The sequence below is a fragment of the Mustela erminea genome, chromosome 5 (genome assembly GCF_009829155.1).
Source record: "Mustela erminea isolate mMusErm1 chromosome 5, mMusErm1.Pri, whole genome shotgun sequence".
NCBI classification, from domain to species: domain Eukaryota; kingdom Metazoa; phylum Chordata; class Mammalia; order Carnivora; family Mustelidae; genus Mustela; species Mustela erminea.
Window position 1 is genome coordinate 93,550,544 of NC_045618.1, and position 72,089 is coordinate 93,622,632.

Genomic DNA, 72,089 nt, shown 5'->3' on the forward strand with positions numbered 1-72,089 from the left:
TTTCCCTAATTTCTGCCTATACATTGGTAAATATTCAACTTTTAAAACTATTCCCAGTTAATGAGCTTGAAAGTGTATCCTGCTCCTACTAAGACTTCAGTGGGTTGAAAGACCACCTTCACTATCAACAGGAGTAGATATCAGTAAGTCACATAGATGAACTAATTACTTATACCTTATAAATGTAAATGCCTTTAAATTGGTTACAAAAGGGGGTAATGTAATGTTATAATTTGCTTTTATTTCCTAAAAAGAAAAGCAGTAATAATCTTAAGAGGTTTTTTCTGAGATTACACTGAAATATAAATATACCTTATAGACTTAAATAGAAAAGATACTAGGTATCATGATGGACAATATTTAAGCTACATGTTTATAAAAGATGCAAGAATTGTTTAAATTGATTCCTTTGTCTTTCTAGAAAAGACAAGATAGTATTAATTCATATTGTAGTGATTTTTTTTTTTTTAATGCAGGATCAGGGGCACCCGGGTGGCTCAGTGGTTAAAGCCTCTGCCTTCGGCTTGGGTCATGGTCCCAGGATCCTAGGATTGAGCCCCATGTAGGGCTCTCTGTTCGGCGGGGGGCCTGCTTCCTCCTCTCTCTCTGCCTGCCTCTCTGCCTACTTGTGATCTCTGTCTGTCAAATAAATGAATAAAATCTTTCTAAAAAATGCAGGATCATGATCGAACAGTCAGATAGCCCTTGGTGAATGAGGAATTGCTCTTTGTTCATGTCAAAAATTAGTTTACTTTTTTTGCCTATATGGCTAATCTAACTGCACTCTGTGCTCATTCACACATTTTCTAGCACTTTAGGAGAAATAAAGCATAGATACATAGATAGAACATGGCCAATATATTATATTATTTATTAGGTAAATGAAAAAGCTTTATGAACTATTTAAAAAATTTAAGTCAAATTCAATGTAGAAACTGAAGAGTGTATAGAAAAACCAACCCATGATCATGTTTCTATTGTTGCTGTTGGTCTCGAGAGCACCAAAAATTCTGTCACCTCTCTCTGGTCACCTTATCACGTTCTGTTCTAATAATTCTGTCCTTCAGCCTTCATGAAGAAATTCTCCAAGATGAAAAAATATATACACATATGTGTATATATGTATGTATGTATGTATATATAAGATGAAAAATATGTATATATATACACACATATATATATACATACATATGTATGTGTGTGTGTAATACACACACACACTTTTTTCATCTTGGAGAAATATATACACATATGTGTATGTATGTATGCATGTATATATAAGATAAAAAATATGTATATACACACACATACATATGTATGTGTGTGTGTGTGTGTGTGTATATATATATATATATATACACACACTTTTTTTTCATCTTGGAGAATTTCTTCATGAAGAAATTGTGTTTATATTTGTATATATACACATATTTACACACATATATATGATATATTCATTTTCAAATGCAGGAATGCTTCTGTAGAACTCAATAAATTTTGTCAGTATACAAATATGGGAAACTTATTAATGTATTTGTAAAACAAATATAAAATAGCAAAATTAACTGATTCAATTTTAGCCTATACAAGCACATAAGCCATACTTTCTCTTTCACAAACAAAAGTTTGCTACACAGGCTGTATTACCTTACAAAAATACACTAATTCCAAGAAAACTGTTTGCCAAAATAAGGCAATATCTATATAGCATTGGTCTTTTTCATCTGCCAAACAGTACAGACTGGGTGGCTTAAACAATACTTTTTTTTTTTTTTTTGCACAGTTTTAAGATACAAGTGCATGATCAAAGTGCAGGCAAATTTGATTTCTGATAAGTGATCTCTTCTTGACTTGCAGATAACCACTCTCTCACTGTGTCTTCACAAGGAAGAAAGAGAGCTCTGATAATGAGGACAATAGTCCTACTGGATTAGGAACCCATCCTTATGATCTCATTTAACCTTAGTTTTCTCCCTAAAAGTCCTATCCTCAATATTCTCACATTTCTGGTTAGGTATTCAACATATAAATTTGGGTAGGGCCTCACTCATTCTAAAACATCTGTCTTCTAAAAAAATAAAATAAAATAAATCCATCTTCTTTCTTTTCTTTTTTTTTTTTTAAGATTTTATTTATTTGACAGAGATCACAAGCAGGCAGAGAGGCAGGCAGAGATAGAGGAGGAAGCAGGCTCCCCTCTGAGCAGAGAGCCCGACTCGGGGCTCGATCCCAGGACCCTGGGATCAGGACCCGAGCCGAAGGCAGAGGCTTTAACCCACTGAGCCACCCAGGCACCCCTCTTTATTTTCTAAGCATGGTTTCTTGAATCACGTGGGATAAGTTAAATCTGTCTTATATAACAACAATCTTTAAAAATATATATGATGCTATTTGCAATTCCACCTCCTTACCAAATTAATTCTCACTGTGATATCTCCAATTATTTCAATTACTTGAATTACTTGACTTTTAAAAATTTTTTAATTTTTTTTATTAACATATAATGTATTATTAGCCCCAGGGGTACAGGTCTGTGAATCACCAGGTTTACACACTTCACAGCAGTCCCCATAGCACTTACCTTCCCCAATGTCCATAACCCCACCCCTCTTCCCCCAACCCCTCTTCCCCGAGCAACCCTCAGCTTGTTTTTTAAGAGTCTCTTCTGCTTTGTCTCCCTCCCGATCCCATCTTGTTTCATTTATTCTTTTCCTACCCCCCAAACCCCCCATGTTGCATCTCAACTTCCTCATATCAGGGAGATCATATGATAATTGTCTTTTTTCGACTGACTTATTTCACTAAACATAATACCCTCTAGTTCCATCCACGTTGTTGCAAATGGCAAGATTTCATTTCTTTTGATGGTTGCATAGTATTCAATTGTATATATATACCACCTCTTCTTTATCCATTCATCTGTTGATGGACATCTAGGTTCTTTCCATAGTTTGGCTATTGTAGACATTGCTGCTATAAACATTCGGGTACACGTGCCCCTTTGGATCACTACATTTGTATCTTTAGGGTAAATACCCTATTTGCTGGGTCGTATGGTAACTCTATTTTCAACTTTTTGAGGAACCTCCATGCTGTTTTCCAGAGTGGCTGCACCAGCTTGCATTCCCACCAACAGTGTAGGAGGGTTTCCCTTTCTCCGCAGCCTCGTCAGCATCTGTTGTTTCCTGACTTGTTAATTTTAGCCATTCTGACTGGCATGAGGTGGTATCTCATTGTGGTTTTGATTTGTATTACTGATGCCGAGTGATGTGGAGCACTTTCTCATGTGTCTGTAGGCCATCTGGATGTTTTCTTTGCAGAAATGTCTTTTCATGTCTTCTGCCCACTTCTTGATTGGATTCTTTGTTCTTTGGGTGTTGAGTTTGATAAGTTCTTTATAGATTTTGGATACTAGCCCTTTATCTGATATGTCATTTGCAAATATCTTTTCCCATTCTGTCAGTTGTCTTTTGGTTTTGTGAACTGTTTCCTTTGCTAAGCAAAAGCTTTTGTTCTTGATGAAATCCTAAAAGTTCATTTTTGCCCTTGTTTCCCTTGTCTTTGGCGATGTTCCTAGGAAGAAGTTGCTGTGGCTGAGGTCGAAGAGGTTGCTGCCTGTGTTCTCCTCAAAGAGTTTGATGGATTCCTTTCTCACATTGAGGTCCTTCATCCATGTGTTCATCTATTTTCATGTGTGGTATAAGGAAATGGTCCAATTTCATTTTTCTGCATGTGGCTGTCCAATTTTCCCAACATTATTTGTTGAAGAGACTCTTTTTTCCATTGGACATTCTTTCCTGCTTTGTCGAATATTGGTTGACCATAAGTTGAGAGTCCATCTTTGGGCTCTCTATTCTGTTCCATCGATCTCTGTGTTTGTTTTTGTGCAAGTACCATGCTGTCTTGATGATGACAGCTTTGTAATAGAGCTTGAAGGTCAGAATTGTGATGCCACCAAATCTGGCTTTCTTTTTCAATATTCCTCTGGCTATTCGAGGTCTTTTCTTGTTCCATATAAATTTTAGGATTATTTGTTCTATTTCTTTGAAAAAATGGGTCGGATTTTGATAGGGATTGCATTAAATGTGTAGATTGCTTTAGGTAGCATAGACATTTTCACAATATTTGTTCTTCCAATCCATGAGCATGGAACATTTTTCCATGTCTTTGTGTCTTCCTCAATTTCTTTCATGAGTACTTTATAGTTTTCTGAGTATAGATTCTTAGCCTCTTTGGTTAGGTTTATTCCTAGGTATCTTATGGTTTTGGGTGCAATTGTAAATGGGATTGAGTCCTTAATTTCTCTTTCTTCTGTCTTGTTGTTGGTTATAGAACGGCAACCGACTTCTGTGCATTGATTTTATATCCTGACACTTTACACTAACAGAAATTAGTAAATCTGCCCAATTAACAATTGAAACACATGTGTAAAAGAAGAAAAATATTTATTAGTAAAACAACCTTATTTAATGCTGTGTATTAAAAGTGACATATGAAAATCGAATATGGGCTATATGTGCAAAACTCTGAACATAAATTTTACACACATAAGAAATTTTTCTAAAGTAGTTGAAAAAAACATTTTGCATATTCAAAATCACTATGAAATTGGTGTGTATGACAGATTGTATTATTGTTCCCAACATTCACATTATACCCTCCCCCAAGAAAAGCTTACTTTCTCTTCCAACATATATTTGCTTTGGCCATATGATCTCATTTGAGCAATGGAGGTTGAGGAGAGGAGATAGGACAGCCTAGATTTTATCTGAGATAGGCCCTTAGAGTAAACCACTTGAAATCACAGGAATGGTCTTCACTGGCATTCTCTGAGTTCTGAAGGAATCGTTTTTACCTCATTCCTCAATCTGAAAAAAAAATTTTAGCAAGAACTTACTGCTTTCACAGCCAACTTCCTTTACAGAGAGTTAAAAAAAAAAAAAAAAAGGAAGCTGTTAATCGCTACTTACTTCTTTACAAAATCACACTGAAAAGAAATGTACTTATGGCTGCCATTTGATCAAAATGATTTTTTTTGCTATGTCCTTCAAGATGATTAGGATTAGAAGGACTTTTTGTGACCACCTGCTTTTTTGTGCATATATTTTATTTAGGTGTAATTCTGTTTTGTTTGTTTGTTTTTCCAAATAGAAATGTCCTTCCTTACAGTGCATACACCTGGAGCCCATCATAATTAATCTCACCTATCATTCATAAAATTGTACTAAATAATTAAAGATCACTTCTGTGAGAGAGCACATATATGCAGCACATATATGGTAAGTGAAGATTCATCCTCTTCCCAGATTTATCCAACTGAAAAGGCAAATTTCTGTAAGTATACACACGTGGTAATCATTTTTCCACATTGTGTGTTGAAACCTTCTGTCTTATATATTAATGGTGTATATATAAATGTTATTCTTTCCATTCTATTTAGTTTGATCTCCTCAACATAACAACACTTTTAGTAACATATAGCTTACAATTGTTATTTACAATATAGCTTTGGCTTCATTTTCTACTGTTAGTAACTTGTTCTTTGACAGATTACTTTGCATCTTGTATTATCTTTTACAAAATATATTTTAAAGCTTTGACAATCTCTTTAAATTTTTGTAGCTTTTAAAGAATGTTCTTTTTTTTTTTTTTTTTTTTGGTATATCACACACACATGCACACAAAAACCTGCCTTACAATTGTTCTTTTCATGTTATTCATTTTTGGATGGGGCTAAATATTTGTTGAGTAGTATAAAAAGGGAGAGGAAAATTAATTGAAACAGATTTCTATTAAGTTTACAGTTACTGTCGAATAAAACTGGCCATTTATATGGAACTTAGAGTATATCTCTTAATTAAAACCTTCTTGCTTAAAGAGCTAGTTTTGATGGTATATCAGCATGTTTTTCCCTTTTCCAGCATCCCCTTCCCTACTTACATATGTTATTGGCCCAAGTCTGCATTGAGACCTTGCTCCTTTAATCCGATGACCCACCCACAATTTTTGACATATGCTGCTAATCAAAGTATCTTCCCAACCATTAGCCTTCCTTTTTTGCACATGTGGTTTTTACTCTAGGTAATAAAAGGCATGTATAATTATGGAACAGATTTTGTATCATCAGGAATATATTTCTTCTGGATGACTTTTCTTTTTTCATTAACTATGGAGGGTTTATAGCCTCTCAACTTTTTATTCTTTGTAAGTTATTCCAGATTTCTGGAGGAAAGTGGATTAATATAGCTTTACTTGGCTTTCTTTTAATTGAAGACTTTTATATCCTTTGGGATATGAGGAGATAGGGGAACTAATTATGCTTCAAGACATTTTATACAATCCAGTGTTTTTCAGTGAAATCCCTATTTTTTATTCATTTAAACATTTTATGACAATTTATGATATGTCAGACTTAGTACTAGACCATAGAGATAAACACAAGTAAGACAAAATGCTCACAAACTAGTGAGGATGTCAGAATGCAGATCAGTAAGTATGATTTCCAAATCATAATCTCTACATAAGTAGAAATACAATGGAATCTTTGTGGCTAGATTGCCTGATTTTTTCTGGGTTGGTAAGGAAAGGTGATAAATAAGGTAACATATGAGTTTGAATAATATTCTTAAAGAATGAAAAATATTCACATGGAATGTGCTAAAGGAGAATTAAAGATAGTATAAACAGTATGTAGTCATGGTGTTGTGAAAGACAAAGTACTTCTGTAGAACTATCAGTATTCAATGTGGCTGGAGCACAAAGACCTGGTTAATGAATAGTGGGACTGGATCTCCTCCCTTCCCTCCCTCTCAAGGACTTGGCTGGAGTAAATGGCACTTCTCTATGGAGCTCAATTTTTCTTCTCTACTTGAACACTTTCATTAACTTACAGTTACAACCCATCCAAATGCTCACCAAAATAAAATCTCCAATAAAAAAAAAAAAACTATGAAAGCTTCTTTTGGGCCACATTATTCCATCTACCATCTATATCACTTCTTCTTTTACAATAAAATTATTTGGAAGAGCTGGATATACTTACTTCCACTTATTGCCTCTAATTTTTGTCCTTTAAAATCATGTTCAATACAAATTGCTTAAAAGCAAAAGAATATTTCTAAATACTTTTTGTGTGAAATATACAAAATAAAAATAAAATAACACTTGCATGAGTTCCAGTTCAAGATAACAATGTAGGCAAAGCTTGAATTCATCTCCTTCCACTAGCACACAAAATCTATAACTGCACATGGAACATTTTTTTCAGGAAAAAAAAAAGCTAAAAACTCATTGAGTGAGTGCTACACATCAAATACACAAGAAAACTCCACATGAAGTGGGCAAGAGAAGCTGAGACACAATATCACCATAAACCCCACCCCTAGCACTATAACCCACAAGCGGCACTATAACTCAAAAGCTCAAATGTCTCCCTAAAAATCAGAGGGTTTGAAACCCACATCAGACACCCCAACTTTTAAGACTTGCCACTGAGAGACCAGCTCCCAAAACATCTACTTTTGAAAACCAATAGGGTTTGTGTCCATAAGACCCACAAGGCTCTAGTGAAAGGAGAAATGGTTCTAAAAGGGCTTGCAATATAGACTCACCCACTCCTAGCTCCAGCCTAGAAGCAGCTAACTGCAAAGCACTTAGACCTTTTGTTAAGGAGGCTTATTTGCTTATCTTAAAGCCCTAACCAGAGTGGTAGGAACTTAACATTACAACTAAGGACTTACTGAAATATTCTCTGGAGACAGAACTCAGTGGGTGGCCTATTTGTGCTTTTCCTCAGCCTCACTCCTAGAAAGGAGTTTGGACCCTTGTCTGGTGCCCTGATTTTTAGAGCTGCCACCCAGGCAATACATCTTAGTTGCTAGTATCTTGTGGCCAGCAGGTCTTATACTAGCAAGCCGCACAGGACTATAACTAATGGACAAAGCATTCTTAACCAGCTACCATCCCCAGGGTACACAGAAAGGCAACAAATTAAGGTACCCAGTTTTTCTGTGAAAAAAGTCCATCAGTTCATCTTTAAAGTTGCTGCCTGAGGAGCAGGCTTCTAATTAAACATACATCTAAGGGCCAACTAAAATCCTCTCCAAAGACCTTGGAAGACAGGTGCTAAATTCCTTCCTCTGTTGAGCTCCAGAGCTCCCATATCTCTCAAGGAAAAGCTTGTACATGGATCTGGCACCCTGGTTTTTACTTCTAGTGCTCCACTTTTTGTGGCTGCAACCCCAAAGTGCCCCTTGATCACCAGGCTTTGCTGCCAAGCAGGGTTTGCATTCCTAGATCCCATGAGACCATAAAAAATGGTGAGACAATTCTTGGTCAGCTACCACCAACAGGGCACAGCATAGATGGCAGAATAAAACATACCTTCAGTCTTCTGTTAAAGAGGTACATTTACTTGTCTTGGAGCTTCAACCAGATGGGCAGGTTGCCAATATTAGAGGACAGCTCTAAATTTTCTAACACTGGTGACCAGCAGGAATATCCTTGTAGTCCCTCAGGACTGTATATATTTGCATACTTTAAAAGCTGCTGCCTGAATGTTTGTTTTCCAATCAGTCTGAATCTAGGTGCAGATTGATATTCTCCCCTTTGGGACACTAATAGGTCTTAAACACTCTTAAATACTGAGATCAACTAAAGAAAAAAAAACTGGATGCTTGGATCATCACAAAGACTTGAGAGACAACAAAGACCAAGGGCACAGCTGAATGACAAGGCCCATCTCCTACATAAGACCACTTCTTCAAGACTGGGATATGTGGCTCTTTTATCTAATGCATAGAAACCAACAAAGGGAATCAAGGAAAATGAAGAAAATGGGAATATGTTCCAAATGAAAGAATAAGATAAAACCTCAAAAACAGGCCTTAATGAAATGGAAATGAGTGATTTAGCTGATAAACCATTCAAAATAACAAGTATAAAGGTACTCATCAAGATGGAGAGAAGGATGACTAAATTGAGAGCATGAATAACAAATATAAGAAAGTACCAAATAGTCATTAAGAAGAAAGGAGAGATCAATATTGGTTGTGATGCTGTGATATAATAAATATCTATATCTATCTATCTATAGATAGATAGATAGATAGATAGATATGGTTTTGTCTTCATATAAAAAAAAAGTGACAAATTTAAGTCACAGAACTGAAGAATACAATAACTTAACTGAAAAATACATTAAAGGGGTCCAACACTAGACTAGAAGAAACAAGAAAAAAATTAATGAACTCAATACACCCCAGAAGAACTCACCTAATCAGAGCAGCAAAAAGAAAAAGAAATGATAAAAGCAAAGATACTGAAGGTCCTTACAGGACAATATCAAATGAACCGATGTTTGCATAATAGAAGTCTCAGAGGAGAAAGAGAGAAAGGGGCAGAAAACATTTTTGAAGAAATAATGGCTGAAAACTTCCCTAACCTGGGGAAAAAAACAGACATTCATATCCAGGAAGTCCAGATTATTCCCAATAAGAGGAAGCAAAAAAATACCCATACCAAGACATTATAATTAAGGTGTCAAAAGTCAAATAAAAGGAGAAAATCTTAAAAGCAGCAAGAGAAAAACAGCATATTACATACAAGGGAATACCTGTAAAAGGATTTTTCAGCAGAAATATTGCAGACCAGAAGAGAATGACACAATGTATTCAAATCCTGAAAGAAAAAGAAACTTCCAACCAATAATTTTCTAACCAGAAAAGCTTTCATTCAGAATTGAAGGAAAGTTTTCCAGACAAGCAAAGCTAAAGGTGTTCATCAACATCAGATCGGACTTAAAAGAAATGTTAAAAGGCCTTTTTTTTTTTTTTTTTTTTGTAACCTGAAACAAAAAGGGACTGGTTGGTAACATGAAAACATATGAAAGTGTAATTCTCACTGGTAAACACACACATATATATATATAGTAAAATTCAAAATTATCTAATTTGTATAGGTGGTAAGCTAATCACTAATAAAACTAATATGAAGGTTAAAAGACAAAAGTAGTAAAAATAATTTTAACTACAGTAATTAGGGAATACACAAGACAAAAAGATATAAATTGTGACATCAAAAACAAAGCATGTGGGGAGCCTGGGTGGCTCAGTGGGTTAAAGCCTCTGCCTTCAGTTCAGGTCATGATCCCAGGGTCCTGGGATCAAGCCCTGCAATGGGCTCTCTGCTCAGCAGGGAGCCTGCTTCCCTTCCTCTGTCTTCTCTCTCTTCCTGCCTGTCTGCCTACTTGTGATCTCTGTCTGTCAAATAAATAAACAAAATCTTAAAAAAAAAAAAGTGTGGATGTGAGTAAATATATAGAGAGCTTTAAAATATATTCAAAGTAAGTTGCTATCACCTTAACATAGGTTATTATGAATTGTTTTATAGAAGATTCATGGTAACCACGATGTAAAAACCTACAATAGAACACAAAAGACAAAGAGAAAGGAATGTAAGTATAATACTACAGAAAATCATCCATCACAAAGAAAGAGACCAAGAAACAAAAGCACACAGGATCTACAAAACAGGCAGGAAACAAATAAAATGGCAAAAATACATACCTATTAATAATTATTTTAAATATAAATGGACTAATTTTTCCCACCAAAAGATATAGAGTGGCTAAAATAATAACAATAATAACAATAGCAATAATAATAACAATAATGCCCATATATGATTGTGCAAACTTAACTACTAAAATTTGTGAGTGTTCTGACTGGTCCACTAAATGCTCCACTAAATGGCCATTCCTTCCGTTTCTCTACCTCTACTCAGACCTCCTACTCTATGAGACACAATATTTTAAGATTTTATTTATGGGGCACCTGGGTGGCTATCATTAAGCATCTGCTTTTGGCTCAGGTCATGATCCCAGGGTTCTGGGATCAAGACCCACATCAGACTCCCTGCTCAGCAAGAAGCCTGCTTCTCCCTCTCCCATTCTCCTTGCTTGTGTTACCTCTCTTGTTGCGTCTTTCTCTGTGTCAAATAAATAAATAAAATCTTAAAAAAAAAAAAAGACCACACACAATGGAATATTACTTATCCATAGAAAAGGAGGAAAAGGAGGAAAGAAAAGGAGGAAATCTTGCCATTTTCAACATTGTGAATGGATCTTAATGACATTCTGCTAAATCTGTACTTCCCCCTCAAAGCACCTATCACACTACATTACATGATATATTTACATAAATTATAATATAAAAAGTGTGATATAAATGAGTATATATACAATTGCACTTGTAATATAAATGAATATATATGCATATAGATGTAAATTATAAATATAAATGAATATAAATATGTTTATAAGTAAATATATTTATGTTATTTACACATTTCTTTGATAGAATATAAGCTCCATCAGGGAAAGGACTGTTTCAATTCTAGCATGTGTCACCACTGACTAGAAAAATGACTGGAATATGGCGTGTGCTAAATATTATTCACTACTGAATAAAAAGTTATATTGGACCAATCATGTGCCTTTGTAACACCCTACCTTCTTTGGCAAAGAGGAAAAAAAAAAAAAACCCTTAAGTATGGCAGTACTTCAAATAAAAGTGTAATGATGAAAAAAAACATGTTTGTGATTTATACTCCTAGAACCTGAATTTGCTCTTCTACTATGCAGGCTACTTGTCCACTTTGAAAATTATGATCTTATCTAAAATTGAGCTAATCATAGTTGTTAAAGGTTTGCTGTGAATCTCAGATAGATCATGTTTATAGCTGAAAGTGTACAAATTTTCAAACTCTTTCCTAATGTTGAGTTTAATTAAACACAGCTTTTATAAAAAATCTTCTGTTAGATGTTTGTCAGAATTACATTAAAAGAATTACATTCCATGTCTTTAGTCTGTTTAAAAGATTAAGCAGAATCCAACACAGAGATGAATAAAGGATAAGTCTCTGATATTTCTGAATTTGCCTGGCAAATTACTGGTCAAAACATTAGAAAAAAGGAAAATTGTAATCATGATTAGACATCCAAGGCTATGCAAAACCAAATAAAATAAGATAAAAATTGTGTTTAATGCTGCATCAATTTGGATAGCTTTCTTACTGGAGGAATATAGGAATATGAATTAGATTATCTTAATTATCAGGGTTTTTCTTTTTTAAAATCAGTAGAACTTCCTAATGAAATATTTACCCAACATCTAATTAATGCAAGTGGAAATACCTCAACTGGAAATGGTTTTTGTTAGAGCAATTGTTTCTGTGAGCCAGCCTATGTTGTTAGTCATTCTGCCATAAGAAAGTGGTCTAAAGAAGGAAAACTTCAAAATTAATTCATAGATTTTTATATGCTTATAAAGACTATAAAAATAAATGTTCATTTTAAGTGCAACCAAGTTATAGAAAGATGTAGAATTTTCCTGCTACTGCAATTATATACCAATTTCCATAATCCAATTGCTTACTGAAGACATATTTCCTTAAAAGTTGTCTTTCCTATAAACCCAATAAACTAACTCAAATAATTCAACTATGTTTTTATTAAAAAATAAAAATTTATAAATATTATTTTATTATAACATGGGCCATTTCTAGTTTTTTTTCCAGGACTTTTTTTCAATCTTAATAGGATATAGAATTTTCAAAAGCATTTAGAATTGTTTAATAAGCTTCATAGATCACATGTTTTTTGTGTGTGTTTTCCTTTTCACTATTCAGCAATCATTTTTAAAACTTCAGAAGTTTGTTTTCTAAATTTTACACCAGACTTGTAAGCAATCCATTGTTTGTTTATAATCATTAACTCATATGCTCAGTGCCACTCACCATCTCATCTCATGTTCCTTTGAGAACTTGAAATAGCCTTTCATAATACATCAAACCAACAAATAAACTGAAATCATGAATGACTGCACACAGCAGTTCTGCACTGCCAATGCCTCATACTTGTTTTGTTTTTAACAACCCATCAAACTTCTTTATCCATTCATCTGTTGATGAAAGAAGATGTGGTATATATACACAATGGAATACTATGCAGCCATCAAAAGAAATGAAATCTTGCCATTTGCGACAACATGGATGGAACTAGAGCATATCATGCTTAGCGAAATAAGTCAAGCAGAGAAAGACAACTATCATATGATCTCCCTGATATGAGGAAGTGGTGATGCAACATGGGGGCTTAAGTGGGTAGGAGAAGAATCAATGAAACAAGATGGGATTGGGAGGGAGAAAAACCATAAGTGACTCTTAATCTCACAAAAGAAACTGAGGGTTGCTGGGGGAGGGGGTTGGGGGAAGGGGGGTGGGGTTATGGACATTGGAGAGGGTATGTGCTTTGGTGAGTGCTGTGAAGTGTGTAAACCTGGCGATTCACAGACCTATACCCCTGGGGATAAAAATATATGTTTATAAAAAATAAAAAATTTAAAAAAACCCATCAAACTAAAAATAGTCAAACATTGTTCATCATTTAGCCCCTGTGATACAATAAATTTCTCTTCCTGACTCTTCTATTTCTGCCGCCATTTTTGTAGTCATCCATGCTAAAAATGCTGTGCATATATTTTAACTTTTTCTCCTCAGATAGCACATGTCATTAAACATCTTTTGTGTAGCGAACCTCAGTAAGGTTACTTCAGTTTTATTTTATTACCTCCACAAACTTAAGTCCCTCCTTACCTCTCCCATTTTGTCTTTTATGAGAAAATCTAAAACAGAACAGCTTCCATCGGCTGGCCCACCATTCATCTTTCCTGTCAGGTAATATCATCTAGTCTCACACTGACTGTATGTATCATTGTCCTGCCCACAAACTCCAACAGCTTCTCCTTACCTTCCCCCAAGTCCACAACATCAATACTTGGTCCTAGTAGGGAGAGAGGGTAGGGTTCTTGTGGACCACTACAGTAAATTCTAAGATCTAAGGGACCCAATATAGGAAAGAGTTATTTGTCAGCTACCCAATAGAAATGCAAGGAAAAGTAGGGAAGACACAATTATCAACTTTTCTGTGGACATTGGTCTTTTTTAGACTTCCTATTATGAAAATTTCTTATTTAGGAGATTGTTATTCATCATCATCAACATTCCACCATTTCCTATGTGGTCAATTGCAAAGTCAAAACTTGGAAGAGACAGCCACACCAATGGGCTACAGGACTTTGCTAATTTCCATCAGCGAAAATCTAGGGAGTAATATATGAAATTGGATTATAAAGGTGTTTGTAAATAACTTTAAAATGGGATGAACTTTTTAGGAGTGCATTTACCAGTGATTCTGCACTGAAGGTCCTCATTTACAGATCTAGGAATAATTAACATTTTTTTCTTGACGTTTTATGGAAACCTGGACTCAGAAGTGTTGCACACTAAAGATGGTGGTAGTATATGGCAAAATATAAAGTTAAAAAAAAAATCCAAAGGTTTCTGGAGCATTTTAATTTTATAAATATAAGTAAAAACGATGAGAAAGCTGGGTGGTCAAAAGGTAGACCTAATGGGCATTTGTCATTTTTATTTTTGTTCTGTATCTGAATCTTTATATTTTGAAGGAATGCTCCATTTTCTAAATTTTGGTAGCAGGTAGAACCGAACTTCTTATGGCAGATTTGAGGATGAGGGCCATAATTTTATGGTTAACCATATGGTGTTTTGGAGAACTTTTCAGTCTGGAGTGAATGATGCAATGAAAACTGGACAGGGTGATTATACTCAAGGCAGAGGATTGAACAGCAGCTGTATCTAGTGGCAGTATCAATGTCTACTCCATCTACATAGAGGCCTGTGGATGGTTTCTGGGATGAGGAGAAGTGGCAGCATTCTGGTATGTTCTAACTCCATTGGTTCCTTCCTTCTCACAAACCTTATTCTTCACAAGATTTTGTTGTTGTTAATCTGTGATAGTCCTCAAATCTTTCCAATGAATTGCTTTCTGTTTAAAACCACAATCAATTCTGTAACATGTCACCAAAATCTGATTAGTCCAAAGTCAAGTATAGACTTTGCATATTCACTGCAGTCTATTTCAAGTGTTGGAAATGCCATGAAAGAACTCATTCTTGGGAATGGAGCTTGGGTACCATCCTCTAAGTGGAGAGCAGTGGTGACAGGTGTGTTAGAGTCAGGATCACTCCAGACATTTATCTCAAAAAAAGGCAGAGGAAGCCAGAAAAAAGGCCAGTGTCCTCAATATGGTCTATCATTAACAAAGAAGATATCTTGCATAGATTTTTTTCTTTTTCCTCCCCACAGTTTGATTAGGTTCCTACATGAGGATAAAGTACCTGCCTTTGAGAGTTCAAAGCAAGGCAAGTCATAGAGGTAACCTGTCTGTTCCAGGAGAATAACTGGAACTTGGAGGACAGCAAAACATGTGTGATGTGGAGGTTAATTTTAGAGTGAAACTCAGAAATGATATTCTTAAAAATTACCGGTCTCAGGATATGCTAATCAGTGTGACTAGTTTCTAGCAATGATTATGAAAATATTAAATGGTTGGTATTCATTTTGAAGAACTGGAATGAGGTCTGATATGGGGTAGTCTATAATCAGATATACATTCTTCTCTAGTAGTAGTTTGGTTTCTTACCCATGACCTACTCTTCAAACAAGACTTTTATGACTCCTTAATTTTCCTGTATACACTCTAGACACTGGCTTATATTTATTTTTTAAATACTGTCCTTTGTTTAGAGAGCACTCTCTCTGTGGCTTTGTCTATCAAAATCCTATCTATTCATCAAAGCTGAGTTCAATAGTAAATTCTTCCATGAAGTTCTAGCTGGTCTGCAGGGCTGGAATTTCTTCCACTACTAAATTCTCTCATTAGTTTGTACCAGGATGGATACTGTGGCCCTGCTTAAGTGACTGGTTGAAGTCCACTGATGAGTAGCAAAAATCAATCAAGGCAAGGAAAGTTTTGAGGTGTGGATTAACACTGAACTTGCCTTATCATGGTGATAAAAAAATTCAGAAGTAGGAGAGTCAGCACTGGGCCTGTTATCTGGATCACTGCACACAAACCAGAGAAAGAAGGCTAAAGCTAAGGTGCGCACAAAGCACACTGTGAGCACCATCCCAAACCCTGAACACAATTTATTTCTTTCTTCATCTCACTAGGAAATGGAAAATCTTTCCATTTTTTCAGCCTGATTCTCTAGTTGAAGAGAAGGACAGGGCTGCACAAACATATTATTGCCTGCACCTGGGTAAGGCAGGATAAACAGATTGCAAATACAGCTTTCTTGTGCTATATGCATTACCGCATATTTAGTTATCACCTAAGTTATAAAGGCAAACAAAACTATCTTTCCTTTAGAGTTTCCAACAAAGTATAATGCTGTGTAGGTAGGAGAAGCTCAATAAAACCTTTTTGAATAGGTAAGTGAACAATTATCTTTATAAAATATATAGCTGTGGCTATAAAAGTATAGAGGTAGGTATATTAATGTCTATTCCATTCCCCTTATTTCCTCTGTAGTATATAATACAGTAAACTACAGAAATTATTTATCATGCTCCACTTAGATTTCACACTTAGAAAATATCACTCCAGTTCATCTTACCCAGGTTATTTCTATCTTTTAGAGGTCAGTATTTTGGTACACTTTTGTGATTAAATTTTAATAGCAGAGTTAAACTTCTCTGAAGTACACACACTCTTCATCACATCAACCCTGAGATCAATGGAATTTGAGTAACTTCCAATGTATTCCTGTAAATTAGTAGGGACTGATAATTATCACACATTTCACACCTTGAGGTAATAAAATCCCAAACAATAAAATCAGATACTGTAGAAAATGTAGTTAATGCTTCATGAAAAAAAAAAAAAGTCTTAATGTCTTAAATCAAAACTGCATTTTCATCTTTATGCTTGTGTTTGGGGAAAATAAATAAGCCAATGAATTGCTGTATTCCCAAATTGCATGCTTTTAAAAGAGTAACAATCATCTGATCAATTTTGTTCTAGGCAATTATGTTGAAATGGTCATCATGAGATATAAAGAGCAACTGGTTTTTTTTAAATCAAGTCTACATCAGAGATACGAAAAAAATTTAGAGAAAATGCCACTTAATTATATTATCAATCTATGAAAATTAAAGAATCTAAAAATGAGAAATTTTACTTGACATTATGACTATAACTAAAACAGTAATTTGACTTAAAATTTAATTTGACACAGAATATCCAAAACTACTAAGTTTTCAAAAAGATATTTAATAATAAGACATCTCAGTGACATATACCAGAGTTATTCTATTTCTATTTTGGCACATATTATAAAAAATCGTTTAGAGTTTTACTGCAGATTATATTTCAAACAATCTATCAAACAATCAAATACTTTTGATTATAAAAACCATATCTAAACAAATGCAATTTTCTAATTTACATACTCAACTATACTTGAGTATATACAGTTTCACTTCAGAAGACTTAAAATGGCACTCCCGATGTGCTAGGTAGTATGCTAGATAATTAAAAAGATCAATGTCATTTCATTTAACCCTTTCAGTAAAACTGTAAATGAAAAAACTTCAATTTCAAAGCAGTTTAATAACTTTCCCAATGTCAAACAACCTGTAACATCATTTGAAATTGTATCCTCTGACTAAATCACAATTTTTAAAGATACTTTATTGTATTTCATTTGTGCATTATATATACAAAACCCACACAGAGAACAATTTCATTTATCCAGCATCAAGGAAATTTCCTATGAAAGAATTTTCTAGCAGTTTAAACCCTTATGTATAAAGATGTTAGTTTTACAGCTTTAGTGGAAAAAAAATTTTTAAGATTTTATTTGAGAGAGAGAGAAAGCAAGCACATGCACAAGCAGGGAGAGCAGAAGAGGGAGAAGCATGTTTCCCGTTGAGCAGGAAGTCTGATGAGGGGCTCAATCCCAGGACCCTGGGATCATGACCTAAGTTGGAGGCAGACAGTTACCAACTGAGCCACTCTCTTGCCACCCCACTTTTGTGGAATTTTTTTAAGAAACACATTGATTACACTTTAACATCCGTATTAGATTTTGAATAAAACATGTGTAATGTTTTTTGATGCTTCAAGTCACCACCATGACCATCAGTTTCTGTTGGAATCAGTAACATAGTCATGTTTTAATGATACTGAAGGTCTATTTATCCTCTAGTGGAACTTGGACTATGCTTTTGAGGGTATTTTTTTAGCCTTCATTACTGAATGGCTCAATCAGTTTCTCTTGGTTGTGAGTGTGCCTATTTGTTTGGATGCTTCAGTTTTGTATGTCCAACCAGTTCCTTGGAATTTGCAGTATGCAGAAATAAAATTTCACCTAGCATTTTTAAATTGTATCTGAAATATAAATTAACTGGCTCTGTGGGAAGGAATGAACATCTCTTAAGTAAAATTTCTCTATCTCAAGGTACACTCTTCAGAGCAAGACCATTTTCATAGTCACTATCTGCACAACTATTCAGTCACAAATATTTCAGGAGCAATTACTACATGCCAGATATAGTTCTAGATGCTAGAGAATCAGTAAAGAATAAAACAAGTAATGGTCTAGACTCTTAAGAGCTTACATTCTAAGAATGCCTGTGTGGTTAAGTTGATTAAGCCTCCAGCTCTTGGTTTTGGCTCAGGTCATGATCTCATGGTTGAGGGATCAAGCCCTGAGTTGGGCTCCATGTTCAGCGCAGAGTTTGCTTGAGAGTCTCTCTTCCTCTCCCTTGCCCCTCCTGCTCTTTCTCTCTAAAACAAACAAATAAATCTTTAAACAAACAAACAAATAAACCACAACCTCACATTCTACTTGGAGAAACAGGTAAAAGAAAACATACTTTTAATTTTATAAAAAGTAAAACATAATGTTTAATGATGATAAATAAATACTATGAAGAAAAAAACTACATAAGGAAAAAGAAATCATGGGGGGGGTGGTTAAGAAGGTTGTTGGTGTGATTTTAGATGGAATATTCAGAAAAGGCTAGACTGAAGAGGGGTTTTATGAAAAAAAGATCTGAACAAAAGGATGCAGGTCGAAACATGTTTGTCATCAGATCCATTGCTCAGTCTTCCCTTGATCTGCTCTGTATTTGGGGATGCTGATCTAGGCCAGCCATATCCAGCTGGGTTTAGCTAATGGCAGAACTAGAGAGTAGGAGGAAGAAAAAAAATTGGGTACTTCCTGTCCCCCCAAACCCTTTTAGGCAGTATGTCTAGCACAGCCTTGCTTCTCTGGCTCTGACTCCTATTGAAGAGGAGGATATAGGCTAGCCCTATTTAGGAATTTTCTGGTTGACTCCAGGACTTACGTTCTGATAACATTGCCTCTTTCTGCTTTTGCCCAAGACTGGATGGTTTCCTCCTGTTGCTAACCTGTGGGTTCTTAGCATTTCCAACACTTGTAAAACCAACTTCATGTGTTAAGTCTCCTACTTTAAGTATTTAAATGCTTGATTCCAATAGTTTAGAAAGTTTGTGAATCAATATTTGGACCCTAATACTATACTACAGAAGGTTGGAGAACAAGATTCATGGTCATCTAGGTGAAGATGATCCTGAATTATGGGAACAAGAAGTCCAGAGATGGTAAGAAATAGGTCAGAGAAAAGAAGAGATTGGGGGTGAAGCCTGTCTTCCAGAGCCTAGTGGGCCACCTTTCTGATTTTGGTTTTTACTCTAAAAGAAATGGAAAGTTACCAAGTCTTTTTAACTAGGGAGAGAAATTATCTCATTTTTGTTTTTAACATAACCATTCCTTCCTAAAGGGGCAATAGCAGAAACAGGGAGACAGATTCAAAAGGGTGAAATATTTTGTCGAGAAATAACTGTGGCAGGAAAATAACTGGCAGCAGCAAGGAGCAATCAGGTCATGAACAGATGTTGGTGGTCAGGCCAACAGGATTTGAAGATGAATTACACATGTTAAACACGAAAGGATATGTTAAGTTTCAAAAGTATATTTGAAATCTCAGTGGAGATCTTGAGTATATGAAAGTGAGTTATAGGAATATGAACTCAAGTGGAAAAAGTCTGACCTATAGACATAAATTTGGAAATCACATATAAATAGTATTTTTATATGTGATAATAGAAACAGTATTTTATATTTTAGACATGAGTCTCAAAGACATTACCAATCATCCCCCTTGCTTATTTGTAGTGTTGCGGAGTAGCTGAGTCTATCAATAAATATTACAAGATCTATAGATTAACAATATAGAAAGAGTATAGATTTCTTTTAACTTGTAGAATCTTGTATTTTAAACACTATTGCTAAAGTATTCACAATGAGGTGTCATCCATTTATTCCAAGTATTCTTGAACTGGTCTTTTGTTATATTATTTAAGTCTGTTACAAATCTAGCTCATATTAAGCTGGAACTTTATAAGATACTTGTGGTATCTAACAAAATCCTAGGACAGTACTACTAGGGCTATAACATTGTCAGGACTTATCTGAGTCTCCTGCCTCAGAGTTTCTCCACGTATATCTACCACTTATGGTTTTTTTCCTTTTCCCTGAAGACCAACTTTCTGCACATGGCAGAGTATATTCACCAAAAGATCTACATCTTAACACCTTATGGCTTTAAGATTCAGAAAAAAAATAGTTCTCAGAAAAATAAGAGGGAAAGTGCCAGAAAAAAAAAGAGTATGTTCAGTACAGTTTTCAAAGCCAATTTAAGAGTCTCTTAAGAAAATGTGTTTTTCATTCTTTCCATTCATTGCCTACATATATATTCAACATGAAGTTTTTAGTATTTCTCCATCAAAAATGTAAGGATAAAAATAATAGTAGCACTAGAAATCATTTTCATTTTATATAATTTTTTATAATTTCTTGTACTCTATCAAAAATCTCATAGAGTTAAGACTGATATATCAGTTTATCTGAAGTTTATTTGATCAGTATACAACAGTAAAGGTTAAGCCTGGTGTATTTAAAAGACATGATATCAGCTAGAAAATGACATATGAAAAGATTATTTAGTTTAAGTCCAACACTCCATGCCACATTTTAGGAGTACTTAAGATAATTACAGTGAAAAAAAATGACCTTGCAGCTATGAAGCATGCTGAACTTACCAGAGTATGATGTAATGATAAATTATTCAATATTCAACATTCCATGTGAAGATAGATCTACAAAACAGAAAAGAGATACATTTCTGTCATTTATTTATTCAACAGACATTTATTGAGTTGTCTCATTTTCAAGGGATAACAGCATTCTGGTTCTAAAGAAAGAAAAAAATAAACTGAAAAGTTAGATTTGCTTAACTGCAAATATTATGAAGAAAAGAATCATTCTGAGTTTATTAATTAGGAGTCCAACCAATGTATCTAATCAGTATTTCCAGAATTATTTCCACCATTGCTATCACATAGTCTAATTTCCCATCATCTCTCCCAATGAACAATGCAGAAAACAAATACAGCCTTGATTATACTTCTGCCTACACTATCTTCCACACAAAATTCAAAGCCATCTTTATTAAATAGGAATGGGATAGAGGCACTCTGTTTGTGTCAACTCTGATGGTATTTTGTTCCATAAAATCTTTGATATTTTGTTTGTCTTCAAGGGCCAGAGAAATAAATGCATAGGGATAACGTTTAAGATGAAATGAAAGTAAATTGTCAGTAAGCTCTCCTTTTTATTATCAATGGCAGAATAAACTTAAATGAATAGAATTTACTTTCTGTGTGCTTTGCTTTTGAGGAAAAAAGGTAGAAGATATGAGAATATGGTATCAGTGTATGTCTAAAGATCAGTGCATATTCAGTCAAATTTCTCATACCTTTTCACACAGACTTCTCTGCAATAACTTATCTTCTAGTGATGATTATATGACTGTATCTGAGGTTCTTTTGGTATGTTACTGTATTATTCTATATGGATATAATCACAACAAAAATTTCTCTTGAAACTAAGAAAAAAACTTTCTTTTATTTTGCAATGTAAATAATTAACACTTTGAACATTCATATACATTTTTTTGCATTGACCTGACAGTACTATTTGGAGAATTGATTTTGCTGAGGACCTATTTTCTTAGCATTCAGCCAAATATTAAAATGGAACCCTATAAATATCATTAATGTACTATGAAGACAATAAAAGCAGCATCCAAATCATTAGTCTAATTAGTCAAATTTTGCTGCTATTGCTGAAAGGAAAATATCTTCAAATACTGAAGTTGTCTAAGCTTGTTAACAAACATAGCTTAATACCCAGTATCTATAGTATGCAGATTACCAGACAGTTTTATTGGTTTTGGATATAGATTTATTTTAGATGAGTTTAATTATGATGTAAACAAGAATCTTACAAAAGTTGACACCATCAAGGAACAATTAATTTTACAGAATGGGAGGATATAGTTACTATTTCTCATACGCCTGTTGGATATCAACAAGAAGGCTGAAAATATCTTATTACTCATTATGTACCCATTTAAACAGAAACTAGTACTACTAAAAAGTTACTTTTTTATTTTGTTATTTTACTATGTAACAAGTACGTAGGAATAGTTTGCTTAACTATCTTAATTATTATAGCAACAGTGTTTAATACCTACATTTATAATTATGGAAACTGAGGCTTCTGGTTTTTATTTAGTTTGCTCATGTGGGTGATAGAATTTGTAGTCAGGTGTTATCTGGCTCTGTGGCTCATAATTCTTATCATTTAATTACACTATCAAAATAGACTAAAATTTAATGAATTTCCTTTATTTTCTTAATGAGAAATATTTTAAATAAATAATTGATTCAAAGCATTGCTTTTTCTATTACTACTGGGGCATAATTTATATCATAAGGAGTTGATATTTGGAAAAATCAATATAACCAAACTAAGGAATGTTTCTTCTTTGTAATTGAAGGTTGGAGCCTTTTCATAAGAAGTTCAAGTAACAGTGACAGGAACAGGTTGACAACTATAAAGGTATTATAAATTTAAGTGGATGTGATAGAACCAGAACAATTAAATGCTCCATGGTAGAACTGTTTATTGTTAATTGTTAAACTGTACAATTGAATACTCAGAAGTATGTGACTAACCAGACAAGTAATCTGAAAATACAAAAATGGAATTAGCTGATATGATGAAATTCATATCAGCTAACCCATAAACTCATCATATAAGTGCAAGCCAAGCAGTTATGCTTATTGTTATTGGAGTGCATAACAATAAGTTACACACTAGGAGAAAGTGTGCTGAATTCAAAGCTGGAAATAAAGATAACCTTTTCTGAAGATTGTTTTGAAGGTAAAACTATCAAGGTAGACACACAAACTTCATGGCATTTGTAGCACAAAGTTTCAGGCATTATTTAAAAGAAGCCAGGAGGTGGTAGGGAAATACTTATTACTGGATAATAAATTTTTCTTTTGTTATTTTTGAATATATTTTCCATTGGTCATTATCTCACATAATTAAGATTTTCAAATATCTGGACTTCTGAGAAGATGGTGAAGTAGAGGATCCTGCGCTTACTTCATGCCACAGACATGCTGAGGTAACAACCATTTCAGTGAAACTCTGACAACGACCTGAAGACTATCAGAACAGACTTTCCAAAGTTAATTGTATGGGATAGACCATATATAAAAGGATAGGAGACACAATTTTGAACCAAACCCCTGCACAGTCGCCATAAATGGGAGTGAACATCGCAAACTAAAGCACAGAGAAGTGAGATCACCACACCAGGTACACTGCACAGGGACCTGCACTGAGAAGACAAGTCCACATAATATTCATCTTTGAAAATCAGTGGGGCTTAACTTCCTGGGTTTCTACTATCAGCAGGGTTAGCTCTAGGAAAGCTTGAAGGAAATAGGAAACTGAATCTCTGTCTAATGAGCCAGCATAACAAATAACCCAGCAGAAATAGAGCATTGGAGTGACAGTTTGAAAAAATGTGTGTGGGAGGAGCAAGGATTTTTAGGAGACTTCACCAAGAAGAGAAGTACTGGTGGGTGCATTCACTCAAAACTCATCTTAACCTAGATAGAGGGACACTGGCAAGAACAAGCGAGAACACTTTCCACTTATCTTGCTACTGCCATGTGCTCTGTTCCTCTGTTCTCCTGCAGATCTGCCCCTATTTAACCCACTCCACTCTGCAGGCATTCCTCCAAGGCAGTTCTTGCCCCATCACACCCTGCAGGTGACCCCAGTGGGGACTGGTACCATTATAAAGTGACCTCTGCCCTGAGGAGAGAGAAAAATAACCACACACACCAACTCACCCACAGTCTCATCAGGTGAACCCAGTAACTGGCAGCACAGAGAGTATGCCCTGCCAATCAGTACAATTGCAGTCCTAGCAGGTTGGACTGGGGGCAGGCATCTAGTCAGATTGCCAGCCCTACCTACCAACCAAAGGTTCTCAGAGGACAGCACAGAGAGCATACTGCACTACAGGGTGTGTGTGACTGCAGCCTTGGAAAATAGGCTAAGGGCAGGCATCTGGTATGACTGCTGACAATACCCAGCTAAAAGCCCTCTACAGCCCTAGACTAATCCCTTAACAGCACAAGAACTAATCCCTGCCCAGTGCACCCACAGCAGACAAAATGCTGTCCCTGCTGCCGACTGGACTGAAGGCAAACATGATGCAACAACAGGACACATCAAACACACATAGGAGACACCCCTGAAGCTCCAGGTTCCAGTGAACAGGAAACATTGCATTACAGTGCATTCATTACAGAACCTCTTTTTTAGAAGGCCACCACTTTCAAGGCCAGGACATAGAGAAGACTTTCCTAACACACAGAAACAGATAAAAAAAAAAGTTAGACAAAATGAGAAAACCGAAGAGTATGTTCAAAATGAAAAAAACAGGGGAAAAAGTCACAACAAAAGATTTAACAAAACAGAAATAAGCAATGTACCTGATAAAGAATTCAAAGTAATGGTCATAAAGACACTAGGGACTTGAGAAAAGAGTAGAGTATTTCAGTGAGATCTTCAACAAAAGATAGACAGTACAAAAAGAATCCATCAGAGATGAAGAACTCTGTAACTGAAATAAAAAATACACAAGAGGGAATAAATAGTAGAATAGAGGAACCAGAAGAGAGGATGAAAGAGCTGAAAGAGTACACCCACACACACACACCCACACACACAGAGGAATATAAGTAGCTTTACCTCTGGGGAAAGTAATCTAGAAAAGCTATCAAAATTGTAAATGCAGGGCGCTTGGGTGGCTCAGTGGGTTAAGCCTCTGCCTTCAGCTCAGGTCATGATCTCAGGGTCCTGGGATCGAGCCCTGCATTGGGATCTCTGCTTAGCAGGGAGCTTGCTTCCCCCTCTCTCTCTGCCTGCCTCTCTGCCTACTTGTGATCTCTCTATGTCAAAGAAATAAATAAAATATTTTTTTTAAAAATTGTAAATGCATGTAACCTGTAACCCAGAAATACCACCCATCTATTTTCTATGTTCTTTATTGCATATTTGTCTGCCATCTGGAATGTCCAATTTTATTTATTTTTTTCTGGGTCTGTTCTTCCAACACAGCAGAAAATAGGAGATCAAGTTGACAAAGGAAATGTATTTGATACTGAACTATATTTAGGGCCCAGAGGATGTAGTGGTTTGGATTTCACAGACTGTGTCACTGCCATGCCCGGTTGGGTGGTTCTCTATAGCAGTGTTTAGTTGCTTAGATGTAGGTATAGAGGGAAAAAAGAGTTTGCTTGAACATTGTGCTTGGTTTGGCTTGATTTACCCAAGAGTGACAGAAGAAGAACTAGGCAAATATTAAAAGGAATCACACAAATGTAATTAAAAGACAAGTCAAGGCATGCTGACTAGACAGAGAAGGATGTAATGGGAAAAAATAGTGCATGAACAGGGAGAAAATAATTAGTCTGCGGGCTGAAAGTTGTCTTGAAGTTGGAGGATAATAACAGTGGGAATTGTTGGCCAGGTAAAATGTAACGAGAAGTGATCATCATCATCAGAAGGAATTCTGTAATTTCAAGTTTTTGATGATGAAAATGTCTGGGATTGTCAAGGAAAAGCTCTTACCTGGTAATGAGCCATGCTAGACTTTCTGTCTCACCAGAAAGGGGTTAGGAGCACAAAATATCTTTCCTTTCTCATATATAGTATTACAATGCCATTCATATGAAATGGAGGGAAAATGAAGAAAAAAAACATTCCTGGAGTGTGATCGTGGGAGTGTGTGGTTAAGTGTGGTGTGAGAGGAGAGGAGATCAAAGAAACAAAATACCAGATTATTACAAGGATTACCATGCAAAGGCATCAAAGTCCCTCAGAATGACTGCAGAAATGAGAGTGGGCTAGAAGGTTGAAAAACAAGGAAAGCAGGAGATTGTCTAAACGGTTATAGATACCAACATTTAATAGATGTAAAGCCAAATATTTAAGTCCTAAAAAACAGTTTGTTTTTTTTTTTTAATGGAATGGAAGAATCTATCATACATTTGATAACACCTCAGTGTATCAGAGAAAATGAGGTCATAAAGTTTTAGCCTTAGTAAAAAAAATGAATGAACTTTGAGGTTAAAATGTAATTAGCACATAGTAGAATTAAATGGTGACCTGGTCAATGTTTGTTGAGTTTCAAGTGACTTCCACTCTGGCCAGTCAGTCTCCCTAAAATTAAAAAAAAAAAAAAAAAAAAAATTGCTCTCAAGAAAGTTAGAAACCAAGGAGAATCTAAAGTTCTTTTTGCACTCTTTTAAAAACATACATTATTTCTCAAAGGATTAGTTCAATTAAAATCTCCAGCTTTAATTTGTGTATGACCAGTGAGTTTCCAGAGAAGTTTCTGCATAGTGCTACATTGTGGTTGCTGAAGGCTCAGGTACTCACATTAAGGCTCCTTTTAACAAATGATTATGCTTTTCATTATAAATACCATAGCAGTAACAGGCAAACAAAATGCACAACTATAAAATCATGTCGTGTCATTGTACAACAATTAACTTCAATATATTTTAACAAACAAAATTTTATTCTTTTATTTTTATTTATTTATTTGTCAGAGAGAGAGAGAGAGTGCACGCACAAGTAGGGGGAGTAGCAGGCAAAGGAAGAAGCAAAACCCCATTGAGCAAGGACTCTGAGATCATTACCTGAGCCAAAGGCAGATGCTTAACCAACTGAGCCACTCAGGAGCACCTTAACAAACAAAATTTTAAAAGCAACTTTGGGGGGCACCTGGGTGGCTGAGTGGGTTAAACCTTGGCCTTTGGCTCAGGTCATGATCTCAGGATCCTGGGATCGGCACACATTGGGCTCTCTGCTCAGCAGGGAGCCTGCTAACCTCTCTCTCTCTCTGTCTGTCTCTCTGCCTACTTGTGATATCTTTCTCTCGGTCAAATAAATAAAATTTAAAAAAAAAAATAAAAGCAACTTTGGGCCCCATGTAACTTAACTCACACATACTACACATATTTTCTCTGAATATACCTGTAATTTTCATGAGAGAAGCAACAGTGATTTCTTGTTCACCACTGTATTCTGGTGCCTATCAAAGTGTATGGCACATTGTAGGTCTTACTGCATATTTATTAAATGAATAGATTTCTAGTCATGTTGCCTGCTTCACTCAAGTTAGATGCACAAGTGGATACCCCATTCTATACTACTTTTAAAGAGTATTTAGACGGATTTTCCTCACTTTAACCTCAGATGCTTTTTCTAGGCACAGTTGAGAGCACATGCTATTATCCTTGCAGAGAACCCTCAGGTAGGCATATCTTGCTTTTCAACCTAGCCAGCTCACTCCATTGATAGAGAAGAGGTGATTAACTTTGCAAACAGAAAGCCCATTCCCTGTTGAGCCAGCCTCTTCCATTATCAACTTCCATTATCAATGAAGACTAGTTTTACCACTTTTCCCCCGACTTTAATATATCACCAATATTTTGTTTTAATATATAAAATCCCATGATCATTTTAATCATCTAGTAAATGGTTACTATAATCTCATTTCCTAAACTTTTTAGCTGGCATTATTGAGGTATGAGTATGCCAAATCCTTTCTTATATCTTCTGTTTCACCTAAAATAAGCAAATTTGTATTCTGTGAGCATTCATTTCAGACTTGTTTCCATTTGTGTTTTAACATTTCATATTGAAAGCCAAAGGTAGGATGTTCTCATATTCATAATCCCTTAGGGATCTTTTGTTCTTGACTATACTTTGAAAAAGTAACACTATGCTATTCAATCTAATTTCTTTTCTCTAAAAGTTTTTCTAAGTGGCTATAATATTAATTTAAAGTTTCTTCAATAGATTTTGTCCTAAATAAATCACCAAAAACTGCACAGGTTTTTACTACCAGCCGACATCCTCCTGAGAAAAAGAAAAGTACCAGGATCCATTCTCCATTTTTATTGCAACAGACTGAGAAAGATTCATGTTTAAAACTCAAAAGACTGTGATTATATTAAAAATACATGTGTTTTTAAAAATTCCACTGGTTGATGTATTAGTCTGATTTCTTTTGAGGCTTTTGTGTTTGTTTTTCTACCATATGCTTCTGCTTGGGAAAAAGTCATTAAAAATTAATGTTCAAAAAACGTTTTTCATCAAGGGTTATTTCACTTACTGAAATACTAGAAAGTCTACCAAATATCAATAAATGGATATGCAAAATTAGAGCAAGAATGAAAGTTTTTTCCATATGTCTACAATTTTAATAACATTTTGGGGAAAAGATACAATGGGGAGTCAAGAGAGTTAGAATTTAGTGATTTAAACCCACATTTACTAACCACTAATGACAATAAATAAAGGAACACATAATGAATTGAATGAGTGAATGATAAAACCTTTAAGACTACTAGCCTTCTTGGCCAGTCATTTCTTTATATTCCTCACCAACTCTTCAACTTACGTAAATTCTTTATATTCCCTATAAATATTTTTATAGCATGATTCACCATTCAATGAAACACAACAGAAAGAAAATATGAATACCTATTTGTGCTTGAGTTTCTGTTTCATTATGTCTATGATGATTATGCAATTGCAAGTATATTATATGTTCCCTGATGAATATCAATAACCCCTTTAACCTATCAATCTAAACATTCTTTCTCTATTTCTCCTATGATGCTTCATAAACAAAGATGGGAGAAACATAACTCAGAATGCCAACAGCCAGTAAGGACAGGCAGGATGGCCCATATTAAAAAGGAAAAAATGAAAACACAGCAAATGAAAAGTTTAACTTCCTGCTTTTATCTCCTTCGTGACTAATATTGAGGTAATAGAATGCAAGAATAAAAGAACGCTCTTGGTGTTCTCATTAATTGAGCACTGACTAGCAGTTCTTTTCATAAGGCTTGTGAAAAATGTTCCCTCTGGTAACTTTAAATCCATTTTTATAATTAGCATTTAGTTGTATTCTTGAAACGAAACCAGCTTCTTTTTGTCTGCCAACACCAATTTTCAGCTCAGCATCTAAAAAATAAGTCCTGTGCATTAAAACCCAGCAGGTTTGATGACAAGTTGTAATGACTTATGGAAATTCTGTCATAATTTTATCCATTGAAAATTAAATTAATTTCTCCTAAATCTGATATTTATTATACATTCAAAATTCTATTTGTATTCACTTTTGACAAAATTATATATCCTATGCTTATAAGCTAAAGATTATTAAGTGGAAACAATTATTTGAAATACAAAGACTATCCTTTCTAAATCACTTTTTTAAAATCATTTTTCTAGTATAGTTTTGAATAACTATGTAAAAATTTACTTCAAAAATAATAGGATGGGAGAGAAGCAAGATGGCACAGTAGCAGATGGAAATATCATTAGGTCCCAGGAGTTCAGCTAGATAGTTATCAAACCGTTCCAAACACCTATAAACTCAACCAACAGGAGATAGAAGAGAAGAAGAGCAGCAATTCTAGGAATAGAAAATCAAACACTTTCTGGAAGGTAGGACGGGTGGAGAAGTGAATCGAAGTAACAGGAAAATAGACCATGGGGGGAGGGGTCAGCTCCCAGCAAGCGGAGGAACAGTGGACCACAAAATCAGAACTTTCAGAAGTCCGCTTCACTGAAGGACATCACTCCAGAGACTAAGAGGGGGTGGAACCCTCGCAGGGTCTCAGAAAGACTGAGAGTGTCTGAGTGTGTCAGAGCTGTCAGGTATCAGAGCAGGGAGGCCAGCTACAGAGACAGAGCCAAGGAGTGAGCTCTCAGCTCAGGGTTACCTTAAACCATGATCCAAGGCACAATCAGACCACTGTTTTTCGAACGGGGACCCCACAAGTGGCAGATCCAGAGAGACCCCCCCTCCTTCCTCTTCCATGAGGAGTAGCACAGGAGCATGTAGCAGGAATCTGCTGGGTTTGGAGACTTCAAATTGGGCCTAGCACCAGAGATAGTAATGCTCAGTAACAGCTGGCTGAGCATGGAGTGCGGCCGGAGACCAGGGAGATGGGAAGAATTAACTGAGGAGTGGAGCCTCAAGCTCTCAGCTCCTCTAGGTTGGAGACTGGGAGGCTGCCATTTTCATTCCTGTCCTCCAAAGCTCTATGGAAAGATTTCAGGAAAAAAAAGCTACACAGAGTGAATCTGAGCAGATGAGCAGATCACTTAGCCTGAACCCTGCAAGGGTGGTGTAATTCTGCCTCAGGCAAAGACATTTGAGAATCACTGCAGCAGGCACCTCTCCCAGAAGATCAGCAAGAATATTCACACAAAACCAAGTTGACCAATCAGCAAGAATTGCAGAACTCCAGAGCCAGAAGAAAGAAACACATAAAGTTCATGACTTCTTCCCATGGTCCTTTAGAATTTCAAAGTTTTTTTCTTTTTTTAATTTTATTTTTATCTTATTCGAATTTTTTAATTTTTCCTCTTTCCATCTTTTAACACTTTCTATCTATTTTATCTTAACAATATCTTTTTAAAAACATCTTTTTAAATTTTCACTCTTATAGTCACATTTTATCTCTTCATTGTATTTAACCTTATTATTCATATAGTTTTTTTTTTCTTTAAAATTTTGGGATTCAATTTCTTCTAATAGATCAAAATATAACCTAAATCTAGCACATGGCTTTGTTCTGGTCTCCAGCCTAATCACAATCTCTCCTTTTCTTCTTGTTTTCTTTTTCCAAATAACTTATTTTATCAATTCCTTTTTTAGAAACTTTTAATTTCCATCTTTACAGTCATGTTCCATCCCTTAATCATCTTCGCACTTATTTTTGTATATAAGTTTTTCTTTCTTTAAATTTTGGAAGGAAGTGGGACACCTGGGTGGCTCAGTTGGTTAAGCAGCTGCCTTCGGCTCAGGTCATGATCCCAGCGTCCTGGGATCGAGTCCCACATCGGGCTCCTTGCTCCACAGGGAGCCTGCTTCTCCCTCTGACTCTGCCTTCCACTCTGTCGGCCTGTGCTCGCTCTCGCTCGCTCTCTCTGACAAATAAATAAAATCTTAAAAAAAAAAATTTTTGGAAGGAAGTTTCTTCTAAGAGACCAGAATACATCCAAAATCAAGTGATTGGCTCTGTTCTAGCCACCAGTCTAATACATTTTTTTTTAATTTTTAATTTGTTTATTTTTATTTTTCCCCTTTCTTCTCCCCGTTTCCAGTATCTTCTGATTTGGTTTGCATATATTTTTCTGGGGTCTTTGCCACCATTTTAGTATTTTATTCTCTCATTCATATATTATTATCCTGATAAAATAATAAGGTAGAAAAACCACAAAAAAAAAAAAAAAGAGAGAGTACCAAGAGCTAGGAACCTAATCAATACATACATTGGTAATATGTCATATTTGGAGTTCAGAATAATGATTATCAAGGTGCTAGCTGGGCTCCAAAGGGCATAGAACATATTAGAGATTCCTTTTCTAGAGAAATAAAATCCCTTTCTGGAGAAATAAAAGACATAAAATCCAACCAAGTTGAAATTAAAAAGCTATTAAAGAGGTGCAATAAAAAAATGGAGATTCTCACTGTTAGGATAAATGAGGCAGAAGAGAGAATTAGTGATATAAGAAAAATAAATGATGGAGAATAAAGAAGCTGAGCAAAAGAGAGACAACTACTAGACCACGAGGGGAGAATTTGAGAGAGAAATCATACCATAAGATGAAACAATACTAGAATAATTGGGATCCCAGAAGAAGAAAAAAGAGAAAGAGGGGCAGAAAGTATATTGGAAAAAAATATAGAAGAGAATTTCTGCAATATGGCAAAGGGAACAAGCATCAAAATCCAGGAAGCACAGAGAATCTCTCTCAAAACCAATGAAAATAGGTCCACAACCCATCATCTAATAGTAAAACTGACAAGTCTTAATGACAAAGAAAAATTCCTGAAAGAAGCTCAAGACAAAAAGTCTGCAATATATAATGGTAGAAATATTAGACTGGCAGCAGACTTATCCACAGAGACCTGGCAGTCCACAAAGGACTGGCATGATATATTCAGAGCACTAAACGAGAAAAATATGCAGCTAAGAATGCTCTATCCAGCAAGGCAAACGTTGAAAATAGAAGGAGAGATAAAAAGCTCCAGGAAAAAAAAAAAAAAGGAAAAAATATTAAATTGCAAACACAAAACCAGCCCTACAGGAAATATTGAAAAGGGTCCTCTAAGCAAAGAGAGAGCCTAAAAGTAATAGACCAGAAAGGAACAGAAACAATATACAATAACAATCACCTTACATGTGATACAATGGCACTAAATTCGTATCTTTCAATAGTTACCCTGAATGTAAATGGGCTAAATGTCCCAATCAAGAGACACAGGATATCAGAATGGAAAAACAAACAAACAAACCCAAAACACACCAATATGCGCTCTACAAGAAATTCATTTTAGACCCAAAGACACCTCCAGATTTAAAGTGACGGGGTGGAAAACAATTTATCATGCTAATGGACATCAAAAGAAAGCTGGGGTGGCAGTACTTATATCAGATAAATCAGATTTTAAGCAAAGACTATAATAGAAGATGAGATGAGGAACGACACTGTATCATACTTAAAGTCTATCCAGGAAGATCTGACAATTTTAAATATTTATACACCTAACATGGGAGCAGCCAAATATATATACCAATTAATAACAAAATCAAAGAAACACAATGACAATAATACAATAATAGTAGAGGGCTTTAACACCACCCTCACTGAAATAGACAGATCATCCAAGCAAAAGATAAACACGGAAATAAAAGCCTTAAAGGACACACTGCACAGGATGGACATCACTGATCTATTCAGAACATTCCATCCCAAAGCAGCAGAGTACACATTCTCCCCTTGTGCACATGGAACATTCTCCAGAATAGATGACATCCTAGGTCACAAATCAGGTCTCAACAGGTACCAAAAGATTGGGATCATTCCCTGCATATTTTCAGACAACAATGCTCTGAAGCTAGAACTCAACCACAAGAGAAAATTTGGAAAGAACTAAAAAACATGGAGGCTAAAAAGCATCCTTCTAAAGAATGAATGTGTCAACCAGAAAATTAAAGAAGAATTGAAAAAAATTCATGGAAACAAGTGAAAATGAAAACACAACTATTCAAAATCTGTGGGACACAGCAAAGGCAGTCATGAGAGGAAAATATATAGTGATACAAGCCTTTCTCAAGAAACAAGAAAGGTCTCAAATACACAACCTAAGCCTACACCTAAAGGAGCTGGAGAAAGAACAGAGAAACCTAAAGAAACAAACCTAAAGAACAAAGATAGAACAACCTAAAGAAACAACCTAAAGAACAAAGAAAGCCTAAACCCAGCAGGAGAAGAAAAATACTAAATATCAGAGCAGAAATCAATGAAATAGAAACAAAACAAACAAACAAACAAAACAACAACAACAACAAAAACAGTAGAACAAATCAATGAAACTAGGAGCTGGTTCTTTGAAAGAATTAAGAAGATTGATAACCCCCTGGCCAGACTTACCCAAAAGAAAAGAGAAAGGACCCAAATTATTAAAATCATGAATGAATGAGGATAGATCACAACCAACACCAAAGAAATACAAACAATTATAAGAATATATTATGAGCGAGATACACCAGCAAATTTCACAATCTGGAAGAAATGGATGCATTCTTAGAGACATATAAACTACCAAAACTGAACTAGGAATAAATAGATAACCTGAACAGACCCATAACCAGTAAGGAAATTGAAGCAGTCATCAAAAAATCTTCCAAGAAACAAGAGCCCAGGGCCAGATGGCTTCCCAGGGGAATTCTACCAAACATTTAAAGAAGAATTAGTTCCTATTCTCCTGAAACTGTTCCAAAAAATAAAAATTGAAGGAAAACTTCCAGACTCATTTTATGAGGCCAGTATTATATTGATCCCAAAACCAGACAAAGAACCCATTCAAAAAGGAGAATTGCAGACCAATATCCTTGATGAACACAGAGGCGAAAATTCTCACCAAAATACTAGCCAATAGGATCCAACAGTATATTAAAAGGATTATTCACCACGACCAAGTGGGATTTATTCCTGGGCTGCAAGGTTGGTTCAACATCGACAAATCAATCAATGTGATACAATACATTAATAAAAGAAAGAACAAAAACTATAGGATACTCTCAACAGATGCTGAAAAAGCATTTGACAAAGTACAGCATGCTTTCTTGATCAAAACTCTTCAAAGTGTAGGGGTAGAGGACAAATACCTCAATATCATTAAAGCCATCCATGAAAAACCCACAGTGAATATTATTCTCAATGGGGAAAAACTGAGAGCTTTTCCCCTAAGGTCAGGAGCACAGCAGGGCTGTCCACAATCAACACTGCTGCTCAACATAGTACTAGAATTCCTAGCCTCAGCAATCAGACAACAAAAAAAATTAAAGGCATCTGAATTGGCAAAAAAGAAGTCAAACTCTCACTCTTTGCAGATGAGATGATACTTTATGTGGAAAACCCAAAATACTCCACCCCAAAACTGACAGAACTCATACAGGAATTCAATAAACTGTAAAGATTTAAAAGAATCAGTTGCCGTTCTATACACCAACAAGAGAGAAGAGAAATTAAGTAATCAATCCCATTTACAATTGCACCCAAAACCATGGGATACCTAGGAATAAACCTAACAAAGAGGCAAATAATCTATACTCAGAAAACTATAGAGTACTCATGAAGGAAATTTAGGAAGGCACAAAGAAATGGAAAAATGTTCCATGCTCATGGATTTGAAGAACAAATATTGTGAAAATGTCTATGCTACCTAAAGCAATCTACACATTTAATGCAATACCTATCAGAATATCACCCAATTTTTTCAAAGAAATGGAACAATTAATCCTAAAATTTATATGGAACCAGAAAAGACCTCGAATACCCAGAAGAATGTTGAAAAAGAAAGCCAAAGTTGGTGGCATCACAATTCCAGACTTCAAGCTCTATTACAAAGCTGTCATCATCAAGACAGTATGGTACTGGCAAAAAATAGAGACATAAATCAGTGTAACAGAACAGAGAGCCCAGAAATGGACCCTCAACTCTATGGTCAACAAATCTTTGGCAAAGAAGAAAAGAATGTCCAATGGAAGAAAAGACAGTCTCTTCAACAAGTGGTGTTGGAAAAATTGGACATCCACATGCAGTAAAATGAAACTGGACCATTACCTCATGCCACACACAAAAATAGACTCAAATGAATGAAATACCTCAATGTGAGACAGAAGTCCATCAAAATCTTTGAGGACAACACAGGCAGCAACTCTTTGACCTCAGCTGCAACAAATTCTTCCTAGAAACATCACCAAAGGCAAGGGAAGCAAGGGCAAAAATGAACTATTGGGACTTCATCAAGATCAAAAGCTTTTGCACAGCAAAGGAAATAGTCCACAAAACCAAAACACAACTGACAGAATGGGAGAAGATATCTGCAAATGACATATCAGGTAAAGGGCTAGTATCCAAAATCTACAAAGAACTTATCAAACTGAACACCCAAAGAACAAAGAATCCAATCAAGAAATGGGCAGAGGACATGAACAGAGAAATTTCTGCAAAGAAGACATCCAGATGGCCAACAGACACATGAAAAAGTGCTCCACATCACTCCGCATCAGGGAAATACAAATCAAAACCACAATGAGATACCACCTCACACCAGTTAGAATGACTAAAATTAACAAGTCAGGAAATGCCAGATGGTGGCAATGATGCAGAAAAAGGGGAATTATCCTGCACTGTTGGTGGGAATACAAGCCAGTGCAGCCACTCTTGAAAACAGCATGGAGGTTCCTCAAGGAATTGACAAGAGAACTACCCTATGACCCAGCAATCGCACTACTGGGTATTTACCCTAAAGATACAAATGTAGTGATCTGAAGGGGCTGTGCACCTGATGTTTATAGCAGCAATGTCCACAATAGCTAAACTATGGAAAGAACCTAGATGTCCACTGACAGATGAATGGATAAAGAAGAGATGATTTTTATATATATGTCTATATATATATAAAGAAGAGATGATTTGTGTATATATATATAAATCATCTCTTCTTTATCCATTCATCTATCAGTGGGCATCTAGGTTCTTACTATATACTAATATATATATATATATATATATATATATATACACACACATACATACTAATAGTATATTAGTATATATATATACACTAATATATATATTGTGTGTATATATATATAGTATATATATATAGTATACACACACACACAATGGAATACTACACAGCCATTAAAAATACCAAAATTTTGCCATTTGCAATGATGTGGGTGGAACTAGAGGGGATTATGTTTTGTAAAGTAAGTCAATCAGAGAAATACAATTATCATATGAACTCTCTGATGTGAGGATTTTGAGAGGTAGGGGAGGGGGTGGTGGGATGCAGGGAGGGAAAAATGAAACAAGATGGGATTGGGAGGAAGACAAACTATAAGAGATTCTTAATCTCAGGAAACCAACTGATGGTTGCTGGGGGGCGGGGGAGGGAGAGTGGCTGGGTTATGGACATTGGGGAGGGTATGTGCTATTGTGAATGCTGTGAATTGCATAAGACTGATGATTCACAGACCTGTACTCCTGAAGCAAATAATATGCTATATTTTAATTAAAAAATGAAAAAAAGGGACCAGTAAGCATGAATGAATATAATGAGATTGCCCACTCATTAAGACAAAGCCCAAATGTGACTGCTTCCAAGAACTCTGATTGGGCACTCTAATTTGAAATAATTTATAACTCATAGCATTTTCTGTACTTGTCCCACACTTTATACTCTGTATTATTGTAATAATTTGCATACTTCAATATCTCATACCTTAGTACCTTTCTCATGCTATTAACTTTGGTTAACCTTTCTTGAATAGGTAAGACAATCTCTATACTTCAGAAAGTTTTGGCTCAGGCGTTATTTCCTTTTGAAAGCCTTGTTAGTCTGTTTAGTGTTCCAAAGAACTCCCTCTTCATTTGACTCCCTCTGTCCTATCACATATTACACTTTTAAATTACCTTTTGCAAGATCTTTCCTTTCTATTCCTATTAACATTTGAGGAATACGTTACATATTTCATATCATTCAACCTTGACCACAACCCTATGAAATAAGGAGTAACCTGAGGTCCCTGGTCATTAAATAACCTAAGTCAAAAAGCAAACAAGACTGGATTTGACTCAAAGCCATTGGATTGTATGGTTGTACACTTAATCTCTATGCTATGCTATTGCCCACAAGTTAATATTGATACTGACTTCTAGAATTTTGAGTCTAAAATACTGCACAATACTTCTACTATCAGATAGGAAATCCTTGGACTTGTTCTTGGAAGGACTAGAGATGCTACTGCTTATCTAAGTCTAATCCATCATAACAACTCACCTTTGAGAAAGAGGATTAGTATTTCTAATCTTAGTCTAAATTTATGAGCACATAAAAAGCTGCTTTGAACTAGTATAATTAGCCTCAATTATATTAGAGAGTAACTAGAATCAAAATAAGAGGAAACAGCATTTCCTAAATTTTCTGTTTTAATTCATAAAAGGATAAGACTATGATATAAAAAAGAATGATGAGTCAGTGTCTTCTTAATTATATCAATTAAAATAGTCTAATGTCTTAGTCTTACCTGTTTCAATAATATTGTTAAGCTTATACTGAAGTTCACTCAAAAGACATCCCTTAATCCTTACTTTTTTATGTCATTCATTATTGTAAGTTAAATAAACTTAGTCATATATTTTTTCTTTTCTTTTTAATTTTATTTTAATTATGGAATATTTTTAAACTTAGTCATTTGAAAGTATTACAGAATTATCCTTGCTGCTTTATAGCTATAATCTTAAAAAGTGGTTATTGAGAACAAACACTGTTTGTCCAAAACAATGAACAATTGTGGTTTGTTTCAGTTTACCTGAACAAAATAAGGCACATTTAAAAAATAAATAAAAAAATAAACTTTGCAAAATCAATCATACCTTGAAGTCAATAACCAGATTTAGGTACTATAATCCAAGAACCTAATATAGATACTTGTCATTATTTTTTTTAAAGAATACAATCAACTGGAGGGAATAAGTCACTTCTAAAGGAAAGGTTCTTACTCTTCTCATTTATCAGGATACATTATTTTATTTTATTTTATTAAAAATTTATTTTATTTTATTAAAAAAAGTCCCAAGGAGTTTTGTTTCTAAATGTGATTTCAGGACATGACTTAATGGAAATCTTCTGAATAATGACAAGCATTTTGCCTACCTTGCCTCAATTAAATAAAGAATAACAGTTAAGTGGCTTGTCAAGATTAATTAATTTGGGGCCATTCTTACCACTAAAATAGATAAGCCACCAAATTTTAGTATGTTGCCATTTTAATTTAAATATATAACTTACAGATTTGTAGTCTGGCTAAAAAATAATTTTTAATGTACTAAGCACCAATAGGAATTCACCATTTATCAGTGTGCCATGATAGCAACACTCCAAAAGGGAACTTTAAATCTGTTCTCACAGCACTTAACGTGTGCAAGTAACTAATCTCAAGGCAAGAATGTTGTATGAATGTATGTTTCTAAAAGAGCAGCTGGTGTGCAATCTTAAAATGCAACTCAGAATCAAAGGAATGAGATTAAAGTGAGCCCCAGTGGGGCTGCTAGCTTTGCTGATTACCAGTTATCATGGGACTAGACTCCAGGATTGTATATTGCTTCCTGCCTTTAAAAAGATTCACTAGTTTGAGAGAACATATGTTTTGTTTAGTTTTGTTTTTATTGTGGTACAAAAAGCTTATTCTAACTGGTTTCTCCATTTACTAGTAATATTTTGTGTTCTCAAGAAAATAAAATTTGGAAATACAGAAAAAGGATTTTAAACTATGACTACTTTGGTGTACCCTTTCCTGGGGCAGCTTATGTGGGTGATTGTATGCTATGATGCCTGAAATTTAACTCAGAGTTGTGTAATATCTTAAATTCCTTATGATCTTTGTTAGGAGTCTAAAATCATGCACTATGAAGATGTAAAATAAGTGTGTCCTTTAAATAATTTATTTTCTTCCAAGATATAACATCAATTAATTTACTTTAATAATAAACTATTTAGAATATTATATTTTACATGGGTGGTATAGAATGTGAATAATTTAAAATGTTAAACAAAACTACTGCATTCCAGTTTGGTATTTTTCTGTAGAAGTACACTTGTCCTTTTTGATGTTTCTAATAGCTTAATCCGTATTACCTTCATAGATTAGTACACAGCAGTATGTAAAACAAAATTAACCTATAGTCGTGGACTACATATTAGTAATATGAAAAGTACTTAAGTACTTATCAATTATATCTTAGAAGTCATTATTTCAAAGTAATATACCTCATACCTCACATAATTTTTCTCAGAATTTTTAACTGCCTAGTTATTATCTACATATTAGTGTAGTAGAAACAATATTGTTGCCTTTGATAAAAGCATTTTTATTAATTTTATACTTCTGATACTGTGGCATTACAACCGTATGCTTAAGATCAAATAGAAAGACCTAATACCGGGACACCTGGGTGGCTCAGTTGGTTAAGCAGCTGCCTTCGGCTCACTTCATGATCCCAGCATCCTGGGATCGAGTCCCACATCAGGCTCCTTGCTCGGCCGGGAGCCTGCTTCTCCCTCTGCCTCTGTTGCCACTCTGTCTGCCTTTGCTCGCTTGCGCGCACTCTCTCTCTCCCTCTCTCTCTCTCTCTGGCAAATAAATAAATAAAATCTTAAAAAAAGAAAGAAAGAAAGAAAGAAAAAAAGAAAGAAAGAAAGAAAGAAAGAAAGAAAGAAAGAAAGAAAGAAAGAAAGAAAGAAACACCTAATACCATAATATTTTATGGGAGAATTGATTATCACATTAACCCCATAATATAGCTTGAGTTACTTTCTCCTCCTCCTCTTGCATTCTCTTTTATTTGGTTAACATATATGCCTTATAAACATGCTCTCTTACAGGTACTGAATTACTATCTTTCACAGTTCATAAATTCTACTTGACTCATAATACACAGAGAACAGATCTCAAGGTTGTATCCTTTTAGATCAATTTTTTTTATATTTCTTATATTATTCACACACGTCTATAAAAGCTCCTACAAAAGTACCTGGGATTTCAAGTACTTGTTTTACACCAAAGAATCAAGACAGACTTTGCTTCATGTTGTGTATTTCTCCTTCTAGTTGATGAAGGAAAACACACTAGAACTAGACAACCACAAGCAATAAGATTAGATTACAAAAAGTTATGTCTTATTATATATATGTCTATATACACAAATGCAAAGATATATATAATAATTTTATTGAATATTGGACTAATGGAATCATGTGTTATTTCTATAGAAAACATTAAATCCATATAGAAATTTTCAACTTTATTAAAAATTCTTAATGTCTAAAAGCAGATTGTCATTGGTATTCATATTTCTAAACACTGAAGTATGAAAATAGATCAAAATGCTTCAGCAGAATCCATCTTTTATGTATCAACTTTAAGAATAATTTTTTTGATAATAACAAAGATATGTTCTCTAGCTTTATCATTTGCAGCATATCTTGATCCTTGATCTCAAACTCTCTTACTAATATGCTACAATATAACTTTTAGATAACAAATTTACAACCATTATAAAACTCAGTGAATTATGCAACACAAATAAACCAACATTATAAAATTAGTATACCTTTTCTTCTATCCCTTAGTCTATCTCTAAAATTTATAAAAAGCTAAAAAAAAGTTCTAATTCTAAACTTAATATTTATTGCTATAATTTGAAGGAGATAACATACATGAATAATTATGTTATACATTTATAAGGTGCTTTACAATTTTACTGAATTCAGGACAGTCATCTTTATTCATTAATCTTGAAGAAGTTTTGATTTTTCCTTCATAAAACCAATCATGTAAGAATGCCACTACATCTCATACTTAGATCATCATAATTAAACTATCCTCAATTCTATAATTGCCAGATTGCAAATAAATTGCATCTATCAAACCAGAACAATACATTTTATGTATACCAAAGAATAAAATGTTCTTCCACATCATTACAGTCAGTTTAAATCTTAGGGCCCCATAAAGGATTTTGTTTAGACTTCATTTTAACAGATTCTCTCAACTTTCCCTTGCCTTGTACATCGAACACCCTTTCATGTTAATGTTAACCACTTTTTAAAATGACTTAAGGGACGCCTGGGTGGCTCAGTTGGTTAAGCAGCTGCCTTCGGCTCAGGTCATGATCCCAGGATCCTGGGATCGAGTCCCACATCGGGCTCCTTGCTCGGCAGGAAGCCTGCTTCTCCCTCTGCCTCTGCCTGCCTCTGTGTCTGCCTGTGCTCGCTCGCTCTCTCTCTCCCTCTGTCTCTGGCAAATAAATAAATAAAATCTTAAAAAAATAAAAATAAAAATAAAAATAAAATGACTTAAAATAGGTCTCTAGGTCATGTTCAAAAGGATAGATAAGTATTTTTTTTTTACTTTCTAGATTAAATAGCACTGATAAATAAAACTGCTTTTAAAAAATACTATTTGAAACTATTGCTTCAGTTCAAATCATAAGTATTTTACCAAATTTCTCTTCCAGTAAGCCTAGTTAAGTATGGTTAGAAAGTCAGCCTAAAAGTCAAATATATGAACATGTATGTAAATATATATAATGCTCTAATAATTTCCACATACAGTTTAACAAATGGAATCAGCTGACTTCGATAGTATGATAAAGCAACAATCCTAGCAACAATTCAAATTCATCAAGGTAGACAGCTTCTTTGCAACTAACTTCATGATGGATGTCAAGTTTTGTAATTCAATTTCCCCAGTAGATATATCAGTACTGTATGTAATAATGTTAGGAGTATTTACTAACTTCTTGTACTAAGCACTGAAAATAAGGTCCAAAGTAATTAATTTCAAGTCCATAGAGTTAAGTATTTTAAAGCTTTTTACTAGTTATATAAAAATTTATCATTAAACCCTTGGTAGATCATCAAAAATATATCTGAATGAAGATGGTGGAGGAATAGCTGACTGAGATAACATCAGGTTGCAGGAGTTCAGCTAGATAGTTATCAAACCATTCTGAACACTACAAACCCAACAGGAGATTGAAGAGAAGAGCAGCAATTCTAGAAACATAAAATCAACCACTTTCTGAAATGTAGGACGTGCAGAGAAGTGAATCCAAAGCAATAGGAAGATAGACTGCAGGGGAAGGGCCTGGCTCCCAGCAAGCAGTGGAGTGGTGAAACAGTGGAGCACAAAATCAGTTGGCTCCACTGAGGAACATCTCTCCAGAGGCTAAGTGGGGGTGGAGCCCCTGCAAAGACAGTGTGGTCTCAGGTCCTACAGGGTCACAGAAGGATCAGGGGTGTCTGAGTGTAGCAGAGATCACAGGTATCAGAGCAGGGAAGCCAACTACAGAGGCGGAGCTGAGGAGTGAGCTCTCAGCTTGGAGTTAACTTAAATTGTGATTTGCGGCACAGTCAGGCCACTGCTCTTTGAGCAGAGACCACACAAGTGGCAGATCCAATAAGACCCACCTTCCTCTGCCAGAAGAGCATGGCAGCAGGAATTTACTGGTTTTGGAGACTCCAAACGGGACCATGCACCAGAGACAGAAATGCTTGGTCACAGGCTAGGTGAGCCAGAGTGTGGTCCGAGACCAGGGAGATGGGAGTGATGGACTGCTTTTCTCTGAGCTCTCGGCTTCTCTGGGCCAGAGATTAGGAGGCCACCATTTTCATTCCCATCCTCCAGAGCTCTACAGAAAGCATTCAGGGAACAAAACCTCCGAAGAATAAACCCAAGCAGATTACTTAGCCTGATCCCTGGCAAGGGCAGTGCAACTGTGCCTTGGGCAAAGTCATTTGAGAATCACTACAACAGGCCCTTCCCTCAGATCAGCAAGAACATCCAGCTAAGACTAAGATCACTGATCAAGGAGAACAGCAGAATTCCAGAGGAGGAGAAAGCAAAGCATGGAATTCATGGCTTTCTCCCCATGATTCTTTAGTTTTACGAAGTTAATTAATTTTTTAATTTTTTTTTCTTATTCTAATTTTTATAACTTTTCCTCTTTCCTCTCTTAATGTTTTTATAACTAGTTTATCTTAACAATAACTTTCTAAAAAAAAAAACTTTTTAAACCTTCATTATTATAGTCGTATTTTATCCTTCATTGTATCTAACTTTCTTTTTTGTATACATACAGGGTTTTTTCTTCTAAAAAATTTTGGGATACAATTTCTTCTAATAAATCAAAATATACCCTAAATCTAGCACAGGGCTTTGTTCTCATCTCCAGTCTAAGCAAATTCTCTCCACTTTCTTTTTTTTTTTTCTTTTTCTTTTTCCAACCAACTTATTTTATCAATTTGATTTTTTGAGTTTTTATTAAAATTTTCATCTTTACATTCATATTGCATCCCTTCATCTTGTTTACCCTTATTTTTGTATATATATAAGTTTTCTTCCATTAAAATTTTTGGAGGTTATTTCTTCTAAGAGACCAGAATACACCCAAAATCAAGTGGGTGGCTCTGTTCTAGTCACCAGTCTTTTTAATTTCTTTTTAACCCCTTTCTTCTCTCCCCAATATAGGGTCTCTTCTGATTTGGTTAGCACACATTTCTGGGGTCTTTGCCATCCTTTTAGTACTTTATACTCTCATTCACATATTCTTATCTGGATAAAATGACAAGGTGGAAAAACTCACCACAAAAAATGAACAAGAGGCACTACTGAAGACTAGGGACCTCATCAATACCAACATTGGTAATATGTCATAACTAGAGTTCAGAATGATGATTATCAAGGTGCTAGTTGGGCTTGAAAAGGGCATAGAACATATTAGAGGAAACCTGACTAGAACAATAAAAGTCCTTTTTGAGGAAATAAAAACTAAAACCTAACCAAGCTGAAATTAAAAAAACTATTAATAAGTGCAATAAAAAACGGAAGCTCTTACTTCTAAAATAAATGAGGCAGAAGAGAGAATTAGTGATATAGAAGACAAAATGACAGAGAATAAAGAAGCTGAGCAAAAGAGAGACAAACAACTACTGGAGCATGAGGTGAGAATTCGAGAGATAAGTCATATCATATGATGAAACAATATCAGAATAATTGGGATTCCAGAAGAAGAAGAAAGAGAGAGGGGCAGAGAAGGTATATTGGAGCAAATTATAGTAGAGAATTTCCATAATATGGCAAAGGAAACAAGCATCAATCTAGCAAGCACATAGAACCCCCCTCAAAATCCATAAGAATAGGTCCACACCCCATCATCTAATGGCAAAACTTACAAGTCTTAGTGACAAAGAGAAAATTCTGAAAGCAGCTCGGGACAAGAAGTCTGTAATATACAATGGTAGAAATATTAGATTGGCAGCAGACTTATCCACAGAGACCTGGCAGGCCAGAAAGAACTGGCATGATATATTCAGAGCACTAAATGAGAATAACATGCAGCCAAGAATGCGATATCCAGCTAGGCTATCATTGAAAATAGAAGGAGAGATTAAAAGCTTCCAGGACAAACAAAAACTGAAAGAATTTGCAAATACCAAACCAGCTCTACAGGAAATATTGAAAGGGGTCCTCTAAGCAAAGAGAGAGCCTACAAGTGGTAGATCAGAAAGGAACAGAGACCATATACAGTAACAGTCAACTTACAGGCAATACAATGGCACTAAATTCATATCTCTCAATAGTTACCCTGAATGTTAATGGGCTAAATGCCCCTGTCAAAAGACACAGGGTATCAGAATGGATAAAAAAACAAAACCCATCTATATGTTGCCTCCAAGAAACTCATTTTAAGCCCAAAGACACCTCCAGATTTAAAGTGAGGGGGTGGAAAAGAATTTACCATGCTAATGGACATCAGAAGAAAGCAGGAGTGGCAATCCTTATATCAGATCAATTAGATTTTAAGCCAAAGACTATAATAAGAGATGAGGAAGGACACTATATCATACTCAAAGGGTCTGTCCAACAAGAAGATTTAACAATTTTAAATATCTATGCCCCCAACGTGGGAGCAGCCAACTATATAAACCAATTAATAACAAAATCAAAGAAACACATCAACAATAATACAATAATAGTAGGGGACTTTAACACTCCCCTCACTGAAATGGACAGATCATCCAAGCAAAAGATCAGCAAGGAAATAAAGGCCTTAAACGACACACTGGACCAGATGGACATCACAGATATATTCAGAATATTTCATCCCAAAGCAACAGAATACACATTCTTCTCTAGTGCACATGGAACATTCTCCAGAATAGATCACATCCTCGGTCCTAAATCAGGACTCAACCGGTATCAAAAGATTGGGATCATTCCCTGCATATGTTCAGACCACAGTGCTCTAAAGCTAGAACTCAACCACAAAAGGAAGTTTGGAAAGAACCCAAATACATGGAGACTAAACAGCATCCTTCTAAAGAATGAATGGGTCAACCGGGAAATTAAAGAAGAATTGAAAAAAATCATGGAAACAAATGATAATGAAAATACAACGGTTCAAAATCTGTGGGACACAACAAAGGCAGTCCTGAGAGGAAAATATATAGCCGTACAAGCCTTTCTCAAGAAACAAGAAAGGTCTCAGGTACACAACCTAACCCTACACCTAAAGGAGCTGGAGAAAGAACAAGAAAGAAACCCTAAGCCCAGCAGGAGAAGAGAAATCATAAAGATCAGAGCAGAAATCAATGAAATAGAAACCAAAAAAACAATAGAACAAATCAACGAAACTAGGAGCTGGTTCTTTGAAAGAATTAATAAAATTGATAAACCCCTGGCCCGACTTATCAAAAAGAAAAGAGAAAGGACCCAAATAAATAAAATCATGAATGAAAGAGGAGAGATCACAACTAACACCAAAGAAATACAAACTATTATAAGAACATACTATGAGCAACTCTACGCCAATAAATTTGACAATCTGGAAGAAATGGATGCATTCCTAGAAACATATAAACTACCACAACTGAACCAGGAAGAAATAGAAAGCCTGAACAGACCCATAACCAGTAAGGAGATTGAAACAGTCATTAAAAATCTCCAAACAAACAAAAGCCCAGGGCCAGACGGCTTCCCGGGGGAATTCTACCAAACATTTAAAGAAGAACTAATTCCTATTCTCCTGAAACTGTTCCAAAAAATAGAAATGGAAGGAAAACTTCCAAACTCATTTTATGAGGCCAGCATCACCTTGATCCTAAAACCAGACAAGGATCCCACCAAAAAAGAGAGCTATAGACCAATATCCTTGATGAACACAGATGCAAAAATACTCAACAAAATACTAGCCAATAGGATTCAACAGTACATTAAAAAGATTATTCACCACGACCAAGTGGGATTTATTCCAGGGCTGCACGGTTGGTTCAACATCCGCAAATCAGTCAATGTGATACAACACATCAATAAAAGAAAGAACAAGAACCATATGATACTCTCAATAGATGCTGAAAAAGCATTTGACAAAGTACAGCATCCCTTCCTGATCAAAACCCTTCAAAGTGTAGGGATAGAGGGCACATACCTCAATATCATCAAAGCCATCTATGAAAAACCCACCGCAAATATCATTCTCAATGGAGAAAAACTGAAAGCTTTTCCGCTAAGGTCAGGAACACGGCAGGGATGTCCATTATCACCACTGCTATTCAACATAGTACTAGAGGTCCTAGCCTCAGCAATCAGACAACAAAAGGAAATTAAAGGCATCCAAATCGGCAAAGAAGAAGTCAAATTATCACTCTTCGCAGATGATATGATACTATATGTGGAAAACCCAAAAGACTCCACTCCAAAACTGCTAGAACTTATACAGGAATTCAGTAAAGTGTCAGGATATAAAATCAATGCACAGAAATCAGTTGCATTTCTCTACACCAACAGCAAGACAGAAGAAAGAGAAATTAAGGAGTCAATCCCATTTACAATTGCACCCAAAACCATAAGATACCTAGGAATAAACCTAACCAAAGAGACACAGAATCTATACTCAGAAAACTATAAAGTACTCATGAAAGAAATTGAGGAAGACCCAAAGAAATGGAAAAATGTTCCATGCTCCTGGATTGGAAGAATAAATATTGTGAAAATGTCTATGCTACCTAAAGCAATCTACACATTTAATGCAATTCCTATCAAAGTACCATCCATCTTTTTCAAAGAAATGGAACAAATAATGCTAAAATTTATATGGAACCAGAAAAGACCTCGAATAGCCAAAGGGATATTGAAAAAGAAAGCCAACGTTGGTGGCATCACAATTCCGGACTTCAAGCTCTATTACAAAGCTGTCATCATCAAGACAGCATGGTACTGGCACAAAAACAGACACATAGATCAATGGAACAGAATAGAGAGCCCAGAAATAGACCCTCAACTCTATGGTCAACTAATCTTCGACAAAGCAGGAAAGAATGTCCAATGGCAAAAAGACAGCCTTTTCAATAAATGGTTCTGGGAAAATTGGACAGCCACATGCAGAAAAATGAAATTGGACCATTTCCTTACACCACACACAAAAATAGACTCAAAATGGATGAAGGACCTCAATGTGAGAAAGGAATCCATCAAAATCCTTGAGGAGAACACAGGCAGCAACCTCTTTGACCTCAACCGCAGCAACATCTTCCTAGGAACAACGCAAAAGGCAAGGGAAGCAAGGGCAAAAATGAACTATTGGGATTTCATCAAGATCAAAAGCTTTTGCACAGCAAAGGAAACAGTTAACAAAATCAAAAGACAACTGACAGAATGGGAGAAGATATTTGCAAATGACATATCAGATAAAGGACTAGTGTCCAGAGTCTATAAAGAACTTAGCAAACTCAACACCCAAAGAACAAATAATCCAATCAAGAAATGGGCAGAGGACATGAACAGACATTTCTGCAAAGAAGACATCCAGATGGCCAACAGACACATGAAAAAGTGCTCCATATCACTCGGCATCAGGGAAATATAAATCAAAACCACAATGAGATATCACCTCACACCAGTCAGAATGGCTAAAATCAACAAGTCAGGAAATGACAGATGCTGGCGAGGATGCGGAGAAAGGGGAACCCTCCTACACTGTTGGTGGGAATGCAAGCTGGTGCAGCCACTCTGGAAAACAGCATGGAGGTTCCTCAAAATGTTGAAAATAGAACTGCCCTATGACCCAGCAATTGCACTATTGGGTATTTACCCTAAGGATACAAACGTAGTGATCCAAAGGGGCACATGCACCCGAATGTTTATAGCAGCAATGTCCACAATAGCCAAACTATGGAAAGAACCTAGATGTCCATCAACAGATGAATGGATCAAGAAGATGTGGTATATATACACAATGGAATACTATGCAGCCATCAAAAGAAATGAAAGCTTGCCATTTGCGACAACATGGATGGAACTAGAGCATATCATGCTTAGCGAAATAAGTCAAGCAGAGAAAGACAACTATCATATGATCTCCCTGATATGAGGAAGTGGTGATGCAACATGGGGGCTTAAGTGGGTAGGAGAAGAATAAATGAAACAAGATGGGATTGGGAGGGAGACAAACCATAAGTGACTTTTAATCTCACAAAACAAACTGAGGGTTGCTGGGGGGAGGGGGTTTGGGAGAAGGGGGTGGGATTATGGACATTGGGGAGGGTATGTGCTTTGGTGAGTGCTGTGAAGTGTGTAAACCTGGTGATTCACAGACCTGTACCCCTGGGGATAGAGTATTATGCCTCCATCAGAAAGGATGAATACCCAACTTTTGTAGCAACATGGACGGGACTGGAAGAGATTATGCTGAGTGAAATAAGTCAAGCAGAGAGAGTCAATTATCATATGGTTTCACTTATTTGTGGAGCATAACAAATAGCATGGAGGACATGGGGACTTAGAGTGGAGAAGGGAGCTGGGGGAAATTGGAAGGGGAGGTGAACCATGAGAGACTATGGACTCTGAAAAACAATCTGAGGGTTTTGAAGGGATGGGGGGTGGGAGGTTGGGGTACCAGGTGGTGGGTATTATAGAGGGCACGGATTGCATGGAGCACGGGGTGTGGTGCAAAAATAATGAATACTGTTATGCTGGAAATAAAAAAAAAAAAAAAAAAAAAGAAAATGACGCTCCCTATAATTTTTTTTAAGTGAGAAGCATCATTAATGACTGGTGGTTATATATATGTGTTTTTTCCAGCCTAGTGGCGAGAGGGTGGATTTAACAATTGCTAGGCCGGGGAAATCCCAGCCTGGTAACCCTGTCCAAGACGCAGGAGCTCAGAGTACCAGCCAGCACCATGCACAGCCGCTGTACCACAACAGACCCAGCTCACACAAGGATCTTACCCAGTGTGTTACATGCCAAGAAAAACACATTACAGTAAAGAAGGAACCACATGAGTCCCTGGGAATGACAGTGGCGGGGGGGCAGAGGAAGCCAGAGTGGTGAACTGCCCATCTTTGTAAGCAGTGTGCCAGCTCATGGCTGTCTGGCACGTGATGGCCGCATCAAAAGAGGTGATATATTGCTGAATATCAATGGCATTGATTTGACCCATTGAAGTCACAGTGAGGCCATGGCTATGCTAAAAGCCAGCGCCGTGTCCCCTGCTGTTGTCCTGAAAGCACTTGAGGTCCAGATTGTCGAGGAGGCAGCCCAGGCTACCGAAGAGCAGCCAGGCCCCTTCAGCGAGAATGAGTATGACTCCAGCTGGTCCCCGTCATAGGTCATGTGGCTTGGGCTTCCAAGGTACTGACAGCGTTTCAGCAGTTCATGGAATAATCGTAGTGACAACATTTCTCAGTATGGAACACAGTAAATTCATTCGTCCAGGTTGTGAGGGGGAAGGTCCTGGTCAGAGATGAAAGTGGCAATGGCATATCAAGTTATAGAAGAAAAGGGTATTTTTTTTCCCTTAGGTTATTATATTTTAAAAGATAAATATAAGGGGCATCTAGGTGGCTCAGTTGGTTAAGCATCCAACTCTGATCTCAGCTCAGGTCTTGATCTCTGGGCCATGAGTTTGTAAAAAAGATTTTTTTTTTAATTTTTAAAAAATTAAAACATTCTTAAAAAATAAACCATTTACCTTATTAAAGGTAAATTTAATAGTAAGAACTAAGCTAAAAAGACTTGGTGTATCTGTTTATAAAAATGAATAAAGCCATTCTGTCCATTACTATTAAAAAAAAAAAAAAAGTGATAGGGTGAAAAAAAATTCACCATGCCATTGGACATCAAAAGAAAGCTGAGGTGGCAGTACTTCTATCAGATAAATCGGATTTTAAGTCAAAGACTATAATAAGAGATGAGGAAAGATGCTATATCATACTCAAAGGGTCTGTCCACCAAAAAGATCTAACAATTTTAAATATCTATGCCCCTAACATGGGAGCATCCAACTATATAAACCAATTAATAACAAAATCAAAGAAACACAATGACAATAATACAATAATAGTAGAGGGCTTTAACACCACCCTCACTCAAATGGAAAGATCATCCCACAAAAGATCTACAAGTAAATAAAGACCTTATATGACACAGTAGACCAGATAGACATCACAGATCTATTCAGAACATCCCATCCCAAAGCAACACAGTACACATTCTTCTCTTGTGCACATGGAACATTCTCCAGAATAGATGAAAACCTGGGCCACAAATCAGGTCTCAACTGGTACTAAAAGATTGGGATCATTCCCTGCATATTTTCAGACCACAATATTCTGAAGCTAGGTCTCAATCATAAGAGGAAATTTGGAAAGAACTCAAATACCTGGAAGCTAAAGAGCATCCTACTAAAGAATGAATGGGTCAACCAGGAAATTAAAGAAGAATTGAAAAAATTCATTGAAACAAGTGAAAATAAAAACACAACTGTTCAAAATCACAGCAAAGGCAGTCATGGGAGGAAAATATATAGTGATACAAGATTTTATCAAGAAACAAGAGAAGTCTCAAGTACACAACCTAATCCTAAACCTAAAGGAGCTGGAGAAAGAACAGCAAAGAAAGCCTAACCCCAGCAGGAGAAGAGAAATCACAACGATCATAGCAGAAAATAATGAAATAGAAACACACACACACACACACACAACAAAACAACAGTAGAACAAATCAACGAAACTAGGAGCTGATTCTTTGAAAGAATTAATAAGATTGATAAACCCCTGGCCAGATTTATCCAAAAGAAAAGAGAAAGAACCTAAATTAATAAAATCATGAATGAAAGAGGACAGATAACAACCAACATCAAGAAATACAAACAATTATAAGAATATATTATGAGCAACTACACGCTAGCAAATTTGACAATCTGCAAGAAATGGATGCATTCCTAAAAATGTATATACAACCAAAACTGAACCAGGAAGAAATAGAAAACCTGAACAGACCTATAACCAATAAGGAGATTGAAGAAGTCATCAAAAATCTCCCAAGAAACAAGAGCCCAAGGCCAGACAGCTTCCCAGGGGAATTCTACCAAACATTTAAAGAAGACTTAATGCCTATTCTCCTTAAACTGTTCCAAAAAATAGAAATGGAAGGAAAACTTCCAAACTCATTTTATGAGGCCAGCATTACCTTGGTCCCAAAACAAGACAAAGACCCCATCAAAAAAAAAAAAATTATCTTATCTTTGATGAACAAAGACCTGAAAATTATCACCAAGATACAAGTCAATAAGATCCAACAGTACATTAAAATGATTATTCACCATGACCAAGTGAGATTGATTCCAGTGCTGCAAGGTTGGTTCAACATCCACCAATCAATCAATGTGATATGATACATTAATAAAAGAACAAAAACCATAGGATACTCTCAATAGATGTTGAAAAAGCATTTGACAAAGTACAGCATGCTTTCTTGATCAAAACTCTTCAAAGTGTAGGGAGAGAGGGTACATTCCTCTATATCATCAAAGCCATCTATGAAAAAGCCACAGCAAATATCATTCTCAACAGAGAAAAACTGAGAGCTTTTCCTCTAAGGTCAGGAGTACAGCAGGGCTGTCCACTATCACCACTGCTATTCAACATAGTACTAGAAGTCCTAGCCTCGGCAATCAGACAACAAAAAGAAATTAAAGGCATCCATATTGCAAAGAAGAAGTCAAACTCTCTTTTTGCAGATGAGTTGATACTTTATGTGGAAAACCCAAAAGACTCCATTCCAAAACTGCTAGAACTTGTACAGGAAATCAGTAAGTGTCAGGATATAAAATCAATGCACAGAAATCAGTTGCAGTTCTCTACACCAACAAGAAGACAGAAGAAAGAGAAATTAAGGAGTCAATCCCATTTACAATTGCACCCAAACCAATAAAATACCTAGGAATGAACCTCACCAAAAAGGGAAAGAATCTGTACTCAGAAAACTATAGAGTAATTATGAAGGAAATTGAGGAAGACACAAAGAAATGGAAAAATGTTCCATGCTCATGGATTCGAAGAACAAATATTGTGAAAATGTCTATGCTACCTAAAGCAATCTACATATTTAATGCAATACCTATCAGAATACCATCCAATTTTTTCAAAGAAATGGAACAAATAATCCTAAAATTTATACGGAGCCAGAAAAGAACTCGAATAGACAGAGAAATGTTGAAAAAGAAAGCCTAAGTTGGTGGCATCACAATTCCGGCCTTCAAGCTCTATTACAAAGCCGTCATCATCAAGACAGTATGGTGCTGGCACAAAAAGAAACACATAGATAAATGGAACAGAATAGAGAGTCCAGAAATGGACTCTCAACTCTATGGCCAACTAATCTTTGGCAAAGAGAAAAGAATGTCCAATGGAAAAAAAGACAGTCTTTTCAACAAATGGTGTGGGAACATTGGACAGCCACATTCAGAAGAATGAAACTGGACCATTTCCTTACACCACACATAAAAATAGACTCAAATGAATGAAATACCTCAATGTGAGACAGGAGTCCATCAAAATCCTTGAGGAGAACACAGGCAGCAACCACTTTGACCTCAGCCTCAGCAACTTCTCCCTAGAAACATTCAAAGGCAAGGGAAGCAAGGGCAAAAATGAACTACTGGGACTTTATCAAGATCAAAAGCTTTTGCACAGCAAAGGAAATAGTCCAGAAAACCAAAACACAACTTACAGAATGGGAGAAGATATTTGCAAACAACATATCAGATAAAGGGCTAATATCCAAAATCTATAAAGAATTTATCAAACTCAACACCCAAAGAACAAAGAATCCAATCAAGAAATGGGCAGAGGATATGAACAGAGAAATTGCTATAAAGAATGGCCAAGAGACACATGAAAAAGTGCTCCACATCACTCAGCATCAGGGAAATACAAATCAAAACCACAATGAGATAACACCTCACACCAGTCAGAATGGCTAAAATTAACAAGTCAGGAAATGACAGCTTCTGGCAAGGCTGCGGAGAAAGGGGAACCCTCCTACACTGTTGGTGGGAATGCAAGGTGGTGCAGCCACTCTGGAGAACAGCATGGAGATTCCTCAAAAAGTTGAAAATAAGGTTATCCTATGACCCAGCAATTGCACTACTGAGTATTTACCCTAAAGATACAAATGCAGTGATCTGAAGGGGCATGTGTACCCGAATGTTTATAGCAGCAATGTCTACAATAGCCAAACTATGGAAAGAACCTAGATGTCCATCAACAGATAATTGGATAAAGAAGAGTTGATATATATATATATATATATATATATATATATATATATATATATACATACATATATGATGGAATACTGTGCAGCCATCAAAAGAAATGAAATCTTGCCATTTGCAATGATGTGGACAGAACTAGAGGGTATTATGCTGAGTGAGAAAAGTCAATCAGACTAAGACAATTATAATACTATCTCCCTGATATGAGGAATTTGAGAGGAAAAGTTGGTGGGATGGTTGAGGAGCAGGGAAGGAAAAAAAATGAAACAACGTGGGATTGGGAGGGAGAAAAACCAGAGAGATTCTTAATCTCACAAAACAGAGTTACCAGTGGGAGAGGGGGTATGGAGATGGTTGGTTGGGTTATAGACACTGGGGAGGGTATGTGCTATGTGAATGCTGTGAAGTGTGTAAGCCTGATGATTCACAGACTTGTACCCTGGGGCAAATAATACATTATGTTAATTTAAAAAACATAATAAAATAAAATAAGAACAACAAAAAAATCTATCTGAAGATTTGGGTGGTTATAGTGGAAAAAAATTAGATGTTTACTTTAGATGATGCAACAGTAGTAAGTACTTAGAAAAACATACAACAAAAAATAGACAAGCATAATGAAAATTAATTGAAGGTACATTTATAACTGACTATTTAATTTGTACATAGATTTAGTTAGAAAGCAGGCTTATACTTTGCAATAATATGAAAAACTGACAAGATCTTTAATATATCTTATAAATGTTAATTTTCCCCTCAGGGGAATTAATGCTTCTGATTAGCTAAAGTAAACAGCAAGTGATATGCAATTAAAAGTGGTTCTCACAGGCAGCACTTTTCCTTTTCAAACATAAAAAAGTTTAAAACAAACATATTATTCTATACACTCTGGAGAAACAATGAAATAGGATTCCAGAATTCAGGTTGTGTTTTATAACTTTGCTACTAATTATCCTTGTGCTATATAACTTAAGTCTGATTCCATATTAGTTAAATGCATTATAATACTGCCTTCAGATTTTAAAAGGTATTTTAGAATTTCCAAAAAGATTAACTTTTGAAATAAAGATTTTGTGCCCAACACCTTTTAATATAAGGACTCTTTATCTTGGAAATTCATCATATACAATTTTTCAGTATTATAATGTGTCTTAATTCCAGGGAAGAGAGAAAGAGACTATAGAGCTGGTGCCTAGTGGAGAAAAGGAGAAATCAATTAGTTTGGATTTTTGTTATGCCTATATAGCACAAAGTTTATTTTACAAAAAGAGAGAGAGAGAGATTATATGTTAATTTTTCAAGCTATTTAATTTCATAGTTATAACATGCTGTAAGCAACATAGGTATATTCAATATTATCCTTATCTCCTTGATCAAGAAACTAGATTTCCAAGAAAGAAAGCCTAAACCCAGCAGGAGAAGAGAAATAATAAAGATAAGAGCAGAAATCAATGAAATAGAAACCAAAAACCAATAGAACAAATCAACAAAACTAGGAGCTGGTTCTTTGAAAGAATTAATAAGATTGATAAACCCCTGGCCAGACTTAAAAAGAAAAGAGAAAGGATGCAAATAAATTAAATCATGAAAGAAAGAGGAGAGATCACAATGAACACCAAAGAAATACAAACAATTATAAGAACATACTATGAGCAACTCTACGCCAACAAGTTTGACAATCTGGAAGAAATGGATGCATTCCTAGAGACATAAAAACTACCACAACTGAACCAGGAAGAAATAGAAAACCTGAACAGACCCATAACCACTAAGGAGATTGAACCAGTCATCAAAAATATCCAAACAAACAAAATCCCAGGGCCAGATGGCTTCCCAGAGGAATTCTAACAAACATTTAAAGAAGAACTAATTCCTATTCTCCTGAAACTGTTCCAAAAAATAGAAATGGAAGGAAAACTTCCAAACTCATTTTATGAGGCCAGCATCACCTTGATCCCAAAACCAGACAAGGATCCCATCAAAAAAGAGAACTACAGACCAATATCCTTGATGAACACAGATTTGAAAATTCTCACCAAAATACTAGCCAATAGGATCCAACAGTACATTAAAAGGATCATTCATCACGACCAAGTGGGATTTATTCCAGGGCTGCACGGTTGGTTCAACATCCGCAAATCAATCAATGTGGTACAACACATTAATAAAAGAAAGAACAAGAACCATATGATACTCTCAATAGATGCTGAAAGAGCATTTGACAAAGTACAGCATCCCTTCCTGATCAAAACTCTTCAAAGTGTAGGGATAGAGGGCACATACCTCAATATTATCAAAGCCATCTATGAAAAACCCACCGCAAATATCATTCTCAACGGAGAAAAACTGAAAGCTTTTTCGCTACGGTCAGGAGCATGGCAGGGATGACCATTATCACCACTGCTCTTCAACATAGTACTAGAAGTACTAGCCTCAGCAATCAGACAACAAAAGGAAATTAAAGGCATCCAAATTGGCAAAGAAGAAGTCAAATTATCACTCTTCACAGATGATATGATACTATATGTGGAAAACTCAAAAGACTCCACTCCAAAATTCCAAGAACTTGTACAGAAATTCAGTAAAGTGTCAGGATATAAAATTAATACACAGAAATCAGTTGCATTTCTCTACACCAGCAAGACAGAAGAAAGAGAATTTAAGGAGTCAATCCCATTTACAATTGCACCCAAAACTATAAAATACCTATGAATAAACCTAACCAAAGAGGCTAAGAATCCATACTCAGAAAACTATAAAGTACTCATGAAAGAAATTGAGGAAGACACAAAGAAATGGAAAAATGTTCCATCCTCCTGGATTGGAAGAACAAATATTGTGAAAATGTCTATGCTACCTAAAGCAATCTACACGTTTAATGTAATCCCTATCAAAATCCTACCCATTTTTTTTAAAAGAAATGGAACAAATAATCCTAAAATTTATATGGAACCAGAAAAGACCTCAAATAGCCAAAGGAATACTGAAAAAGAAAGCCAAAGTTGGTGGCATCACAATTCCAGACTTCAAGCTCTATTACAAAGCTGTCATCATCAAGACAACATAGTACTGGCACAAAAACAGACACATAGATCAATGGAACAGAATAGAGATCCCAGAAATAGACCCTCAACTCTATAGTCAACCAATCTTCGACAAAGCAGGAAAGAGTGTCCAATGGAAAAAAGACAGCCTCTTCAATAAATGCTGTTGGGAAAATTGGATGGCCACATGCAGAAAAATGATATTGGACCATTTCCTTACACCACACATGAAAATAGATTCCAAATGGATAAAGGACCTCAATGTGAGACAGGAACCCATCAAAATTCTTGAGGAGAACACAGGCAGCAACCACTTCGACATCAGCCACAGCAACGTCTTCCTAGGAACATTGCCAAAGGCAAGAGAAGCAAGGGCAAAAATGAACTTTTGGGATTTCATCAAGATCAAAAGCTTTTGCACAGCAAGGGAAACAGTTAACAAAATCAAAAGACAACTGACAGAATGGGAGAAGATATTTGCAAATGACATATCAGATAAAGGGCTAGTGCCCAAAATCTATAAAGAACTTAGCAAACTCAACACCCAAAGAACAAATAATCCAATCAAGAAATGGGCAGAAGACATGAACAGACATTACTGCAAAGAAGATATTCAGATGGCCAACAGACACAAGAAATAGTGCTCCACCTCACTCAGCATCAGGGAAATACAAATCAAAACCACAATGAGATAACACCTCACACCAGTCAGAATGACTAAAATTAACAAGTCAGGAAATGACAGATGCTGGCGAGGATGCAAAGAAAGGGGAACCCTCCTCCACTGTTGGTGGGAATGCAAGCTGGTGCAGCCACTCTGCAAAACAGCATGGAGGTTCCTCAAAAAGTTCAAAATAGAGCTACCCTATGACCCAGCAATCGCACTACTGGGTATTTATCCTAAAGATACAAACGTAGTAATCCAAAGGGGCATGTGCACCCGAATGTTTATAGCAGCAAAGTCTACAATAGCCAAAGTATGGAAGGAACCTAGATATCCATCCACAGATGAATGGATAAAGAAGAGGTGGTATGTATATACAATTGAATACTATGCAGCCATCAAAAGAAATGAAATCTTGCCATGTGTGACGACATGGATGGAACTAGAGGGTATCATGCTTAGCGAAATAAGTCAATTGGATAAAGACAACTATTATATGATCTCCCTGATATGGGAAGTGGAGATGCAACATGGGGGGTTTGGGGGGTAGGAAAAGAATAAATGAAACAAGATGGCATCGGGAGGGAGACAAACCATAAGTGACTCATAATCTCACAAAACAAACTGAGGGTTGCTGGGGGGAGGCTGGAGGGAGAGGGGTGGGGTTATGGACATTGGGGAGGGTATGTACTATGATGAGTGCTGTGAAGTGTGTAAACCTGGCAATTCACAGACCTGTACCCCTGGGGATAAAAATACATTATATGTTTATAAAAAAAATAGTAAATAAAAGAAATTTTTAAAAAGATAAAAAAAATAAGAAACTAGATTTAATTTATTATGCAAATATCACACACACAGTAATGTCAACCAGTGTACCAGAATGGAAATTTCCTGATTCCCAGATTATTACTAATTTTTCTGCTTGGCAATGAGTAGCACACAGCTTTGGTGAAAACCCTACCACAGGATAGTTATATTTTTAAATTTTGAGAAAACTCCATACTGTTTTCCAGAGTGGCTGCATCAGTTTGCATTCTCACCAACAGTGTAAGAGTGTTCACCTTTCTCCACATCTGTGATACAGCAATTGCACTACTAGGTATTTACCCAAAGGATATAAAATACTTATTCAAAGGAATACATGCAGCCCAATGTTTATAGCAGCACTATTAACAATGGTCAAATTATGGAGAGAGCCCAAATGTCCATCGACTGATGAGTAGATAAAGAAGATGTGGTATATACATACCACATGGAATACAGAATTTTTACTCAGTCATAAAAAGAATGAAATCTTACCCTTTGCAACAATGTGGATGGAGCCTGAGAGTATTATGCTAAGCAAAGTCAGTCAGTCAGAGAAAGACAAATATCATATGATTTTATTCATATGTGGAATTTAAGAAATAAAACAGATAAACAGAAGAGAGAAAAAGGGGAGAGAGAGAGAGAGAAAGAGAGAGAGAGAGACAACCAGAAAACAGACTCTCGACTATAGAGAATAAACTGAGGGGAGGTGGGTGGAAGGATGGGTTAAATGGGTGATGAGTGTTAAAGAGGACATTTGTTTGGATGAGTCCTGGGTGTTGGATGTAAATCGATCACTAATCATATACCTGAAACAAGTATTACACTGTATGTTAACTAGAATTAAAATAAAAACTTAAAAAGAAAATCCTATCACAAACATTCACTGCAACAATGTCAATATCTGCACAAGAAGATCAAAATGAGTTCAATTCATCTTGTTCTAGATATAGAGCCTGCTGTCTTCATTTGAATTTCCTCCCCATTCTTTGCCTTATCGTTTTCCATTTTTTTCTTATAATGCATATCATAAACTCTCATAAATGGAAAGGACTACTCCTTCTGGTATTCTGTAGAATCTATTGAGTGTGATAGTAAGCTTGAACTTATTATATGGACCCTGTATGGCTTTCTAACTTTCTTGTGTTTCTCATCTCACTAATTTTCAAAAATGGGAGTTTCGATGATTATGAGATCATTCTCTGTAAATCAACTGTCTCTCTTCTCTGCTAGATATCTTTCATAGTATTTCCCATAAAGGTTATTTCTGCACATGTCTGCCTCCAATATACTGTGAGTTTCTGGAGGATTGGAATATCCAGTTGAAAATTATCACAAAACCAATAGAGTCACAAGCGCTATTTAGCACTCAACAAATAATTAATGAAGACTTAAATATTCAACAAATACTTGCTCTATATTTTATAATGGAATTAGCCAAGCATTTATTTAAAATTTTTAGATAAATCAATTTTTCCAACTGACATTTTAAAATAAGATTAAAATTAAAAATATAGGTAAAAATTGTATTTTCTTTTTCTTTAATTTCAGATAATTCTGTTGAAGTTTTGCTGAAAGGAGGATGAATTGATGAGCATAACTTATTAAGAAAAAAATAAATTACCCAGCTAAATAAAAATGTTTGCATTAATGATTTTTGTAGATAACTGAATTTGTTCAAATGTGTTTTGGAATTGGGAGATGAAGGATTTTATGATCAATCATGGTCATTCTTTTTTTTTTTTTTAAGATTTTTTTGAGAGAGAGAGATTGCATGAGTGGTGGGGGAGGGAGAAGCAGACTCCCCACTGAACAAAGGGACCCAACAGGGGCTCAATCCCAGGACTTTGATACCCTGACCTGAGCCAAAGGCAGACACTTACCTGACTGAACCACCCAGGCACTTGTCATGGCCACTCTTCTAAGATTATACAGCATAGGTTCTTATATTGGAAGAGGAAGAAAAATCAAAATTAAGAAGAAATCACTATGTGGGTAGCACAGCACCATTGTTAAGTACTTAATGTTAGGAAGGGGGAGAGGGAGGAGACTAGAAAGCAGGAGTGGGGCAGAAGGAAGCCTATCAGAAATTTAATTTGGTCAGAGCAAGTGAGAGGATTTGTTTGGGTTTCTTTGTCCTTCACCTTCATACACAGAAGACAGAGCAAGACCATATTTGGAGGGGTGGGGGGAAACACCATCATCCAGATTCAGCAGTATGTCACTGTTAACTAGATTTTAACAGTCATGTTATATGACGAAGATATGTTAATTAACTCAAAATAAAAAGAAAGAAGAGATTACTAGGATTATGTACCTAAAGCTTTCATTTTATTTTTTATTTTTTTAAGAAATTACTTTCCCCTAATTCTTTTTTTTTAAGATTTTATTTATTTATTTATTTATTTGACAGACAAAGATCACAAGGAGGCAGAGAGGCAGGCAGAGAGAAAGGAGGAAGCAGGTTCCCTGCTGAGCAGAGAGCCCAAAGCGGGGCTCGATCCCAGGACCCTGAGATCATGACCTGAGCCGAAGGCAGAGGCTTAAACCCACTGAGCCACCCAGGCACCCTAAAGCTTTCATTTTAAAAGTCACAAAATATTTGCAAATTTGCTAACTACTTACTGTGGTCCTTAAATTTCACTTTGTCTCTTTAGTAGCTTATATCACAAATGTAGATATAAATGTTGACAATATTTACATTCTGTATGACTCTCTAGCAGTAATTCTCTAGCAGATGTAAGTCTATTTGAATTTTTATAAGGCAGTTCAGAGAAGTGAAAGGGTTTTTTCTCATTTGGAAAAAACAAACACACAAACAAACACATGAGCATAGGTTTTATCTAACATTTATTTTTAAAATACATAGATTATGTTTATTATCTAAAAATTTTAAAGGGAAGCAATCCTGGCTATTTGTGATAAAGACCCTACATAAACGGTAATACTAGACACACATAGGAGCGCCTGGGTGGTGCATTCGTTTAAATATCAGACTCTCGATTTTGGCTCAGATCATAATCTCAGGGTCCAGGAATCGAGGTCCATGTCAGGAGCTCCAGGTCAGGATCCAAGCAGGGCATGGAGCCTGTTTAAGATTTTCTCTCTCGAGGTACATGGATGGTTCAGTCAGTTAAGCAGCTGTCCTCTGCGCAGGTCATGCACTGGGCTCCCTGCTCAGGGGTGAGTCTATTTCCTCTCCCTCTGCCCATGACCCTGCTCTCTGGCTCACTTCCTCTCAAATAAATAATAAAATATTAAAAAAAAAAAAAAGATTTTCTCTCTCTCCCTACTTCTGCCCCTCCCTTGCTCTAAACAAACATATAAATAATTTGTTTTAAAAAGTTAAAATAAAAGAAAGCTATATAGGAGATAATAGTAGCAGCTTGTATTTAATCAGCATTTATTAAGTTCCTTAAGGATTTTAAAACACCTGCCTTAACACCTTTAAAAAATTTAACAGTAGTTTGATGCTGTCATTTCAACATATTTATCCTATGGTCTTACTTGGTCTTTTTTGGCAATGACATTTTCCCTTTTCCTTTTGCAAATTCACTCTGATCCACCTCCATTTACTGCTTTATATAATTTCCCTTGGTCATCCTATGGTATTTTATGGGATAACCTACATATGTCTATGTCTTTAAAGCATGCATTTGCATTTTCTTCAGCACTGTTCTTTGAATTTCCATTTTTCATATGTATCTTAGATGAATAACTCTTAGTAGAAGAGTAAAGTACAAGAGAGAGGAAAAAAGGGTGGAAAAAAACTAAATTGAACTTGAATTTAAAAAATTGTCAAACTGATGCTTCCACTACTCAACACATTGCACATTAATCTTTTGGTTGGATTCAAGTTATTCACAGTGGAGTGAAACTTCTAATTCACACACTTACAGTTCTGGGAAGCCAACATGGCAAGAGTGACCAAAATGATCAGGGTGTTATTTATACCCATCTATGAAACAAATATTAAATGATTTATCTTTTTTTTCTATACTAATTCTTAGATAATGACTAGTGATACCATCACCACATCCTACTATAGAGCTTTTCCTACATGGTATGATTCCCACATACCCATACATCTAGATTTCTTTCATATATAAAAGCAGCAGGTAGATGAGAAAATGGGTGAAATAGGTGCAGGAGAGTAAGAACACACTTATCATGATAGGCACTGAGTAATGTATAAAATTCTCGAATCACTATATTGTGCACATGAATAATTGCACAATTATACTGGCATTAAAGAGGGAAAAAAAGGCCCAGTCAAGAAATATGCTTCAACCTGTTTTAATGCTATATTGAATCACTTCTCTCAAGATAATTATAGACACCAACTATTGTTCTGTGCTTGGTATGGTTCATAGATTTATTGCCTTTAGGTTGACTTGCTTTAAAAATCTTACTTAAATCCTACTTACTTACTTTTAAAATCTTTACTAAAATCTAACTTTATATACAGAGGCTGTTACCAATATCCCTCCTTTTCCTCTCTGTGACAAACCATATTCACTTGCAAAATAAAATGTAAGCTATTTATATATTATAACAATACTACTTATAGTCAAGGGATAAGTTTTTACATATTAGCTTTTAAATATTAACTTTTATAAAGTTATAAATATTAGACATTTTAAGGTTATATTTAATTTATATACTTTATATATTTATATACTTATATTTAAGGTTATATTTACTTTATATATAAATGGATTAGACATTTAAAGTTATATTTACTTTTTCCTCATGAATCTGTCTTTTCTAGATTTTATATTTTTTTCTTTTAGCATAGAATATATAAATACCATTTTTATATTAGAGAGGAACCAGTTACCCATATTATCCAGTTAGGACAGTAAAGATAAATACTATATAATAGATATTTAGAAATACTAAATTATTTCATAAAATATGTCACTGTCTGATTTTAGCAGATAAGCAGCTGATAAGGAACAGCTTTAAAAATAACATTCACTGGTGAGTTTTCAAAACTACTGTGTTGTAATAACAAGAAACAAGCCAGGGATGATAAACATTTCAATATCTACTTTAAGGACAGGGATAGCACAACTATAGGAACAATTATTTCATATATGCACATCCACATATTTGGGTGACAGTCTAGAGAATTTATCACATGAAAATGCAGCTAATACAAATGCACTGTGTTTAGATAGAAGATATCTAAAAACAGTCCATTTACCTTATTAAGTCCTAGGTTAACCTGAGAACAGATATTCTTGCACCAAAATAAAGCAGCACAGCCTTTGCCTACACATTTAGGAAACAGTGTTAGCTCTGCAACAGAGATGATAACGGGTTTACATGCTGTTTCTCTTGCTAATGGAATGAAGACAGACATATTGACTAGAAATTATTTTTCCATTTTCTCTCACCATCTACTTTGTTTCCTCCTCTTTATCTCTTTTCAATTTATGTTCTTCTCTCTCTCTCTCTCTCCCTCAATACCCTTCCTCCACAAATGTCTCACATATCCCAAAATTTTAAAAGCCTCACTTCTTCTAGGAAATTTATTGGGGATCCCCATCCATGGGCAAGAAAAACTGAAGATTAGGAGTAGGGTGTACTTAATACTGTAAGACATGGGATATGAAAGAGCAAAATAACAAAACCTCTCAAAGAGATCTGGATAAACTCCTTAACCATGTAGTGAAATGCAACATAAAGTTGAAAAAATACTGTTATCAACAAAAATTATATAGAAAATAGTACACTGCTTTCCTGTACAATATGGTCTTGATCCAGCAGAAATAATATGCAACCTACAGGGCAAAAAACCAAGCTAAAAACAAGGGAATGCCCAGAAACAAAGTAATCCAAAGTCAAACCTAAAGCTTGCCAAATCATCCAAAGAATATGCAATGTGTCTGTCTTTAAGTACACTGAAGCCTAGCATTGAATAATGTCATGATTTCTATATCTCTCTTTTGAACTTACACATACTAAGCTATTCCTCCGGCAATTTTGATTTTTAAAATGACCTGCTTATCAAAATAAAATATGCCCGTTGATTATATATTTTAAGAGAAAAGTATAAAAAAACATTGTTCTGAAAAACACCTAAGATAACTATTACTGTTAACATTTTGGCATATTTTACATTTTCCTTTTCATTTTCCCATTTTTTAAAGAGGTTCCTGCTGCATTTATAACTTGGGTCTTCTATTTTATCAATGTATAATTTACTTTTATATTATCTCTCCTGGGAAATTTAGGGGTTTTTTTAAGGTTTTATTTATTTTTGGGAGAAAGAGAGAGCTTGCATGAGCCAGCCAGAGGGGCAGAGGGAGAAGCAGACTCCCTGCTAAGCAGGGGGCCCACTGTGGGACTTGATTCCACGACCCTGGGATTATGACCTAAGCCAAAGGCAGATGCTAAATAACTGACTGAGCCACCAGTTGCCCTCTCTTGGGAAATTTAAGTGGTTTCATTTCACTGCATTAGTGCACTGTTTAAGCCATTATTAAATTAGCATCACACTTAAACAGTTATTTTCATGATAAATAGAAAAGCATATTAAAGTTCTGTATAGTCACCAGGATATACTGGGTTATTGGTCAGTAGTAAATGCTAGGTGTACCACCTATATTTTCCCTAACTTCAGATTAAGGGCACTTATTTCCTCAGTTGCCATGTGTCACCTGTGCCAGTTCACAACTGAATCCCTCCCCTAGAACTATCACCAGCCCAAGGGAATGGCTTTATCCTGGCTTGAAAATCTTCCCCAGTTTCTTATCTATACATGGATACTAAGCCCCAGCCCTTTTGTGTGTGTAGCAATTCTCAACTCCCAGGGCCACCCAGTTGCAGCACTCTCCATAAGCACTGCAGTATGTGTACCAGATTCTGCTTCCCTCATCCCCTTCCTCACAGGATGTTTTATTCCATTAGGGCTGTTATAACAAATACTATAATTCAAAAGGCTGGGAATTCCAATATCAAGGCACCAGCAGATGTGGTGTCAGATGAGGGCCCTCTTTAGTCTGTAACTTCACTTGGCAGGGATGAGGGAACTCTCTGGGATTTTTTTTTTTGGGGGGGGGTCTATGATATACTTTCTTTTTTATTATGATTAACATATAATGTATTATTTGTTTTAGGGTACAGTGATTCATCACTCTTACACAATACACAGTGTTCCCCACAACATCTGCCTTTCCAACGTCCATCACCCAGTCATCCTATCCCATTCCCCCTCCACTTCAGCAACCCTCAGTTTGTTTCCTGAGATTAAGGGTCTTAATGGTTTGTCTCCTTCTCTGGTTTTGTCTTGCTTCATTTTTCCCTCTCTTTACCTATGATCTTCTGCCTTGCTTCTCAAATTCCACATATCAGTGAAATCATATGATAATTGTTTTTCTTTGATTGACTTATTTCACTTACCATAATACCCTCTAGTTCCCTCCATGTATTGCAAATGACAAGTTTTCATTTTTGATGGCTGTGTAATATTCCAGTGCGTGTGTGTGTGTGTGTGTGTGTGTGTGTGTGTATGTATGTGTATATACATATACATACACATCACATCTTCTTTATCCATTCATCTGTTGATGGATATCTGGGCTCTTTCCATACTTTGGCTATTGTGAATATTGCTGGTATAAGCATTGGGGTGCAGGTGCCCCTTCGGATCACTACATTAATATCTTGAAGGTAAATGCCCCGTAGTGTGATTGCTGTGTCATAAGGTAGCTCTATTTTCAACTTTTTGAGGAACCTCTATACTGTTTTCCAGAGTGGCTACACCAGCTTGCATTCTCACCAACAGTATAGGAAGGTTCCCCTTTCTGCACATCCTCACCAACATCTGTCATTTCCTGACTGGTTAATTTTAGCCATTCTGAATGGTGTAGGGTGGTATCTCACAGAAATGAAATAAATAATCCTATAATTTATATCGAACCAGAAAAGACCCCAAAAAGCCAGAGGAATGTTGAAAAAGAAAACCAATGCTGTTGGCATCACCATTCCAGCTATATTACAAAGCTGCAGTCATCAAGACAAGCATGGTGATGGCACAAAAACCGACACATAGATCAATGGAAGAGAATAGACAACCCAGAAAAGGATCCTCAACTCTATGGCTAACTAATCTTCAACAAAGCAAGAAAAGAATATCTAATGGAAAAAAAAGACAGCCTCTTCAACAAATGGTGTTGGGAAAATAGGATAGCCACATGCTGAAGAATGAAACTGGACCATTGCTTTACACCATACAAGAAAATAGATTCAAGGTGGATGAAAGGCCTCAATGTGAGAGAGGAATCCATCAAAATCCTTGAGGAGAACACAGGCAGCAACCTCTTTGAACTCAGTCACAGCAATTTCTTCCTAGACACATTGCCAAAGGCAAGGGAAGCAAGGGCAAAAATGAACTATTGGGACTTCATCAAGATCAAAAGCTTTTTTTTTTTTTAAGATTTTATTTATTTATTTGACAGTGATCACAAGTAGGCAGAAAGAGAGGCAGGGAAGCAGGCTCCCTACTGAGCAGAAAGCCCAATGCAGGCTCCATCCCAGGATCCTGAGATCTTGACCTGAGCCAAAGGCAGAGGTTTAACCCACTGAGCCACCCAGTGCCCCAAAATCAAAAGCTTTTGCACAGCAAAGAAAACAGTCAACAAAACCAAAACACAACTGACAGAATGGGAGATGATGTTTGGAAATGACGTATCAGATAAAGGGCCCATATCCAAAATCTCTAACGAACCCATCAAACTCAACACCCAAGCCACAAATAATCTAATCAAGAAATGGGAAGAAGACTTGAACAGACATTTCTGCAAAGAAGACATCCAAATGGCCAACAGACACATGAAAATGTGCTCAACATCACTTGGCATTGGGGAAATACAAATCAAAGCCACAATGAGATACCACTTCACACCAGTCTGGGATCTCTTTTACAGGGGTAGTAATCCCAAGAATTAGCAGTCTAACCCTCATAAAATACTCACCTTCAAAAATTCCACTTCCTAATACCATCACCTTCAGGGTTAGGATTTCAGTGTATGAATTTAGGAGTCACATTCAATCTATAGTATAGGTTTTGATACTGAGAGGGCCTCCCAATAAATTTCTTCTAAGCAAATTGCCATTTCAGGGTCTAGGACTAAAGGGAGTTGATTGCAATTTTTGTAAAGACCAAACAATCTATAGGAAATGGTGTCTATTTGTTATTCATTTGGAATACGTAAATAATTCATTCATGTCCTGTGATTCAATTAATGATTGCTTATCTTATAATATTTTCTTATATTATAATTTAACTGAATTGAATTATACATTATTATTTAGCAAAATTAGACAATATATATTCCTTTTATGTGTACTCAAGATGGTGTTCATAACATGAATCCTGGTTTTTACCCATTTAATATTTTTTGTTGTTTGACAATATGACACATACTATTTCCTGTATGTGTTATACAATCATTTCATAATCATGATAAAAAGCACTATATATCTGTTCAAAAATTTTTGTAACTGTTAATTTATACTTAAAAGATTCAAAACAATTTTATGGGAGAATACAAAAAATTCCTTTAAGATGTTAAGTGCAGAAGATCTGGTCTGCTCCTTCTCTTTGAGAGAATGTGTCTAAAGAAATTAGCAGAATAAGCAGGATGTGCCCAGTAACATCAGTAACCTAATCACACAGATAATCATAACTTGATATGACCCAGAGGGATGGCACAGGAGATAGAATACCATATATCTTCATTACAATTTTGACATATGAGGTGAAATAAAAGAATTAAAAAGAGAACCAGTTGTCTGAGAAGCATAGTTTTGCTCTGAACATGAAAGAAATATAATCCACAGAGGAAATTTATATTGAATTAACATATTGAGTAAGTAAAATCTGACACCTTATAGCATTAGGACAAAGGGTAGAAAATGATCACTAGAAAAAATTTAAAACACAGTATTTTGTATTCTCTGATGTTTCTGAGCCTAAGGAGTAATGATTATGTAAAATGCAACTGATAACAAATATTCATAATTAACACTGTAGTGTAATTAGGTACCCCTAGACTTTAAATTCCATTATCCCAATGATCAACAGATTTTTGTGTGATTTCTTGCTTGAAGATAGGTCAAAGAGGGACACCTGGGTGGCTCAGTCATTAAACAGCTGCCTTCAGCTGGGATTATGATCCCAGGATCATGGGATTGAGCCCCACATCAGGCTCCCTACTTAGAGGGGAGCTTGCTTCTCCCCCTGCCTGCTGTACAAGTGAGCTTGTGCTCACTTGCTCTCTCTCTCTCTCTGACAAAAAAAAAAAAAAAAAGAAAAAAGAAAGAAAGAAAGAAAGAAAGAAAGATAAAAACTAATTCTTTAAAGAAAAAATGTAGGTCAAAGAATGTCTGAGAGTTCACCCTTTAGGCCAATGTCTACAATAAATGTTTCTAACTGCACTCTTCAATCTTACCAGTCACCTGGAAAAAAATGTATTATGCTTCTCACAAGTAGGTCTGGCCAAATGAGTAAAAATATCTCAAGCACTTCTTAGCCATCAAAATGTTCATTAAAAATCCACACCACGAATGAGGATCTAAGACAAAGCTCAGCCCAGTGTATCAGACCTCAAATGTAACAAAATTCACCATTCCAAATCAATTGCATTAGAAAACAAAAAAAGATAAAAAAAGCAGAGATAAATGTTTCATTGGTCTCTGAAACATTTTTTTAAAATCTTCAATGAGGGGCTTGGAGTCAAGATGGTGGAGAAGTAGCAGGCTGAGACTACTTCAGCTAGCCGGAGATCAGCTAGATAGCTTATCTAAAGATTGCAAACACCTGAAAATCCATCGGCAGATCGAAGAGAAGAACAGCAATTCTGGAAACAGAAAAACAACCACTTTCTGAAAGGTAGGACTGGCGGAGAAGTGAATCCAAAGCGACAGATAGACAGACCCCAGGGGGAGGGGCCGACTCACGGCAAGCGGCGGAGCAACTGCGCACAAAATCAGGACTTTTAAAAGTCTGTTCCCCTGAGGGACATCGCTCCAGAGGCTAAAATGGAGCGAAGCCCACGTGGGGTTAGCGTGGCCTCAGGTCCCGCAGGGTCACAGAAGGATCGGGGGTGTCTGAGTGTCGCAGAGCTTGAAGGTATTGGAACGGGAAAGTCGGCTAGAGAGACAGAGCCGACAGTAAGGTCACAGCTCGGTTTAACCTTGAACCGGTCGCAGGCTCGGTGAGCTTGGAGCGCGGCCGGAGGTCAGGCAGACGGGAGTAACTGGCGCTGTTCTCTGAGGGCGCACTGAGGAGTGGGGACCTGGGCTCTCGGCTCCTCCAGGCCGGAGACCAGGAGGCCGCCATTTGTATTCCCGTCCTCGGACTCAACGGAAAGCGCTCAGGGAACAAAAGCTCCTGAAAGCAAACCCGAGAGGATTACTCAGCCCGGCCCCTGCTAAGGGCGGTGCAATTCCGCCTGGGGCAAAGACACTTGAGAATCACTACAACAGGCCCCTCCCCCAGAAGATCAACAAGAAATCCAGCCGATACCGAGTTCACCTACCAAGGAGTGCGGTTTCAATACCAAGGAGAGCAGCAGAATTCCAGAGGAGGAGAAAGCAAAGCACGGAACTCATGGCTTTTTCCCTGAGATTTTTTTTAGTCTTGCAGTTAATTGAATTTTTTTCTTTTTCATTTTTTGTTTTTTTTCTCGCCTTCTGGTAAAATATTTTTTTTAACTTTTACCTTTTTCTTTTTTAACGTTTCTTAACCAGTTTATCTAATATACATATTTTTTCATTATTATATTTTTCTTATTTGTTTTCTTTTTCTTTAATTCTTTTCCTTTTTTTCTTTTTTCTTTTTTTTTCTTTCTTCCTTTTTGAACCTCTTTTTATCCCCTTTCTCCCCCCTCACGATTTGGGATCTCTTCTAATTTGGTTAAAGCATATTTTCCTGGAGTTGTTGCCACCCTTTTAGTATTTTACTTGCTCCTTCATATACTCTTATCTGGACAAAATGACAAGAAGGAAAAATTCAACACAAAAAAAGAACAAGAGGCAGTACCGAAGGCTAGGGACCTAATCAATACAGACATTGGTAATATGTCAGATCTAGAGTTCAGAATGACAATTCTCAAGGTTCTAGCCGGGCTCGAAAAAGGCATGGAAGATATTAGAGAAACCCTCTCGAGAGATATAAAAGCCCTTTCTGGAGAAATAAAAGAACTAAAATCTAACCAAGTTGAAATCAAAAAAGCTATTAATGAGGTGCAATCAAAAATGGAGGCTCTCATGCTAGGATAAATGAGGCAGAAGAAAGAATTAGTGATATAGAAGACCAAATGACAGAGAATAAAGAAGCTGAGCAAAAGAGGGACAAACAGCTACTGGACCACGAGGGGAGAATTCGAGAGATAAGTGACACCATAAGACGAAACAACATTAGAATAATTGGGATTCCAGAAGAAGAAGAAAGAGAGAGGGGAGCAGAAGGTATACTGGAGAGAATTATTAGGGAGAATTTCCCCAATATGGCAAAGGGAACGAGCATCAAAATTCAGGAGGTTCAGAGAATGCCCTCAAAATCAATAAGAATAGGCCCACACCCCGTCACCTAATAGTAAAATTTACAAGTCTCAGTGACAAAGAGAAAATCCTGAAAGCAGCCCGGGAAAAGAAGTCTGTAACATACATTGGTAAAAATATTAGATTGGCAGCTGACTTATCCACAGAGACCTGGCAGGCCAGAAAGAGCTGGCATGATATTTTCAGAGCACTAAATGAGAAAAACATGCAGCCAAGAATACTATATCCAGCCAGGCTATCATTGAAAATAGAAGGAGAGATTAAAAGCTTCCAGGACAAACAAAAACTGAAAGAATTTGCAAACACCAAACCAGCTCTACAGAAAATCTTGAAAGGGGTCCTCTAAGCAAAGAGAGAGCCTACAAGTGGTAGATCAGAAAGGAACAGAGACCATATACAGTAACAGTCACCTTACAGGCAATACAATGGCACTAAATTCATATCTCTCAATAGTTACCCTGAATGTTAATGGGCTAAATGCCCCTGTCAAAAGACACAGGGTATCAGAATGGATAAAAAAACAAAACCCATCTATATGTTGCCTCCAAGAAACTCATTTTAAGCCCGAAGACACCTCCAGATTTAAAGTGAGGGGGTGGAAAAGAATTTACCATGCTAATGGACATCAGAAGAAAGCAGGAGTGGCAATCCTTATACCAGATCAATTAGATTTTAAGCCAAAGACTATAATAAGAGATGAGGAAGGACACTATATCATACTGAAAGGGTCTGTCCAACAAGAAGATCTAACAATTTTAAATATCTATGCCTCCAACGTGGGAGCAGCGAACTACATAAACCAATTAATAACAAAAT